This window comes from Diabrotica undecimpunctata, chromosome 9 (genome assembly GCF_040954645.1).
Source record: "Diabrotica undecimpunctata isolate CICGRU chromosome 9, icDiaUnde3, whole genome shotgun sequence".
NCBI classification, from domain to species: Eukaryota; Metazoa; Arthropoda; class Insecta; order Coleoptera; family Chrysomelidae; genus Diabrotica; species Diabrotica undecimpunctata.
The window spans coordinates 56,097,043-56,169,131 of NC_092811.1; the positions used below are offsets into that span (position 1 = coordinate 56,097,043).

Here is a 72,089-nt window from a genome sequence, read left to right on the forward strand (position 1 = left end):
ATGGACTTGATAATTTGATCTGGGATTTTATTTGGTCTAGTTTCATGGCGCCCTCGCATGTCTTTCGGACCTACTATCTGTGAAGCCATATGAGTCGCTATTCTCTCCACCCTGCTTTTCGTTATTGCGTGAATGTTCATAAATGCCGTTTTACACACTTTTTTCTCAAATATGCCTCTCTTTATTTTATATAAAAACGTTTGGCCTCTTGGAACTCCACCACCTCCTTTCGGTCGCCTTCTGTCAACGTTTCTCGTCTGTATTAAACCACCTGAAAAAAAGAACAGAAAATCAATATTTCGTAAAAATCATTATTTGCCGTCCGTACCAACAGGTATGGAAGGCTATTGGAATCGTCATTTATTTGTTTAAATATCAAATAAACCTCGGAACCGAAATCTGCATACCCAAGAACCTATGAAACGATATATAACTAATACGTGCTTTCAGGCGCCAATAATTTTATCCTTACCTAAATAGATATCTTGTTGCTCTTTATCACCTATTTCATAAAAAGACGTGAAAATTTTATCAAGAGTTTCTTCGCTTATGCCTTCAAAACATTTGAACCGGCACTGGCATGGACCTCCTCTACTTCGTCTTTCCACTATGTTTCCTTTAACATTAATGTACTCTTCACCTTTAGATCTTCTTAATTTTCTCTGGTTTCGCTTCCACATATTCGGCTCCCTGCTCCTCTTTTTCGATTTTTTATTTTCAACCAGTCCAGATGTAGTGGCAACATTGCTTGCAGCAACTTCGTTTACAGCATTCTCCTCACTTGATTCGGAATCAGGAATGAAATCCGATGACGAATCTTGAAACGGTTCACTTTCACTTGAACTGAGTTCACTTGCCATTTCAAATATAAATAATACTAAATTTTATTCACTACGAATCGTAAGAAAAGTGTGTATCTATGTATAACAACACGTCGATCTGAACTAAACTAAAACACAACGAGCACCTGCGCTTGCCCGACTAAACGAGTAAGTAACTAGTTCACGGCGGCGCATGGGAAAATGAACAGGACCGTATTACAAACTGTTTAGAAATAGAATAATATTAAAATTATTGTATTATTACATAAAATTCAATAGAAACTAAACAAATACATGAAGGAATCAAACTTATTTTTTATATTCCATGCATATTTTTATATCTTTTCTATTATATTATTTTGTCAACAGTTAAGTGCAAGAACCAGGCAGCTCCAGGAGCTGCCCGGTTCTTGCTACAAACCGAAAGCAAGGTAGCTCCAAATATCGTTGCCAGTTATGTGCCGTTATTAAGAGATACCCGTTTGTTGCAGGGAACGATCGGCCGATTTTTGTTAAGAGTAAGTCACTGAAAATCTCATTTTCGTAAAAAAGTGGAGCTGCCTGGTTATTGCAGCCACCCCTTCAATTGTTTTCGGATTGAACATACCTACCTTTAGTTTAATCAAATATTTCAGTTAAGTTATTTTTATTATTAAATAAACTTAAAGATTTATAATTTAAAATCGCTAATAATTAATGTTTTTTACTATAATATATCTTAGTTTATTCAATCATTTATTCTTACATCAGAAATTATTAAAATAAAATATTTTTGAGGTCATCAGTATAATTATGACTGAAGTGAAATAGCCACGTCAAGAACTAGCTTTATCTCATACTATCTCACAACTTAATCTGTCTTCTATCCTTTCCGCTATTTTGCCGGGTGGTAAGGTACTCATCACTGTATATGTATAATATGTATTGAAATAAGTATAAGTAGTCAATAAAGTATACTCATACTATAACGGCTTCTCAAAATTTTTGTACGTATTATAAAAATGTAGGCATATCTATACTATTTATTTTAAAGAAAAATACATACATTTATGTATTACAAAATATGTAAATACATCATTTTACCTGAATATTTAATGAAAAAAGTCTGAAATTTTTGTTTGTCACCTTCCTTGAACTTCTGAAAAAAACATTTTTACAATTGATGTGGAAACAATCGGTAATGATTCCTTCACACTCTGGGAAGTTTCAGCAGTCTAAATAAATGCTCTTATGGTGGAACAAGCAGCATACGCTTCAGCAACAGTAGGGATTTTGCCGAAATCTTCCAATTCTTTATCAGCCTCATCAGTACTTTGTTTGTCACTAGTTTGATGACTCAGTACGATGTCAATATCTGACAGTTCTTCGCTCGTACTTATTTCGTCATCCACTCGTGCATAGTCGTCTGCAGAGCAGTCAGAACTGAGAAGAGAAACGGCATCCTACAAATGCGTTTATGCAATATTGTTGTATGCGATTCCTGATGGTTGTAAGTCATTGGTTAGGCCGGAAAAAACGAAAACGGTTGTATATATTGTTATATAATAGTTGTATAGATATTATTAGTATAGCGTCAAGAATACTGACTTTCGTATCGCCATTATTCTCTCTCTTTTCGATGATTTTGTACACCAATTCTTTCTGAAAGCATGCTTTAAGACTTCTTATAACTCCTTGGTCCATGGGCTGCAGTACGGACGTACAATTTGGAGGCAGAAAAACGAGTTTAATTTGTTTTAACCTTTCAACTGAGGGGGGGGGGATGAACAGTTGTCGGCAATTAAAATTATGTGTTTCTTTTGTTGTAAAAGTTTACTGTGTAATCAACAGGGAGATTTTTCACGTTTTTAAAACAGCGCGGCATTTTACTTTTTCCTATCACCAAAAGCTTCCGGGCATTTTGGCTGCAACAAGAACTGTAACTCGCTCTTTAGAGAGTGTACCACCGGAACATTTCTCCCCTTTAAACTTTAACGTGTGATCAGGTGTCAGTCTAAAAAATAACCCCATCTCGTCAGCATTGAAAATTTCATCATCGCTATAGCCGGACCTGAATGTAGGCCACACATTTTTAACCCAGTCATATTGTAATTGATCTGTCAACAACTGCTGACTCACCTGAAATTTTTCCATGGACAATATTGTGGCGAGCTCGGAAACGTAGAACCCAGGAAGCATTACACTTAAAATCCTTCTTCAAAATCACAGCGAAAGCGTCAGCCTTTACCTGAAGCATCGGCCCACTCACGGGTACATTCACATTGTTTGCGCGTTGTTGTTTGAACCAATCAAGCAAAGCACTTTCAAGGTCACTGTGATTTGATGACCGAACGCGTTTTCCTTTTTCACACTTTCTTCTTCTTCCTTTGCCCTATCCGTTTCGGACGTTGGCTATTAACAAGGCTATTTTGACTTTGTTTACGGCACCTCTGAACAGTTCGGTCGATGTTAGTCCGAACCATTGACGCAGGTTATGCATCCATGCATAACCTGCATTTATTTATTATTAAATTGCATAATAATTTTCTCTCCCCGTTTCATCATTCCAGCAATTGTTGAGCTGGGCGCTTTAAAGTCCCGGGCAATCGAACTCGCGGAATCACCGAAATCGACTCTGTAAATTATTCCAAACTGTTCCTCAATAGTAAATTGTTTCCGTGACATGTTTTCTATGAAGGCTAGACACAATTCAGAAACTCTTGGCTTGGGCCAAATGGTGTAATATTTTGTAATACAATGGAGAGGTCTTAATGTCTAAAGGACAAGTAATCAAGTGTAGATACATGCCCGGATGTACTATAACCATAAATTAACCCTACAGTGCGCATTTTTTTATTTTTATACCAAACAGTGTAGAGATGATACGAAATACTAGGAACAAGTGATGATAACAAGCATGATAATATTAATTTTACTTTTGGTTTTTTAATAATTTATGATAGACCCCTTTGCTTCACAACACTAATAAAAGTAATAAAAATAATTACAGCTTAAACTAATATTCTATTAGCAAAAAATCATAAAATCATTTTATAAGTATTTATTGTAAGTTTTTCCTCTCCCAAGGGTCCAATATCTTCAATGGACGGGTTTTCCGAAATATCCGTAAAATATTCCTGTTGATGGGGTGGTATGAACTGGAGTAGATCCACCATATCCTCTTTTTTTATTGGCGCCAATTATAATTGGAGCGGAGTACAGTGGTGTAAGTTTCATATTTTTCATTAGTTTAGGGGCACCTTTTTTGTTGTTTTGTGGAAAAATGATAATTGTTTCAAAACTGAAGTCTTCATTCAAAGTGGTCTTATAAAATATTTTGTACGGTTGATGTTTCTCAAAATGCAACCACTGGGTGTTCAACCAAGATACTGTACAATCATTTTCATTTTTCTTGCGGCGAGTTACGGAGTTTTCCACTGCTGCTATGGAGAGAATGTCTTCCTTTTTCATTTCGTACACCGAAAAAGGATTTTTTGTCCTACATTTTCTTATTGTTGTATACCAGTCTTCAGGCGTATATTTTAAACGATTTTTGGCATACTGTTCAATTTGACCGAAATCTCGATCATTTGGTAAAAATGAATGGCCCAATATCATAAACTTATGATCTATTGCTTCAATATCTGTATCTGCCATTAATTTTAACCAGAACAAACACTGCGTGAAGTTGCGGTTTTGACCGCCGCAAGCAATAATATGCTTTGCTGCATTTGCATTTGTCATAATATGCTTTCGTATGCATGATCCGATTTCTTGTGATCCCCTAGAAGCAGTGAATTCATCCCAAACATACATAAAAGACTTTTCTTTTTCGGCCAACTTGTGTATCCCTAAATTGTATACGTACATGTTTCTTTTATAATACGCAATGGAACAGGTTAATGTCGGAAAAGGCAAAGCTTTTTCTAGGTCGAACGTAAAACAGTACATTTTTCCTGTATTTACAATAGACAATTCCTTGTCATTAGCTTGACTTGTTCTTGCCTTTTCAGCCTTCCATAAATGCAACGCATGCTGTGTTTTTAGATCAGTCTTTTCCTACTCATTGGTGATACACGCTAGTTTTGCCTTAAATGTATCACACTTCACACACGTGTCTTTAGATGGACTATGAAAGTGTAGATTAAAATCACGATGGAATACATTTCGGTACATTGCTTCCGATACTGGACTTATTATGCTCTGTTGAGCATTTTTCTTTATAAAGATTGTACATAATTCTTATGTTTAGACTGGTATCGAGGTATTTTCTATTCGGATTATGACTTCGCGTGTAATGGGACTGGTACATGGGGAAACTGCCAATGTATTCACGTACATATTCTACACGTTCTTCAGGAGTTTTATTTGTTGGTTTATGTCTACCTCGCAAATCTTCTCCAGGCGATGAAACACGTGAACGTTGAACTGCTCCTTCAAGTCGACCATTCGAAATTTGAATCGTTTGCAAAAAGTACTGTTTACAAATTTTGTGAAATATTTAAAGTATTAACAAAATACATATTTGTGTTACTTCTAATATTAGTTCTACTTTGATCACGAGGACGTCGACGCTTCATGGCACTTTGTTTAACTAAACCAGAAAGAAATGCATTTTGTGCAGTTAAATCGCGCATTTTCCAAAAGTTTTCAAATACTGTTTTTCTCTCTTGCTCATCAATTCGGTTAAAACATTTTTTTCTACAATTACAATTAGTATTAGAAAATGCTTTTTGTGGTACCTTTTTGCCAGATGTACTGTAATATTCATGTCCTGTATTCCTATTTCTCTTACGTATTACCTTGATATGTTTTTCGGGTTCTCTAAAGCGTTTTTTTCCAACTCGTTTCCTTTGATTGCCACTTTCATGCTTACTTTGAGAACCATTAGATAAAACATTTTCATTCTCATCTAAAATAATTTAGAGGTTATTTATTTTGTTAAATGTAAACAATAACTATTTGTACTTGAAGATAATGATGATTTGGAATTATCCAATCTGTTCGGTTCATATTCACTGTCACTACCTATTGAAAAGGAAAAGGTTCTATTTCAGATTCACTAGAACTCATGTTTCATATCTCAAAATAAACTAACTTAAAACGTGCTACTAAAATCTGTTAAATGCCACAGTGGTATAAGTCACGCGTCTACGGACATGTACCACTCTGCCTTTCAATGCTATTAGCATTTCGTTAACTAGGTAAACTAGTTGTGCCATCTCTGGGTGCATTGGCAAACATAATTATTTCATATTTTGTGTGAATATAGATTCCTGTAAAATGAATCTCTTACCGATATTTGGGCAAATATGGAATTTTGTGACTTGTACCACTCTGACTTTCAACGGCTCAATTGTCATATATAGGTATGCATTTATTATAGGTCTAATAAAAATAGTTACATTTCACTATTGTTTAACATTACATATTGATTAACGCTTTAAATAAGATATAACTAAAAAAAAACAAGTGCAGCTTTAATTTTATTTTCATGTAAGTAATAACAATTACATACATAAAAATTTTTCCTTGTATACAGGGTGAATCACCACCAACGGAACGAAAGATTACAGCGAAAGAGTAAAAAAAATTAAATTATTAGTTTGTAAGTTGATAAAAGCTACATTTTAAAATTATTTTCAAATATACAGGGTATCCCAATTACAGGGTTGTTACTCCATCTTTTGCGCGGTCGGCCAATACTTCTTCTCCCGACTAATGATTTATCTCTTGCTATTTTGACCACACTTGTCTCCCCCATTCTGCTTATGTGGTTATTCCAGTCTTTTTTCTATTTATTGTCCATTTATTTATACACTTGGCAAATAAAAAAAGAAGTCAACTACTTCATAAGTTTATCGAAGACGTTTCGCTTTATATTTCTAAAGCTTCATCAGTTCTCTAAAATATAACAGATGGCATAGAGTTTATAAGAAATACAGATGATAATAGTTCATAACTTACAACTCAATATGTAGTATATTATCGATGTTATTATATATCTACTGTAAACTTTACTCATTATTTAAAACTAACTTAACAAAAAAAAACAAAAAACACACAAACTCTGCAGAAAATGATGTTCATATCCGTAGATACGAAGATTAAACAAAATTTAAACAAACATTTGGCTTCATTTAGAGATGGTTCTCCACTGAAAACAAACAAAGCACTGATTTATTGCAATCTATGCAAACAACGTGACGCGATACCGATATAGATATATATCGCCCTTGCGCGTGCAAACGGAGATAAGTCCAAAATTGCCATTTTGAGATATAAGCGTTTAAAAATTTTTATGAATTTATAAGCAAATTTTAAATAAAACAACTTAAATCTAATTAAAGATGAATTAAAAACTTTATTTAATTTTACAAACTAAATGAAAATATTACCCTGTAATTTTGAAAATCATTATAACATGAGAGAAAAAAATAGTTATCTCCAAATGCACAAAACTTTAGCGTACATAACCCTATCTGCACTAATCGTCATCTAGTATATCTTCTTCTTCTTCTGAACAGTAGTCTGCAACATCGGTCTGCGTAGGTAAGTTTTTATAGAAATCGTGAAATACGTCATCTATGTATGGTAATAAATCCATTAGATTACTTTTTTTTTCTGAAGAAATTGGATTTGGATATTTACATTTTGGTAGATTTAATGGAGGAGATGAGAAACCTCTTCTAAGAAAATTCATTGTTTTAAATGGTTCATCTTCTTTGTAACTATTTTTATACGAAAACAGTCCAAATTCTTTTTGATATCTAATCCATTTGACATCTTTCCAAATAAAGCGGTTACCGTCATTATCTACCTTTCTTACTTGTAATGAACTCTTTAGTAAACTTGCAAAATCAATAAAATCATTTCTAGTCATTTCTTGAACCTTAAAGGGATATCTTTTACCACACAGTCGAACAAGTTGATACCAGTCTCTTGGATGTTCAATTCGGCTTTCATATTTTTTCTTTTTTTTTTCAATTATCGAATGGTCGCTATCACACTCCATTCTTGTGTGTCCTGGAATTAAAAATTTATGATCCAATGTATCGAGACCAGAACTAACCATTAAGACCATAAACATTGCAATGAGATGAGAGTTTTTATTCTGCCCTCCACAAGTGTCAGAATACAATGTTATTTTTCGTACTTCTGGTGGGATTTCTAAGAGCTCTTTATACAAACAAGAAGCTATTTGATTGGCTCCACGACCAGAAATCGTTTCATACCACATACAACAAGTAGTTTTGTTATTACCACAATCATGAATTGTAAGGTTGTACGTCCAGAGTTGCCTTTTATAAAAAGCTATTGAAGTGTTTAGGCTGGGCGTGGGTAAACACTGCTGCAAATCAAAAGCAAAAACTCTCTGGGACTTGTCATCTTGACAAATTATTTTATCTTTTCTTTTTGCTGCGTATGCAGCTTCTGCTTCTTCTTGATGCCGATTTAGTTCTCTTCTTATTTTTTCCTTTTGTTCTTCTTTCTTTTCATTCACTATAGTGTTATGTAACTTGTCACAAGTTTGACATGTATCCTTACTATATTTTTTTATTGAAATGTTCATTGTATGAAAAATAGTCTCATATATCTTTCTACTTACGGGACTTTGAGGTTGGATCCAAGCTTTATATTCATCATACATTCTGGTCAATGTATAAAAAGAAGGCAAAAAACGTCTATCTCCAGTTTTTTCACGACAATAATGACTTTTGTATGTAGGTATAAGACCTATATGTTGCTTTATCATGTCAATTCTGTCTGAATTTATTTTATTCGCAGGTATATGGCTTCCTCTTTTATCTTCTGTTGTTATACCGGAAAAGCTAGTTTTTGTAATAACATTTTCTATAAACTTATTCGACAAATCAAATGTTTTTTGAAAGCACTGTTTACAAACTTCAACGAGCTCACCTGCGATCTTGAAGTGATACTGATAGCTACAAGCTCTTGTTTTTGATGAATTAAGTTTCATTGTCTTTTTTTCCTGCCTCAAAATAAGACTTGAACAGTAAGCAACCCTTTTATTATAATCCCCTAACTCCCAAAATTCTGTAAATAACTGTTTACGTACTTCGGTATCAAATTTTTTACCGCATCCTTTTCGGCAATCTCCAAGTACCTTACATTTTTTGCCTTTCATCAACTTATTTTTTAGAGTCATGTATTCTTTACCTGCATTTCTTTCCATTTTTCTTTTTTTCCTCATTGCTCTAGTATCACCTTTTACCGATTTTCTTCCTTTTTTATTTTTATTCAATTGATTTGGATCTATTGTATTTTCAAACGAAACCAATGGAATACTATTCGAGTCATCTGATTCAGGAAGTTCATAATCTGGATCCTTGTCACTGTCGTCGATATCGCTTCCAAAGAACTCAGTAATCCTTTCACTAGGTGCATCTGCAAAAACATTTAGAATAAATTAATATTTGTTATTTTCTAAAATGTAACAAAACTGACCTCTGCTACAACCAGCTTCAGAAATATCAGCTTTACAAATATCAAAACGAGAATCGATATTTTCTTGTTTTTTTTTCCTGTTTTCTCGTTGTTCACATTCCAAATTCGAAAACATGGCTGTATCACTTTCTGGTGTAATGGACTGGTCAGTATTTACTTTGAGCTCAGCTGAAACAATAAGAAACATTGAAATATAATTTATTTTATAAAAAAAAATTCTAAAATTTCATTAATTTATTTATCATAATTTATTTTATAAAAAAAAATTCTAAAATTTCATTAACCCCCGACGAAATATGAGCTCAACGCCTTAATATATCTTCATAAATTATAGTTAAAAACCATCTAAATAATTTATTGTGCCGACATCAAACAAAAAAAAAACGTATCATAATTTGGTTCATTTATTGAGGAGCTACAATGCCACAGACAGACACACAAATACACAAACAAACAAATTATACCTAAGAGCTGTCTCGATTACGTCAGCGGCAGCTTTAAATAAAAAAACACATCTCGGCACAATCTTTGATGAGCTACGATGTCTTAGACACAGACACACACATATTAAACGTATAACTGGTAGTGATAACACTTCTGTTTTTGCGTCGGAGGTAAAAAATAGTTATTACTAATTTTAAACTAAAATAGTTTACTTACCTTCTGAATTTAATGCCCGTTCTTTCAGAGCGGCAAGAAATTCTCGTCTTTCTGCAAACATTTTTACTTATGATATTATTCTCTAATACGAGTAGTAGATCTCACAATATGTGCACGTCTCACCGTAAAGAACGCAAATGAAAACAAAATACCAATAAGCCACTCAATGTTATTCAGCTGCGAGTCGAAAACACGTGATGAGGTGATGCATCGTGTTTAGTGCAGATTTAGGCAAGTTCCGAAAAATTGGCGCATTGTAATACAACTAGACTTAACTCCATTTGCACTGACCGACATTATAGTGTCAACAGAGTCTATTTGACATAAATTCCTTTAACACATTTCAAAATGAGTTATCTTCGGTATCACTAATAAGTTTTGCTCGTAAACGTAAACAACAGAGATAAATCCTTTTGCACAATAAAATTTCGATCTAAAACGTGTTCATTTATGAAGTTATCTCGATTTGGACATTTTCAGACTTAACTCCGTTTGCACGCGCAAGAGCGATATATATATATATATATATATATATATATATATATATATATATATATATATATATATATATATATTAAACCTAGAGCTAAGATTAATACTATTATAAAAATTAATATTAAACTCACCAGTCTTCCGGGTTGAACCGCGTCGATATCCATTGGGCCGAGCTTTCGACATCCTCTCTGATGTCTTCTTCAAGGCTTCCGAGGTCTCAGTCTCCCTAGTCCCCAGACACTACTACACTAATCACGGGTCACTTTACTATAAGACTTTTTGGATTTGGTACTTTGTGTCCGTCGATTTGCACACTATCACATAATTTACTCACTGCATATTAGCATCATCCTCATCTTCTCTATCATCGCTATCACTTTCATTACTGTCACTGTCAACCGTCACATTTATTACCACAGGATCAATATCGTCCATCAACCCATCAATAACCCAAAATTTTTGCTGCTCTTCCTTAATAGCAAGTTTACAATAGTTTTTCCAGTTTTCCACTGTTACTACACCAAATGCATTTCTTATTAATTGTTTCATAGCGGCTGCCTTAAACTCTATGTTGTGTGAGGCAATATGTCTTTTGACTTGACTCCATACCATTTCAATTGGATTTAACTCACAAGGGTATGGAGGCATTCTCAGAATGGCAACATTTTTCTCTTTGCAAATCTCGTCGATTTTATATTTTATGTATTTTTCTTTGTATGTGTTTACGAGTTCCATGAGCCTTGATTTTAAATAATCGTCTTCAAAAAAGATATCTTTCTCCAGCAACCACGTCTTAATTTGATCTTTATTGAATGCTTGTGTCGGAATCACTTCTTCTCTCCTCGAATGGTACCAAGCGTTGTCCATCACCACAACACTTTTCTCTGGAAGATTAGTAAGCAGCTTTTCCTTAAACCATTGTTCAAATATAGGACCATCCATCTCATCATGATAGTCAGCTAAGTTTTTTTTTAGCTAAAAACCAAAAAGCAGCATCTTCTACAAAGCCCAATTCGCTACCTGCATGCACTATAACAAATCGGGGGCCTCGTTGTGTCGGCTGTTTTAGGGCTGTTGACAACCCCTTAACAAACGCATCCTTGGTTGAAGTCACTGAGAGGTCCTTCCATTCTTTGGAAACACTATGTCCAACATTCACCCAAGTTTCGTTCAAATAAACGACGGTGTATCTTTGAGCGAATTTTTTTTTATTTCACGCAAATACTGATGCCTCCATTTTAGAATATCGGGCTGTTCAATCATGCTTGACTTTGCTCCTCGTTTGCAAAAAACAAAGTTCATTTCATGGAGTATTCTCCACATTGTTGTGCGTGACATGTTTGCTAAATCTTTCTCTTTTTTAACCAGTGCAAAAATTTGGCTTAATTTTTGAATTTCCATTTTCAATTAACATTTAACTGTAAAGTCAGAATAACAACTGAAGAACCACAAAGCCTTATTATCATTATGTAGTCTCAGAGAACGACATAAAATCGCTGACATACGCACATCGTATTATTTTAAGTTGCAATTAGTAACTATATATATATATATATATATATATATATATATATATATATATATATATATATATATATATATATATATATATATATATATATATATATATGCATTCGAAGCGGTCCGTTTATTTGCTTTGAAAGCTTTAATAGCCGGCAAAGTGCATGATTTAACTAAGCAATATTTTCTACTGATTTCTATGATTCATGATATATGGTATTCTTACCAAAAAACAAATAAACTGTCGTTACTATAATTAAAATAAGATAAAATAAAATTATCTTTGGTAAATACTATTTATTTAATTAAAATCATTTTCGCTACTTTTCATCTCTTGTTTCGAATGGGCACTTTTGGTCAATTACGTTAAAAAACATTAATTTAATTCATGTCTGTGGAAACGAAAATACAAATTATACAACCCTGAATCGTGATTGTGTTAATCGTGGCATCACTGCGCTTCTATTGTGCATAAGAAATACATGGCCCTTACGTGGAATGCTCTATAGTATGTAGGTACTGAGGATTGGCGGTTCGTACGTCGGGATTATTACGGTGGTGTATGCAAGATATGAAATTAAACGTATTAAATCTATCATAATATTATTTCCTTGTTTTTACTATATTATTCTAGAAGTATTTGAATTTGATTTTGTTTGAATGTAACACATATTTTCTATGAAATTAAAATAAAAGAATATATAAATTTTCTGTGTGTGCAAATAACTTTTTAGTATATTGAAAATTGAAAAAAAGCAAATAAACATTACATTTGATATGGCATAATAGGACCCATATAACATTGTAAGCGATACTTATTGATGCCTTTTATTTATTTTTACGGGTGGCGTGGAGTCCCATTTATATTTTGTATTATAATAGAATATCTATTTTGTTTAGGGTAAAACATATTTATTTAAATAAAAATGTAATTCTTAAAATATACATATTATTTACTAAAATAAAAACTAGATAAGTGTACCTAACACAAAAATAAAAAAAAAACAAGTGAGATCGTTTAAAAAAATAATACACGGGTAGTTAACAAAATACAAAATATAACTTATATGTAAAACCTTAGACAAAATTTGAATTAACACTTAAAAATAATAATTGCTCTAATCTAATTGCTCCTTTAGAAAAAATCCTTTCGCAAGGGACAGAAGTTGCAACAGCGGAACATTTTTGTTTCACTAGTTTTACCAAATTAGGAAACATATATGAGTTTTCTCGCCACCATATCAAGGGATCCTGTTGCCTTTCCAAAACTCCTTCTTCCATATATCTTTGTAATTCAATGAGTACCCTTGAAGTTGCATTTATTGTTTTTTTTTGTTTGCCACTTACCAGACTATCAAAAGAAGACCAAAGTGATAGTTTCGATTCTGAGGTGATGATTGTAGAGGGTGTTGCTGTTTGAGTTTCTTGTTCTGAATAAGATTTTTCTTTCGAAATTATTGTACTTAGTTTCGCAATAATGCTTTTTCTGACATTTTCAGCTGCGTCTGCATTTTTAAAAGGATACCCTTTAAAGCGCGGATCTAAAACCGTATATGCAGCTACGGTATTGTTATGTTCTATATTGATATTACGTTTTTGTAGACTATCGTATAATTTTTGACGTGACAACGTCTTAAATTAGGTTGTGGCTCGGAGTCACTCATGAAAAAGTGTAACGCCCGCTAACGTCTGTTACGATGAGTCACCGAACGAGAGAGAGGCCCGCCGGACCGGCGAATGCCTTGCGTCTCTCTCCCACTCAAACATGATCGGTCCGCTGCGCGCGCAGCACTAGAGAATTAGGCGCGTTGAATCGGTGCGTGCTTGTGTCTCTGTCCTCAACAAAATCACTCAAATAGAAATTAGTTAAGTTTAAGTTTACATGTACAATGTTTTAGTAAACAAAATATATTTCTATAGTTAAAATTTGTGCAATTCTTATTTTCATTCAATTCCTTGTTCCTATTGTGCAATTTAATAATATTCATATCAATAAATATTCTACCGAGAAAAAGACGTTGTCACGTAACATCTTCGCCCGTAAAACCGACTTTACAGGCAACCGATTTTTTTTTTACAACAATTTTAGAGGTTTCTGGCAAATTTTTAATAATCCATTTGTTAGAACTATGATTAATGAGCTGACATGTAAAGTTCGCCACTTACTGTACGTGTGGTAGACTCAAATAGTTTTAAAATCCTACACAATTCTCTAAGTAATTGCTATTATTCTTTCTTCTTCTTAAAGTGCCTATCCGTTCCGGATGTTGGCGATCATCACGGCTATCTTTACTTTGTTTATTGCAGCGCGGAACAGTTCAGTGGTAGTCGTGTTACAACACTTTCGTAAATTTTGAAGCCAGGAAATGCGTCTTCTTCCCGGTCCTCTCTTACCATTTACTTTCCCTTGGAGAATCAGCTGGAGAAAGCCGTAACGTTCTTGATTTCTCATTACATGTCCTAGATATTCCAACTTTTTAGTTTTGACGGTCATGAGAATTTCACATTCTTTCCCCATTCTACGCAGGACCTCCACATTAGTAACTCTGTTATTATTCACCTGTTAAAATAGGTAAATCTATATCTAGCAGAGCTATCGTGGATCGAATTGACGACTCAAGCTCCAAAAATCGTTCCAGCATATAGAACGTAGAGTTCCAACTAGTTACTACATCTTGCAGTGTTTTTTTTGGGTTAAGAATCCCTGAATTTTTCTGAATTTCCATCAATTTTTGACTGGCTTTTGCACTACGTTTAAAGTGACTTACTATTGTTTTCACTTTTTCAATGGTAAATTTTACGTCTTGACTGTTTGGTAAATTATAAGCGAGATTTAAGGCTTTTACCAATGAAACAAATCCTTTATTTTCTACCATTCGAAAGAGCTGATAATCAAGAAAAAACAACTTCAGTACTTCTTTGTCAATTTTGTTTTTTATGGCGTTATTAATTTTTTTGGGAGCAGTGTAATCATCAATGATACTATTTCCTTTCCTCGAACTTGCAGTATATTGCTTTTGGAGATTCTTTTCTGTTGGTTTAGGTTTGTTGTTAGTATTGATCTATCAATACTTGAAAGGCCCTAAAAAATTAAAAATTACAAATTTGATTAAACTAAACAAAAAAATTAACTACTTACTGCTGTCTCTTTAGCTGTTATAGATTGGTTCAAATTTTCTAACGTATTTGTCGTAGTCTGTTTGATTCCAACATCAGTGACTGTCAACTTGTCAACATTATTTCTGCTTACTACAGTTTCTGACTTATTCAACTTAAGTGTTGGATATTTTCTTTGAATATGTTTTTTAAAATTCGATATGGACGGTTTAAACGATAATACGCTATGACATAAAACACACTTTGCTAATTGTTTTTGTGTATCACAGCCATTAAAAAAGTTCCAAAGAATACTCGATTTTCTATTCATGTTTTATAATATCACCCACACAGATTTAAATATTATAATCTATAATTATATAAGTAATATATGCTCCACGCAACAAACGAAACTAACTAACTCAAGTCAAACTAACTAACTGATTTTTGATTACTGACCATGATACAATGAAAGAAAGATATGATATGTAGCGTTCCAAATTTCGTTCAGGTTTGCGCATGACGTCAGGTGGTGAGCATATATTTTAAATTTCTAATGCATTGCTATGCTATATTATTTGAGGATTTAAGCTTTTAATATCAAATGTGAAACTTTCTAGAGATGCTGTTTTGATTAGTATGACTAAATATAATTATTGAAAACATGTTTAATATTAGAAATCAATTAAAAACATGATTTTTTATTAGTAGGCAAGATACATCTAATTATAAATATTATACTATATAATACTCGTACTTTCATAAAAATAAAGTTAATAATTAAATTGTAATGTGTTACATGATAAAAAATGTTAAAGCTGCCGTAGTAATAAAGCATATCAGTTATATTTTAGTACATTAAGATCTCTTATAGATTAATTTTATAATTAATGGTCACACAGCCTAAGGACTATTCAAATCTAAAGATGAATATAATATTTATCTCTACATTTTACTGAATAATAAGAAAATACTAAAGCATATTAATTATTCAGCAAACATTTGGGTCGAAAGGTATTTTAAAAATAATAATAATAATACTAATAATGTTTATTTAGAAGCTTACATAGATTACAAGAAACCAAAACAATATTTAATATTAAGTAAATAAACATAAAAACTCACTGAAGTAGAGCTACTATAAAAGTAGCGCCCCTTGTGCGTGAGACTTACAAATATATATTCAAACAAAGAAATATTTAGCAATTGTATACGTATAAATAGTAAGTTACATATGCGTACTTTCATTAAATACATTAATTTTAATATAACATGTGACACAACTGTGAATACACAAATGTAAGTACATGATATTAATTGCAGCAAATTCAAGAAATGTAGTTTTTAATCAAAGTCTATTGAGATATTTATTATTTATTACTATTGTCCATAAATCAGTTCTTCATGGAATTGTGTTGTTTTTTTAATCCATTGTTTAATTCTATATTTATATCTATGTTTTTTATAATTTTTAATTTGTTTTAAATTTTCTGGTAGACAATTATAAAATTTGGGCACTATGTAACCAACATATCTCTGGAGTATAGATTTATTACATTTAGGTAAAATTGCAGTATTCCTTAAATATCTAGTTTGTTGGGTATGATTGTTTAAGTTTAGTATTATCTTTTTTAAATGTATATGTATAAGGGCTTTTTAACAGAATAATTTATTTACAATTAAAAATTGACTTTCATTGTATAACAGCTCGCTAGGTTAATATCTTAAATTTTCCCATAAATAATTCTAATTAGCCACTTCTGAATAATATTTATAGAATGCAAGTAATTATTTCGTATTCGACTCCATCCTAAAAGGCCATAGGTAAGTTGAGATTATATAAGTGCATAATAAAGAATTCTTCAATGAGTTATTCCTAAAAATTGTTTTAAAAATTGAAATCTTGATAGTACCCCTCTTAATGTAACTACTATATTATTTGCATGAGAATTCCAACGTAAATGTTTAATTATTATACCTAGATATTAAATCTCGTATGTATATGAAATTTCATTTTTTGAAATGACTTTTAATGAGCCAAGATTTGGGAGGTTACTTATATACGATGTAAATGGCATATATTTTGTTTTATCTACATTTAAGGTGAGCTTATTAAACTGAAACCATATCTGAATTGTAACAAAGTCTGTTTCAGCTTTTTGTTTTAAATTACCCCATGTATTAGGATCATAGAGAATAGCTGTGGCATCTGCAAAGTTTATTATCTTACCTGTAATATTCAGTCTGAATAGATCATTGATGTAGATATTGAAGAGAATTGGTCCTAAGACTGTTCCCTGCGGGTTAGTGATATATTTATTATTTTATATTTATGATTAATATACATTTTAACACAAATCATTACACCATCGTTTTTTTTAATGATCCTGACTTGTATATTAATCTATAACCCTCAATTTGAAACAAATTAAAATCATGTTCTTTAAAAGTTTCCATTAAAATTACAAAATCGAAATCTCTCTTACATTCAGATAAAAAAATTACAACGGCATAAATTTTTTTTTGGCAGCTTCTTATATTCCTATGCATAATATTAAAAGGTTGTATTAAATTATTAATTAAGGCATTAAAGTTTGTGGTTGATTTCAATAGTTAAATAAAAATATTAAAATCTCTTAATATAAAGAATAGAAATATTTTTTAAACAAATATTAAAATATAGTTTTTTTGTGAAAAAACAAATCCAAGACAAATAATAAAGGTCCATACGTTAATCACAATAATTTAATTCACTATTTTTTTTTTATTTTCGTGTCCGTGTAATGGTAGCATTATTATAAATCACTATTTAATGATCTTATGCGAAAATACATTCGTGAACAAAAAAATAATGTTTTGGTTTTTATCGGACAAGGAACTGAAGAACTCATACTGATTAATGTTTTTAAATAATTTTTAGTTATTAACAGATTATCAGAATTTACAGCCTGAAATATTTTTTCAATTTCTTGCATTTGCACCATCAATTCTGGAGAAGGTTTGGATAAACCTCCCTCATTTAAATGAGACACCCAAGTATATTCGTTTGAGGCTGACATAGATGCTTCTGGCTGTTGTAATTTATGACAAATATATCCTGCTAAATTTTCCAGTCCGTCGTATTCGATATCGGTTAATTTCTTGTCTAAAATATCTTGAAGACCTTCGGTTTTATTATGCTTATTAATTGAAGAAAAATAATTTGCACATAAATTTACTTCATCGATAGGCACATCAGGTGTTATATGCACTTCAACATTTCCAAAACTGGACAACGATCCTTCATTCCTACCAAGAATGTAAGAACGCAGTCGGTAAGTAAATTCCAGAGCATTTGGATGATCATTAAGTCCTCCTTTTGTTCTAATAGCGCCAAAAAAAATTTTCCAATACATCTTGAACATAGCATAGCAATACGTCACTAACAGCTGTTTGGCCTGCCGATACCAACTACCAACAGTATAACTTGATGTAGGGGATGTAAGTTAAATCTTATTAGAATTTCACGTAATACAAAAACAAATCACTAAAACTAAACTGTATTGAAGATATAAAAAAAGGCACATGTAAAATATTTCGTAAGTATAAATTAAAAACTAGTGTCCTTATTGTAAAGATGTTGTGATGAGACTGTCCGCAACTACCTGTCGCCCCTCTCTCGGGGTGTAAGCTAGAGGTCGGGTAAAATTTTAACTAAGAGTATATTGTACAGGGTTGCTCGAAAGTTTTAATACTTGACTTTTGACTTATACCGTTGTACCCTTTATACGTATCACATAAACGAAGGTGTGACTTATAATCTTAGGATCACTGTGAGTTAAACAAAAAAGTATGGCTTTAACTGACTTATACTCTTCAGAAAGTGCGGAGAAGTCAATGATAGAGCAGATGATGAAAAATTCTCAGAATCAACAAAAACTGACTTATACTTAATACTTATCACCTTAGAATTACAAATTCTAAATGTTTAACACACATAACCTAACTTTTCGTTATTTTCTTTTAACTTCTTCTTCTTCTTCTACGGCACTACAGCCCAAAATGAGCCTTGGCCTCCTTTATTTTTTGCCTCCACCCTTGTCTGTCTGTGGCTGCTCTTCTCCATACACGGACTCCTAAAAGTGCTTGTGCGTCGCTGCTTACTGTGTCTTCCCAGCGCTTTCTTGGCTTTCCAACTGGTCTCTTTCCCTGCATTCTGGCGTTCAATGCTCGTTTTGGTAGCCTATCCTCTCCCATTCGTATCACATGTCCGGCCCATTGCAATCTTTGTATTCTAATGAAGTCTGACAGGGGTGTTTCCTTATACAGTTGATAGAGCTCGTTGTTATATCGAATTCTGAAGATTCCGTTTTCCCTCACAGGTTTTAATTTTCTTTTTTTTCATTTTCTTTTAACACTTTTGTGTTAAATTGTTAAGTTAAGTTGTAAATTTTTAACTATAATAATATAATAAATAATTTATACCCATATTTTATAACTAATGTTTTATATCTTCCTAAAAATGAAGTTTTATAGGGTACAAATTTGTGGTTCCAATTATTTTTAACACAAAAATGATTAGGTAGTTATCATAAGAAAATAAAGTTTTTTTGAAATTGATAAATAGGCCATCAATAAGTATGGATACAAATTGTGGAACTTGCAAGAATATTCAAGCATAAGAACGAATTGAAGACACAAGTGGATAAAGGTGTCATGTACTAAAATCATTATTTTCAGAAAAATGAGTTTAAAGTTTATTAACTGGAACTTTCTTGCACTGTTTCTGATTTAAAATTATATTAAGGTGTTTTTGTATGTATGGCTGTAGTTTTCTTAAGTAACTATAAAATTTTAAAAAGGCATTATAATTTTGATGAAAATAGACTTTGAATGTACATAACACCTTTCTCCAGCAAAAATCAAACGCTGGTAGTATAGGCGGGAAATGAAAAAAGAGGCTATGTACCAAAAAATATTGTATTTTCAAAAACAGAACATTGTAAAAAAAAAATTATATGCTACCTTTACTAATTACTATTTAGGTTTTCTCATTTTCTTTGTGTTTTCTTGACTATCTCCTATAATATTTTCGTAAAACCACTTATATTCATCTTTAACAAATGCAAGCTGCTCGCGCAAGTTGTTTCTTTTTTCGGAACCAATACTGCCCCTTTTTTCTTCAATTCGTCTCAGTGTGACGTGGTGATCTTCGTTTGTTACTACCCTGCTTCCTTTTTTTAATAGGTCTACCTTTAGAAAAGGTGAAAATTCATCTACAGAAGTTTTGTACAGGTAGCTACCAATTTTGTCTACTCTTATCCACTTAATGTCGTCCCTAAAATTGACTTTGTCTCCGGCAGGCTTGTTTTCCTGTTAAACAGATGTAACTTTGCTGGTAACTCTTCAAAATCATAAAAGTAATTTTCCATATTGACAACAACACTATTTTTAGTGCTCGAGGACTTGATAAGATCACTATATTGTTCAGGCACATAGATGTTTTCAACTTTCCGTATTTTTTTTTCTATTCGCCCGAAATTTCGGTCTAAATCGAGGTATGAATGACCCACCTCAGGGAATTTATGGTCGATAACCCTAAACATACCCTTTAATACCAAAAACTGATAGAGACTGATAAGCGTAAAGTTTTTGTTTTGTCCTGCGCACGAGTCTGACCAGATAATAAGGTGATCAATATTTTTTTGGCTTTCTTTGAGCAATTGACAAAACCTAAGCAAGCAACTAGCCACTTCAAGACTGCCTCGATTGGCCATATTTTCCGTCAAATTAAAGAAAAATGGTTGTGCTTGCTCAGAAGTTATGCAGTGAATCCCAAAATTATAATACCACATTTGACGCAAATAAAACGCCTTATTTGTTGTCAGTTTTGGAAGGGGCATTGTTTGCTGAAGATCCATAGTAATATAGCAGGTGTTAGGTTGGATAGCTGGTTTTTCTCTATCCAGTTTTCGAGAATCAAATGCCGATTTGTAGTGATTGACTGTATTTTGTCCCGAGTCACAGACACTACAAGTGTCACTTCTGGGTTGCCCAAAGGACAAGTTAAATTTAGTTGAAAATATTTTTACGTAAGACGAAAGGGTTACTCTATATGCCTTATCCAGTTGATTTTGCTCACACTCTTTTAAGTACATCTTGTACATCTGTGTAACATTCAAGAGAGGCGAGAGATATTTTTTGTGTCCATTTTTGTTACGCGAGTAATGGGACTGTTCTGCTGGAAATTTTTTGTGTTCTACACATAAACGTCACTACTTCTTCCTTTAACTTATGAGGCCGATTTATATGGCGACCCCTTCTATTAGGTGATGGAACATTTAGTCCCTTTTTTAACGTTTGTTGAAGAAGTTCAATCTTTTTTCTGCCAATTTGGTAAAGGGAACACAATGCATCTCGACAAATTACTTCAGTTTTCTTATTAAAAGTTACTGAGTAAGTAAAAGAGTACGTCTTTGCTTTTTTAATGTTTGTCCTATGTCGCGCAACTGGTTTTATAACTAGACTTTTAAATAACAAAGCATTTTTTGCATTGCAATCCAGTGAATAATATTTTTGTAAAATAGCCTTCCTCGCTTCTGTGTCAAATTTAACATGACAGTTGAGACGACATTTCTCTTTACATAATAGTCCTGTATTAGCTTCCTTCTTTGCCACAATCTGTCCCGTTTGAGAGCTATATTCTTCTCTCCTCTCTCTAGCAATTGCCGCTTTTCTTTTTTTCCATCCGTCAGGATTTCTCGGATGAATTTTTGATGTTTTTTCTTTTAATTCAAATACTTTCCTTTTAACGATTTCTCTTTTTTGTTTAAAAATGTGGTCTACAGTCCTTTCTTGAAACGAACTATCTGCAGTAATGTGAGTGAAAGTTTCGTTATCTGATTCGTTTGATGATGAGGTTCCACTGCTTTCAGGGTTATACTCACTACCAGAGTTTATGTCTCTATCATATAGAGAGCCGTCAAATACTGCATGCACGACATCTAAAACAAAATGCAAACATTTTATCTATGAGAAGAAACCCTATTCCTTATGAACTAGTTTGCAATATTAGTATAGTTTACTTACCGTTTTCGTCAGACTTAACCCCGCCAGTACCGTTTAGATTAGATGTATTTGACCTTTCTTCTACAATTTCTTTGCTTGTTCCAGGCTGATCAGCAGTGTCTACAAATGTATTTTTAACATTAATAAAATATAGCAACAGTATCGAGCAGCGCAATAGTAGCCTAACTGCATTCATTTTAAAAGCTATTAAAGAAAATGTTGGTTTTAGCAACAACGGCACAATGTTTTGTTTAATTAGAATCTGCAATATTAAACACAAGTTAACTAGTTACTAGACTATTAATAGAGAAATTTAACTTGCTTTAAAAGTTAACACTTAATTGTACACTTGTTACTAGTTTTATTGATTTGATTTAATATTATTTCCTTTTTAGTATTGTTGCATAACCTCAACATTCTGCATTTACTAAAAAACTAATCATTTTACCTACTTTTTTGTTGCAAACACGTTTCTGTTTGCAGTTTTACTAAGGAACATAGAAATGATCCTCTGGGCCATTTTGACATCATTTTAAACTATAAAAACTACACAAAGCAAGACAAACTTCTATCACTTTCGTGAAATAAAAATGTAACATTACCTCAAATTAAGGTGTCAAGTTGGGTGGCACCTAAATCAAAAGTAAATTTTTTCTCGTGGATGAAGGTGTCATGTTACCTTGTCACCTTTATTCACTACACAAGGCACCCTAGTATGACACATGACACCTTTATCTTTTAGAAATCTCATTAATTGTTTAAAATACATGCACAAAACCCTTACGGAATGAAAATACAGTATATTTGGGGAACATTTTTGACAAAAAACAATTTTTTCAAAAATTGTTACATGACACCTTTATCCACTTTAATTATTGTCTTTATTTAGTGTCTTTAATTATTATTTGTAACTGTTGTTACCATTTCAAGTTACAACAAATTAACGCCATTAAGATTATTAAAACAGTGACTAGTTATATTTTTCTACAGTGATTGTGATCTCTTTAAACAAATTCTATTTATAAAGTAGAAAGTAATTTACAGCACCTTAAATGTTAAGAATTTAAACCTAGAAAAAGAACTTTGTTCATGAACAAACAGAAGTTTATAATCAGATTTGTCACTGCATTGAGTCTTTATTTCATGTTAATACAGTACTACTGCAGCATTCAATAATTAATTGGAAATTATTTGTAGATGAAGAAACATATTATGTTTGGATATTTGAATATCATTGGAAGCTATTCATATTAATTTACTTCTTAGAAAACTACAGTATTATGCACACCACACCAAAGTATAATGTATACCTACTTGTTTAATCAATATAGAAGTCTCAATATTCAAAAATCCTTAACAATGTAAGAATTCTGTTAGTTATAGCTGTTCTATACCAGTTTATTAAAATTATTTAGATTTTCTAACTCACCTAATTATCTGAATCAAATACAAAAATAACTTTTAAATAAATATATATTACAGAAAACGTTTCGTTGTTTTCTTTTAACACTTTTGTGTTAAATTGTTAAGTTGTAAATTTTTAACTATAAATAATTTATACCCATATTTTATAACGTAATGTTTTATATCTTCCTAAAAATGAAGTTTTATAGGGTACACATTTATGGTATTTATTTATTAAGGTAAATAATCAGTAGTTGACACTGTTAAGGAGTGTTACAACATAAAATTTCAATTTTAGGTTTATTTATAGTAATAGTATGCTCAAAAACTTATTTTGAATGTTTTAGACATTAAGAAACAATATCTGCAAATAAAACCATCTTAAATGTTAAATAGAAATTTTTTATTTAAAATAATTTAAAAGTTATAAAAAATCTACATTTATTGTTGTATTAAACTAATATTTGACCCTATCACCATAGCCATTTATTGCAGGTTGAGGTAGTCTTTTGACAATTTGACTTACATTTATTAAGCTTATGTCTCTTTCATTAAGTCTGAACATTGTTTTTGTTTCATTGCAGTAGTTTAATGCCATGACTCCTATTTCCTCATTATGAAAAACATTTTGAACTAAACAGACATAGTGGTGCATTCTTTTTTTGCCAGAGAACTGCACCAGTAGAAACTCCCCTTTTCGGTAACACTCTTCACTATTGATAATGCCAAAATCACTTACTATTACTTAATTTACTTTTTTCTTTATTGAGTTCTTTAATTTTCATTTTCTCTTCTCTTTTTTTAATTCTTTCCTCAGCCCTAATTTTTTTTTGTTTCTCTTGTTCTAATTTTGTCTCTTCCTTTTTTTATGATATGCTTGCCACTGTTCTGAGGTAGCTACAAATGGCACTTTTTCTTTCTTTTTTCTCTTATTAGTTTTTACTTCCGGCATTGGCCAAAATAATGCTTTTTTAAATGGCGTTGGGATCACTTGTCCATCAATAACAAATTTTTTCTTTATACAGTATACTCCCTCTATAACGAACACGGTTATTACGAGGTTTCGCTTATAACGAGATACATTAGATGTCTCGTGAAATTTCTATTGATCTATAACCGTCTATAGCGAGGCAAATTTGGTTATAACGAGAGAAAATAAGATCCAAAAACGTGCTTTCTACGTTTTTGGTTCGGTCGTGGCTATAAATAAATACCTTTTCAAACAGCCCCTCAATAAACTTAACTGCAGCCCGCAATAAACTTCTTCACAATGAATAAATACAACTGTTTCACATCTTTAGAAAATATATGATAGAATGATACTGGACCATTTAAAGCAGTTAAAAATGACAGAGTTCTTAAAATTGCAGAAGCAATAGTTTATGTTATCCTTGAAAATACGCTTTATACATTATGTAGTTGGAAAAAAATATAAGTACAGATTTTTTGTTTTAACGTAGGTATATCATTGATAATAAAAGTAAACAACTCTTTTATGTTTTAATATATTTCATTGACAATAAAAGTAAATAACTTTTTTTCAAAAACGCCATTCAAACAATATTTATTAGCATCTTATATTGCTCCGAATGGCTTCACTATAGGAAGTTAATGGTTTAGAAAACTACAGATTCATATGTATGCACAGTATTATTATTGTCTGATATAACGAGATCGGATTATAACGAGGTAATTAGTCTGTCATTTCAGTTCTCGTTATAGAGGGAGTCTACTGTATTTTCAACCTTCTGCATTTTGACAGGATCAGCATTTCTGTCAGAAAATATATGTTATTCTTAATGCACGTTATTCAAGGGAGTCATGTGGCGAATCACTCGTTCAAAATCACTGTCATTTTCAGCTTCCTGTTCTTTGTTTGTATTTTCCGCTGTGTACTCTACTCGTGTGCGGTTTGAACACTATCCTTGATTAGTCGCATCTAATACTTGTATATATTCTTGTACAACTATTTTCCCTTGTCTGACTTCATTATCATGTTCTTTAGGTTTCCTTTCTACTGTGGACGAATTTTCTCTTAAATATTTTGAACACTCCCCTTGATTAGCTGCACTCAATAAACTTTGGTCTTGTCCATGATCGAGTTGTTCTTGAGGTTGTTCTATACTCATTTTTTTAGTTTCTTGTTGACTGCGCCTCTTGGAAGATCGGTTTGGAGAGTTTTCATCTTTATCCTGCAGATTAAGGATTTTCGTATTAATTTCCTTATAAAATTCATATAAGGAGGCATCTTCCTGATTTCCAAACCACATTTCTTTAGTGGCTTTAAAAGCTTCTAGCTTTTTGGGTTCCAAATATTTGTTGAGAAATTTCAGACCATTATGTAGTTCTGCTAGAGTCTTTTCACTCCCATTATTATTTTCATTATAATTATTTTCATCTTTTAGTGTGCTTATGGAAAAATCAATAGTTTCTGGGTTCCAAGGTGCCAAGCCGCATTTTCTAAATCCATTTTTCACAACACTCTCTGTAATTCTTTTATTTAAAACTTGCTTTAACAAAAGACAAAAGTCTTATTTTTGTTCAGAATTGGATTTTCATAATTTTCAAGTTGCCACTGGTGAACTGTTTCTTTCCAGCCTGCCTTCAATGTCTTAAACACAGCTACATCCATTGGTTGCATTAGATGAGTAGCGTTAGGATACAACGCTATTAGAATAATGCCATTTTCGTCCTAAAATTTGCTGGTGTGGTATGTCAAGTGAGGTGAATGTCCATCGATAAATTGGATAACTGGATGGACAATTTCGTTTCTGAGTAGCCGTGGAAAAAATATATTTGAAATATATTCAAAGAATGTAGCACAAGTCATCCAGCCGTTCTCCGAACGTCCTATTCCGAATTCTTGTGGCACACTGTTAGCTATTTCTCGTGGTAAACGATCATACTTAAACACTATCAATGGTGGCGCTAATGCTCCAGCTGCATTTGCGGTTATCAGGACGGTAAGGCATTCTTTTTCGTCGGTATTTATCCTTTCATATATATTTTTTTGGCCTTTTGCTGCCAATACTTTACCCCCCTTAGGATTTAGAAAAAATGCCGTTTCATCTCCATTGAAGAGTCTGGTAGGGTCGAGCAATATCCATTCATTACCACAGCTAGACAGATATTCTTTAACTTCTTGAAACCATTCACGAATGTTTTCCTTTGTCACTGAAGCCCGAGTAATGGTTAAATTTTGGGATACTCTTTTACTAATTTCACGATGACGATTCTTAAATCTTTGTAACCAGCCATGAGTAGGACGTCCATTTTCGAAAGGTTCTCGTCCCAATTCACTCACTAGCTCTTTGACACTATTTAAAAGCTGCTTATTGGAAATAGGAAAGCCAATTTTTCCCATAGTTATTATCCATCTTACAAGATTGTTCTCCTCTTCCACAGAAAGAGCCCTCCCAGGGCCCATACGCCGATGTGATGGGGTTTTCCCCTTGGCTTTGTATAAAACCGTAATACGAGGTACGCCGTTTTGCCTAGCGGCAGTAGCTACAAGTACCCCTTGTGACACTTCATAAAGAACCCTCTCCATTTGGGCTTCTTCATAGTTAAAAATATTTCGTCGTGGTGGAGTCATTCTATAAAAAATAAAATAGATTACAACTCTTAATTATCAACTGTCAGCAAAAAAGTACTACAATCCTATTTTTAATGCAGCTTACCAGGCTGCCGGCATAACTAACTGTGTATAAAACGTATGTAATGGCCCGGCACAGCCTGTACAAACATTATGCACGGGATATTTTCAATGGTAAACATTTTTTATTTAAATAAAAATGATATAAAAATTAAGCTTACAATTTATTTTTATTTTGAAATATGTTTACAAAAATATTACATTTTATATTTCATGTATCTGTGTAATTTATGTATCATGTATGTAATTTATTAAAACATAGTAAACACAAGAATGGTGTTCCTTCACACTCTTTACACTGTGTAGTAACTTTTTTAGTTTTATTCTTTGCTACTATACAACCTTCATTTTTCATATTTGCTTCATAACACGATTTGCAGTATCTCCATATTTTATGCTTATGTCCCTGGACCTCACTTAACTCGTGGCATTTTCTTTTCGGAGTGACCATAGTGATGGGATTTGCTGAACTGCTACAACAGAGAAACTTTACAATTTCTTTGCGAAATTCAACCACACCTATTTTGTTACCAGTAACCTGCACATACAAAATGTATGCATTCACTACTGAATTTTTTAGTAATAGGTCTATTGCTATTTTTCTGTACCACTTAACAGTTTTACGTAGTGGACTGGAGTATGCTGTGATAACATCTGATAAATCAACTCCAGCTTTGCCTGTATTGTAAGCTAAAACCATTTTTGGTTTTACTACAGAAGTTCCGTGTTTTCTTCGTACACTTTCAGTTTAAATCGAATGGCAAGTAGACAGCATCAACACATTACGTTTATCCCTCCACTTAGAAAAGTTATCCCTCTGCTATTCTCCATAGCTGCTACTTCACCTACTTTTAGTTTTTTTGTTAGCTACTTCTTTTGGTATTAATTTTCTGTTTCGTCTGATTGTTCCTATAAGATGTGGTTTTCTGTCTAGCAGTTTGTTTGCTAACTCTATACTGGTACACCAATTATCCGTAAAAACAGTTCTATTCGCATCTAATATTGGTGTGCATAACGTCTTAACAACGCCTAAAGGGGTAGTTTTTTCTTGTTCTAAGGTTTTACCAGCGTATATTTGTAAATTATATGTATATCCATTTTTACAACACAATTTAAAAATTTTAATTTTTAAATTGTGTGTCTTTTTTGCTTGTTGTACTGTTTCATCAGTAGCCTGCCTCTAAAAGGAACCATTGATTCGTCCACACAATTTCTCCAGGTACGTAAACAGATTGATTATTTTTCAAAATTAAGTTTACTAAATTATTTATTTTTTGTAATCTGTCTCCTTCTATATATTCCTCATTATTTGAAAAGTAAACCATTCGCAGTAGAATTTCAAACCTATTTCTAGACATAACACTGAATGCAAACCCCATTATGAATAAGAGATCTTGAGTTCAATAGTCTGACAATGTTGGTAATTTTACAAGTTCCATCCAAGCTATCAAACCAAAAAGCTTTTTTATTTAAACATTATCTGTGGGATTCCAGTTGTGTAGCCTAGAAGATGAAGGAGTGTCGGTGTTGATCAGTGTTTGCGTAGCGTATCAGTTTGTCTGATTTGCTATCATTTCAAATATTGAGTCAGTAACGATAGCGGAATAGAACTCTTCTGGTTTGTCCATTGCTAACATGCCAGCCAGATCACTGTTAACACTAGCTTCAATTGAAAAAGTTGGCAATTGTACTTGATTGCCCTTTGGTTCTGTCCAATCATCATCTACTCTCATTGATATTCCAACATCACACGTCGATATATTCTGATGATTCTCATTATCTTGTGTGTTTAGTGCTAAAAATAATAAAGTGTAAACATTTTCAGCGCATTCATCTTTGATTAGAAATATTATACCAATGGGTACAAAAATATATAATCATTAGTAAATCAACTTACGTTCTTCGAAAGTTTCCAGTTCGTCTCCAGAATTATCAGAGATTTCATCAGAATTAAGTTCATAATTACGATCTATAATTGAATCATCGCTAAATTCATGTTCATCTTCTTCGTCGGACATATTATTTAGTATTTGTTCGAGTTCATACTCTGATAAAAATCGTTTATTTCGTGAACTCATTGTGTAACAGCGTGTAACAACGGTAACAGTAAATACTGAACTATTTGAGCGATTCAACATGTATAGACAAGTACTCAAGCTACACTTCACTTAGATTAGGTACACGGTACACTAATCTCTGCGTGACCGTGCAGACACCTTTGACGAGCCAGGCTTATTCGAAGTTAGAAGCCCCAGATGCCGATGGAAGTCCCGGAATAGACCCAGTCATCGCCCCCTACCGAAAGTGGTTGGACGACCACGTAGGCTTCGGCACACTGGTACCCTACAAAACCCCGTTGGATATGGCAGATGGGATCCGGACGACCGAGAAGAAGACGAATCCGTTGGAGGAGTTGGCACGCCGACCGAAGATGGACCTGTAGGAGCTTGAGATGCCGTCATCACCACCGATTTCCCCCTGTAAGTAGTGCAGTGTTGTGTGAATTTCTTTTTGAACATTTTACTTGTATTTTTATGCATATTTTCTTGTGTATTTTCACATTTGTATTTTTTAATTAATAAATATTTTTCCGAGCCACAGAGTCTCCAGAGGAGGGGGGATGTCATCGAATGCCATAGTCTGTGGACTAGTACGCATTTCGAGGCGCATCGCCCCGCCTCGAATTTTTCCATTGGCTCTTGACCTGGAAATCCCTATTTATCGCTCGAACTGCGCATATAAATATTGGCGATTTTCAGGTCAGTCCCTCATGGGCTCCGAGAGCTTAGTGCTCTCGGGGCTCTGCTTCCTGCATTTATTTTCCATACTCTGTGGCTGAGAATTGTTTCAACTTAACTTGGTGTTTTTATTTCGTCGAAGAAATTGTCATGTAAGAAATATTGTCGTACGGCCGTAGCGTCCTCCTGGTTTTCAGGGGTTTCTGGACGATCTACGACCGCCGCTCTCGAAGAGGATCTCAAGTTTCGAGAGTCCATCTTCGTATTTAATGAGTTTATTGAGATACCGGCCGTTACGGGCAAGAAGATCCGCCGAGCCTTTGTGGTAGGTGAGGGGACACCGGCAATCAGAATTCTCTATCAGTTCGAGCTTTCTTACAGACAAAATATTCTTACACTGACTTTATATATGTTAGAATTCTGATGCGTGGTGTATACCTCAAGTTCCACAGAGATGTCGGCCTTCTCACGTCGTGTAGCCGCGTTCCCTCTCCTCGAGAGAGGTACAAGAATGCCGGTCGTGTCGACTCTTCCTGCTGCCAGTCGCTTCGTATAGCTACCTTTTCGTTAACAGTAATTCATATAGTTACTATTTACATAAGGTTTCGGAGACGAAGTCTTATTGCAGCTCAACCTGATCGGAAAAGCAATTACAAGTCCCCGTCGGGGCTTTTATTCGCTCTTTACCGTGACAGGCCCAAATAACGCTGTGGTCAGTTTGACACGATGTGAGGTAGTTCTAAGACCAATGTCTTTTCTATCTCAGTAAGTCGTGTTCTACTGTCAGGAAGCGTTTTGCAGTCGACACGCCGGTTCGTACACTTGATGATTTAACTTCTAAATTGGATAACCATTATCAAGTATTCTTCAACTCAGGACGTCTTCGACGGTAATAGGATAGTGGTGATTAATAAAACTCAAAGGTAGCTTGGTAGCGCACCGAACCAACAAGGTCTTACGGGGCTAGTAGTGTATGACGACTGGATCCCGATCGGAAGATGTGCTGTTCTTTTATACACATCGTGTTTGAGAAATTTCAGCACACTTCCGCCGAGAGCCCAATGACAGCGCAGTTAATAACGGGCACTGTGGTTGGCCGGCCAAAGTAACGAATCTTTTTCGTGATTGGTTACCTTGGCGACAATATCTTGCCTTTTTCAAGGCAAGATACCGAAGATAAATATTTTCCAAGTGCATAACCCGAAAATGGACTTAAGTAGGGGAGCTCTCGACAGTATATTCGAAGCCCTCTACAGAGCACCCGGGGATATCAGAAGGTGTATAACCCTACAATGCATGATTTTTTGAATTTATTTCAAAAACATATTTTTGGTTAGGTATTAGTGCTGTGAATGGGTAAAAAATCTTTTGCTTTTTAATTATATATTTTTTTCTTTTTTTTTCTTTTTTCTTTTTGAATATATCGCATATGCTACAACATGCACTTATGATACAAAAAAAGGAAAAATGATCTTAACCCTACAATGCATCGTGTAACATATCTGCTACATATAAAATATTGAAGAGTTTTATTTTCATCATTCATGGAAGTTACCAAAACAATTTTTATTTTTATTCAAATAAAGGTGAACTTTGCATTTTTCACAAAAAATAAAAGAAAATCCTTTGCAACCGGGTATTTTACATCGTTGCCTGGTGGTATTACTCCAGTTCGGAATGTGACCAAAGTTGTCAGTTCTTACATCTTTTGGAGGAATTGCTGTTAAAGATGATTTTTTCTTTTCCTGTTCTAAATTTCGGTCAAAAGAAGATCGCCTTCCCCTCTTTTTTTAAACCATTCTGCCCAACGTTGCACAGACAATTGGCGATTTCAGCACTAAATTTTTCCATTTGCATTGTGGCTGTGTTTCCTATTTGCCTCTCTACCCTCCGATAGAGTAGCCATGTGTTGATGATGGTAATGTCAACTAAATGATAAAAAATTCTGCAGTAGCATTTTCTGGTTCTCATTGAGATTTTGTAACGCCCTAAAATACTATCTAAAAGATCCACTCCGTCCATATGTTTGTTATATACTAACACTAAGGTTGGACATGGTACTTCCACTCGTTTTTTCTCTTTTTTATCAAACCTTTTCACTTCTTGAACTGGAGAAGAACCCATGTATGTAGAAAGTAATGTGACTGCTTTATTACCCAGCCATAAAACTGAGACAAACGGAGCATTTTGAAAAGAAGTTACATATTCTTCGAAAGAACCTCGCGGTTTTTTTTTGAAAACAGTATCACTAGAAAATTTGCAGTTGGGCAAACGATTCCTTCACACTGTTCCTAACGAAAGAATGCCATTTGAGAATAAATATGACATCAGAGGAATTCCTGTATAATAGTTATCAAAATAGACAATGTAATTGCAGTTTTTGGGAATTGACCGGCACAAGCGTATAATAACGTTTGCTGAAGCTCCAAGATCAGGCTCATTTGGAAAACGGTACTTCTCAGAATTTTCTTGGCCCGAGTATATTTCAAATTGGTACGCATATCCCGTAACACCAGATAAAACAAATAATTTATAGCCCCATTTGTGGGGCTTTAGTGACATGTACTGTTTCATGTAGTGTCGGGCGTTTGTTGCACACATTTGCTCATCTACAGATAGACACTTTTCAAATGGAACAGTTTGGAATGTTTCGTTCAAAGAGTCAATAACTGGCCGCAATTTATGCAGACGATCATGATCCGCATTATCTTTAGGAAGCATTTTCGTGTTACCATTGAAGTGTAGCATTTCACGAATGTTTTCAAATCGATTGATACTACTTAAGGGTTGTCACTCCCGAAGGTACTTTTTAAAAAGGCCCTTTTAAAGGTACAACTGACAGAGTAACAGCACTTTATTTAATATAATTACAACTGACTTTAAAATGAAAATTTACAGTATTTATATGAAATTAATTGATGACAACTTGTCTGCAATATGTGTCGAAACTGCTGATCGGCTGGACTATTGAACTGCAATACTGCTGACAATCGGGGTTAATGTATCGTAATTTCTCCATCCCCTGGGGAAGTTTTGTGAGGGATGAACAAAACTCTGTGAACTGTTTCTGAGGACTCTGGGCTTTGGTCAGGGATGTCTTCTGCTGTGGTTGGATTCTGCTCATCTTTTTCTTTTTTCAGTTTGCGTAGCTTGAGAAAACCAAAAATTAAAAGGATTGCTACCAGTATATATATCGGTGGTGTCCATATGTAGCTGTGGTCCATTTGTGTTGGAAGGATGGATTGGAACCTTTCTTCTTCCTGTGATAACTTGTGTAGTTCGTCTAAAGGAATTCTGTCCAATTTTAGGGGTTTGACTATTGGGTGGTTCTTCAGAATACTGGTGGTCTTGACTTTTGGTAATGTTAGTGGTTCTTCTTTAATTGTTGTTTTGGAATTTATGTAAACTTCATTATTGGTTCGTAGTTCGCATCCTGGCGGTAACTCAATTAGATAGGTCCCTTCGAGTACTTCTATTTCAGTGGTGGTGCAATGGGTAGATACTTTCGTAGCCTTTGGAAAAACGGCAATGTAGTGTGCATCGGATACTTTTTGAATGATCGTTGTAGTGACAGTGACGGGAACACTTTGGCATTGGGCAGCATCATTGATTAACTGGAGAATTTGGATGATGCAGTCATTAGTCTGGTCATTCTCTTGTGGAAATTTCTCAGGACAGATGAATGATTTGGATTCGCTTCTTTTGCATGGTACATCCATATATTGAAAAAGGTCTGAGTTGTGGACTAGGTATGGACCAGGTGGAATGATTATTGTGTGATTATTAGTTGGAAGGGAGTATAAATGGAAGTATGTGAACGACTTGGAATGAAGAATAGGAAAATGTAAAATAAAAACAAGGGTGTGATTCGTGTAGTAACCATCAATGTCTATGATTTCATAGTATTTGGTTAAGTCTTCTTCCTGAATATAGGGAATCTGTGATGCAGGGTGGTGTTCAAGCATCTTTTGCACGGTCCATTTTATTTCTTCAGGTTTAATGAGACCGTTGTGTAAAGTTTTGATTCTTGCAAATGTAATTGCTGTTTGTAGATCATCCAGTATTTGTATAATTGTTTGTAAATTTAGATTTATCTGGTCAAGGATATTTCGAACTTGCATATAATCATTAAAATCGAAAACGAATTGGTTCATCTCTAAGCTAATTTTGCTTGTCTCTTCAGCTATGATTTCTTGGTTGTGTGTAAGTAATGAAATTGGTTGGTTAAAATTTGTCATTATTCTTTTATTGAGACTGAGTTGGCTATTGATGTTAGTAATAATGTTCTGTTGGTTATTTTCAAGTGATTTAATGGCAGCGTTGTATCTTTCAGCATCTTCTTGATCTAGATTACCAGAAATAGATTTTATTACACTTCCCAATCCGTTTATAAGTCCTCTTTTGCTTCTGGATTTTGGATATATTGTGTCTAGTTTCTCTTTTGCTGTTTGGAGGAGGTACTGTACAGTTTTATCAAAGTTTTGTAGGCTGTCAAAATATGGTTGACTAAGTCCATTTTCTATTGCTCTGTTGGTGGTGATATACTGAGATTCTATGGATTCAATCTCTTCTGCGATGGGTTCTAGATGGAAATAGTGGATGAAGTCATGAGTACTGGTCTGTATCCTCGCTTGTCCAAGTTTAACTGGGAGGATTCCTGGATTGTCCTTCAGGTTTTGAATTTGAACTTGTTGGGCTGCTACTAAGGTACATCTGTAAAGCAGTTTTAGCATTAGTCTTTGGCTGGTGTTTGATGTTCTTTTTGTGTATTGACGTATCTTGAGTGTCTATTGTTACGGGATTATTATTTTTCACAATGCGGGAAGAAAATCTCGGAAGAAGTTTATTTCTTTTTACTGTTTTTCTAGTGTAAACTTTTGTGCTGGGTTTATAAGTTATTGGTGTTTGTCTTTTTTGATTTATTTTTTCAATATTTTTCTGTTTGGTTTCTTGTAGCTTTTTGTTTATTTCACTGTAGATTTCTTTTGTCTTTAATCTGTGACTCTGTGTATAGTTATTTATTAGAGTTCTGTTAATATCGATGTCAAATGGATCCTGGGGATCGATATGGCCATTTAGAATTTCGATTGGCTTTTGTTTAGTTGATGAATGAATGGAATTGTTGTATCCTAAAATAGCATACAACATATGTTCTTTAATACCCAGAGTCTTCCTTTTTTCTCTAAGTATTCTTAGGTGTTCCAAAATTGTAGAGTGAAAACGTTCTATCATTCCGTTCGATTGTGGATTATCTGGTGTTGTGTAGTGAATCGAAATTTTGTGTGTATCGACAAATTCCTGAACAAGGCCGTTTTTGAATTCGGTTCCACTATCTGCGATTATCATGTGTGGGAGTCCATGGTGGGTTATAAATAGCATGAAGGCATTAAGGACATTTATTGCGTTGGATCCTTCTATGGGATATGCTTGGCCATATTTCGAGAATGCATCAATTATTGTAAGGAATTTTTGTCCGTTAGCTTGGAATGTGTCCATATGAATGATTTCTAACGGTTTTGTTGGAGTTGGTGTTACCATAAATTTTGGCTTAATTGGATTTCTGTCATACTTGTTAGCTTGGCACGTATCACAAAGGTTGATAACTTCTTCGATGTCTTTCTTTAGCGTAGGCCAGTAGTAGCGTTTTCTTATTTGAGCTTCGGTTTCGTTAATTCCTCTGTGGTTAGTCTTCCCTTGATGGTAGTTCTCTATAATTTCTTTCTGTCTCTCTGTGCTGTTTATATCTTCTAGGAGGCTGTTGCATTTGACAAGATCGAATGCGGAATTTTTAAAAGTTTCTCGTAGAATATTGCATAGGGATTTGTAGAGTTCATCATTTTCGAACAGAATGGCGTACTTCTTTTTCGGATCTATATAGTTCTTGAAAAACTGGAAAATGTCGTTGTGAAGATCATTTTTTCCCAATTGGACATACATTCTCTTCTTTGTTACAAAACACTGCTCTATGATTGGTTTCGCCGGGCTATAGTTTACTATCTTGAGAATTATTTGATTATTGTAACAATTTAGTGGTTTCTCGCTAATTGGAATTCCCATTATTGGATTTTCTGCCGTGGAATGTTTGGTTACATCTGTATCGTTATCTTCTTGTAAGTATTGGGAGTTTGATGGCTGAGCTTTAGATTTTTGCTGTTTGCTGTCTTCATGTAGGATTTCGTCTATTATCTTTATTTCTTCGGGAGTTAACGTTGCAGTTTGATTTTTTTGGATGATTTTATCTAAGTCACCTAAAGGGGTTGACGGATTCAAAGTTTTTTGAGACTCTTCGGCTGGGTCGGTTAGAAATTCTTCCAGATCGGATAAGGAACTGGGGTGATTAATCATGGAGATATCATCGTCATCTTTTGAGAGGAGTTTCATTATTTCTTCCATATTCTCGTCTACACTGTTTAATTCTTTCGTGTGAATTTCGACACGGGATAAGGCATCTGTATTGGTGTTGGATTTGCCTTTTTTATATATTACTTCGTAATCAAATTCCTCCAGCTTTAATCTCCATCTGACAAGCTTTGAGTTTGGATCTTTAAGTGAAAATAGCCATTGTAGAGGTCGATGGTCAGATAAAATTTTGAACTTTCGTCCGAAAAGGTATGGGCGGAAGTATTTAGTAGCCCACACAATTGCTAACATCTCCTTTTCGATAGTCGAATATTTCAGTTATGTTTCATTTAAAGTTCTGGATGCATAGGCGATAGGTTTATCATTTCCTATTGGACCTTGTGATAGTATGGCTCCTATAGCGAAGTTGCTTGCATCAGTCGTGAGGTTAAAGGGTTTAGTGAAGTCTGGATATTGCAGAAGTGGTTCATTAATCAATAAGCTTTTACAGGTTTTGATACAGTTTAAGAATTCTTCGGTGTGTTCAATTTTTGCATCCTTTTTAAGACATATGGTAAGTGGTTTTGTAATTTTGGCAAAGTCCTTTATGAATTTTCTATAGTAACCAAGTAATCCTAAAAATCCTCGAATTTCTTTTGTTGTTTTTGGTACAGGATAGTCTATGATGGCTTTAATCTTAGTCGGGTTTGGTTTAATTCCCTCGCAGGTTACGACGTGACCTAGAAAATCGACTTCTTTCTTAAGGAATTCACATTTGTCAACTTGTATCTTAAATCTTGTTTCTCTTAATCTTTCAAAAATTTTCTTAAGATTTACCATATGTTCTTGAAGAGAGGTTGAAAATACAATAATGTCGTCCATGTAGACCAGACATATTTCTCCTATTAGTCCTTTTAGTACGTTCTCCATTACTCTCTGGAATGTTGAGGGTGCATTTTTGAGTCCGAACGGCATTCTCATGTACTCATAGTGGCCATTTTCAACGTTAAATGCAGTCTTCTGGATATCTTCTTCGGCCATTTCAATTTGATGGAATCCGCTGGCTAGATCTAGGGTTGAGAAGTATTGGCAGCGTCCTAGTTTGTCCAGAATGTCTGTTATATTTGGAATTGGATATCGGTCATCGATGGTTTTCTCGTTCACCTTCCGGTAGTCGACAACTATTCTCCATTTAATTTTTCCTGAGGCATCTGGTTTCTTTGGAACGACCCAGATTGGAGATGACCAGGGTGATTGACTCGGTCTGATAATTCCTTGATCAAGCATCGAAGTGATCTGCTTACGTACTTCTTCTTTATGGATGTGTGGATACCGATATGACTTGGTATAAACTGGAACTTCGTCTTTGGTTCGTATATGGTGCTTTATTTGGTTAGTAAATGTTAAAGGATCGTCTGGATGATGAAATATCTCTGCAAACTTCCTGCACAGTCGTCTTAGGTGAGATTCTTCTTCGGTATTAAGATGATCGGTTCTAAGGAGAGGATCGACATCTTTTAGATTACTGTCTTCGGTAGGTATGATATCTGACGTATATATATGATATTCCTCGAGATTTATGGGTTGACTTTTGATGGGATCAGTTAATGCTACTTGGATGTATTCATCGGTGTTATTGACTAGCTCGGTCCAGGCGAGTTGATTACAGGCAATGGTGAGAGTTTCTCTTAGGATGGCACCTTCGACTTCTTGTCTTGGGATGACGATTGTACCTGATGTTTCCTTTACTGGTAAGCGGACTTGGGTAATTGATTGGGGCTCTAGCTGGACTGTATAGAATTGGGCTTTGTTTGTGACGTAGTAATTAATAGGAAGAATAGAATGCTCTGTAGTAAGAGTAGCTTGGGTAAAATCGAGATTTGCTTTTAGAAGTTTAAGATTATCGAGGCCGATAAGACCGTCAAATGTCTTGTGAAATTTGAAAAGATAAAATTTTAGGTTAATATCGGAGTTAAATTCGGGAAAAATTGGGATTTCTACACAATAATCCTGTGAATGATTTTGAAAAATTGATGTAACGATAAATGGTTCATATTTAATATTATTCTTGTAGAATTTATTGGCTATATCAGGATTAAGGAAAGATTTAGTGGCTCCTGTATCAATAAGAAGTTTAAGAGGGGGATTTTGAATTTTAATGTAAGGAAGCTCTCTTTTGTCGGCATAGGAATGCAATTCTACTACGTTTCTTCTTTCTCGTCTTGAAACGTTTGAAAATTTACATCTTCCTCATATTCTTGGCTTTCTTGCTCATAATAAGTGTAATCTGGGTATGTGTCATTGTCTATACCTTCATCGTAATTATTTTCCTCTTGTTCGATATTAAAGAGTTCTTCTACGGTGAATCGGGGGCTGGCAGTTTGTTGAAAGCGGAAGTTTCTTTGAGATTGGGGTCTATTAAAGCCGGTTTGGCGTGTAGATACGCTCATAGGTGTTGGCTTATATGATTGAGATGGAACTGGTTTATGAAAATTGGGTTGATTAGCCCTAGAATTTTGTGCATATGGAGTGAGTTGATGATTTTGTTGGAATCTAGGGGGTTGAAATGTCCCTCTTGGACTATTATTGAATGATTGTTGTTGCACAGGAATTTGATTTGGTCTAAAGAATGGCTGTGGCCATTGGGGCTTAGGCACCTCAGGCTGCCATCGTGTAGGAGCAGGTGTATGAGTTAAATTGGATCTCTGTGTTTGTGAAGTCGCAGATGGTTTATTAGAAGATGGCAAGGAATAATTATGAGTTTTTTGGAGATATCTAATGTTATTTTCTTCCTGAATATATTGGATAGCAAGAGCGAGATTGGGTGGTCTCATGGATCGAATCGTTGATCCTAGGGGTTCTCTTAGGCCTGCCAAAAATGTGGTTAGAGCTTGTTGTTGGAAAAATTCTTTTTTACTTCTTTTAACTTCCTCGTTTTCCGTGTGTAATTCAATATGATTTGAAATGGTATTTAAAAGACTCATAACTTTTTCATGAAATTGATGGGGGTTTTCGTTTGGAGCTTGCCGAAGGTTAACTAAATCTCTAGTTAATGAGTTTTCGTTTCGTTGGTCTGCAAAATTTTGGACAAGAATTGATTTTATTGACGGCCAGTCTTTACAGCCGTATACAGAAATAATTTCTCTGGCTCTTCCTTTAATTTTGTTCATAATTCCCCGGGTAAGCATATGATTTTGAAAATTTTCGGGATTTGTATGATCCCAGAAATGGTTTAGAAGCATGGAAATAACATCAATAAAATTGTGGAGTTCATTTGGATTGCCGTCGTACTCTGGTACGATAGAAAGGTCTTTATTAACATCAAAAATGGGTGCCATATTAGAATTATTTAAAATGGATGCTGGTGTAATAATTATAGAAGGTATTTCAAACAAATTTGTGGTTTTAAAAATATGATTATTATCAACTAAATGTAAATCTGGTTTAATATTTTCACTAGATTCTATATTAGATTCAAAAATTGTTGAAAGAGAATCGCTTATTCTAAAGGATGATACTTGTGAATTGATATTAGAATTAGAAATAAGATGAAATTTGCTTACAGTAATAGGATGATGCTTGGATGCATTCCTTTTAGGTACAAGTTTCTTTTCTTCTTTAAGTTTCTTTTCAGCTTTCTTCATAAATATGTTTCTGTGCCAATTTGCCTGGAATCCGTGGGTTAAATAGCTGCAGTTTTCCCTGGATTTGGGTTCGGTAGCGGGTAAACGTTTGAGAACGACGAGGATCTTCTGGAGACTCTCCCACTAATCTACTGAATGCGCCACTTAAGGGTTGTCACTCCCGAAGGTACTTTTTAAAAAGGCCCTTTTAAAGGTACAACTGACAGAGTAACAGCACTTTATTTAATATAATTACAACTGACTTTAAAATGAAAATTTACAGTATTTATATGAAATTAATTGATGACAACTTGTCTGCAATATGTGTCGAAACTGCTGATCGGCTGGACTATTGAACTGCAATACTGCTGACAATCGGGGTTAATGTATCGTAATTTACTCATCGTGTTTTTTATTTTTTCAAATCCATATTCCTCGGACCAGTATCTTCTGATATTTGACATATTTATTACTGACATATAAATGCAGAAAGGAATGTACTTCTTTATTTCTCCAGTAGTTATAATCGCCGGTTTTGAAATATTTTTTTGATTGCTGTAGAGGTTCGATTCTTTAGTGATTTTCTCAAATCGGTAAAATCATCATCGGTAAAAAAGTATCTGGAAAAAAATCAACAAATTACATACTAAACTGCAAAAGGAATAATTGACTTAATAGGTTTTACCTGAAGAACTGATAGGGTGTTAATAAGTATTATATTTGTTGGGAGATTTTCATCACCTCTAAATGTTGTACCCTGAACATTTTGTTCAAAAGATGCTTGCTTCAAGCAAATAGATTTGAATGCGTCTTTATCCAGTGTAAATATATTTTCTTCTAGACTCTTCGTCTAACAAACACTTTACCTATTGACTTTATTGCTACCGATAACTATGTTATATATGACTATAACCAGTCAACCAATAAAATTAGTTTGAGAAAATTTCAAATGAAAGTTTTGGTTACATTACAATCGATTACACTTTTTTAAAACAATTTATCCTTTAAGTGTTTGATAGTATATATATATATATATATATATATATATATATATATATATATATATATATATATATTTATATATTCGGTTTTTATAACGTCTTACGACGTTGTCCGACTCCCAAACGCCACTGTATTCTGTCTTGAGTTAGGTTTTCGTCCAGATTTCGAGCGCTAATCGCTTTCCTAACTCCCAGGTTCCAGCTCTGTGGTGGTCTTCCTCGTTTCCTCTTCTCTGGGGGTTGCCACATCATCTTTTTTTAGGTAATCTTTCGTCCCCCATTCGGCTCACATGCCCATACCATATAAGCTGTTTTCTCTCAATATCCTCAACTATAATGCCCTCTATACCCATTTGTTGTTTTATTACTTCATTCCGTATTCTGTCGGCTCTTGATATTCTCATCGATCTTCTGATGGCATCCATTTCCGTGGCTTCGACCTTTTTCTTATATTTTTCGGTTATTCTCCATGTCTCAGCTCCATAAAGTAGGCTAGTTTTCACCATTGTCTCATAGATGTTCCATTTTCTTTTCTTTGATATTTCTTTACTCCATAGAATTCCGTTCAGACATGCTATAGCTCTTCGTGCTTGTACAATTCGATTTAGTGTTTGATAGTATTGATGTAAAATATGTTTCCCTATGGTCCTAAATAAAAAAACTATATAAATTTGCCGTTTACTTCACAAAATGTAAAAAATTAGAAATCACAAAATATTATATGGCACATTAAAATTTGCAACACTAGATCAAGGCACTTAACACATTCTTGCTTATTAACAAAACTAAGGAACTTTGCACATTGGGCATGTGTTATGGAACTTAATATATTATTACAAATAGTCACAATATAGTTTTATCGAAAAAAGAACAGTTTATGTTACTGAAATCTCGAAGTCTTTTTTTAAATTTATTTGCAAATTTACAATCTGCTATTACCGGCTATTAGTAAATGTGAGTATTGCAAATACATGAGAGGAGAAACTATCCACTGATAACACTCCCAATACTAACACTAATAAATAAAATTAATGTAGGATTATAATTTGAAACTAAAATTTAAATGAAAATTAAAATTAAAATTGAAATTAGTGAATAAAGTCTGTTGGCCACTGTCTCTTCAATCTTCGTCTGACTTCTGGTTGGAGGTGTAGTTGTCTTGCTTCCTCATTGGGGTGGGCTGGCAGATGTTCTAAATAATTTCTTGTTAGTCTGCTGATTTCGTCTTCAACGAACGGTATACCAGAGTCATCAATCAGTGTTTTGTTACTAACGTACTATGGCGCGTTGAAAATCATTCTGAGTATTTTGGATTGGATCCTCTGAATGATTTTGGCATTAGAAGGCTTTGCACAACCCCATAGTTGCACTCCATATGTCCATATAGGCTTTATTATGCACTTATACAAGAGATTTTCGGCCTATTAGCCAATTCATTTGACGTATTTTCATGTTGATTTGGATTTTTTTTGTCAAGATGTGTGCTTTCCAAGTGAGCTTTTGATCAAGTGTAATTCCCGGGTATTTGACTTCTGTTTTTACTGGTAGTAAATGTTGTTCAGTCTGATTCTCGGACGTACGATGTTCCCGTTGGTGAATGTAATTTGATTAGACTTAGTATGGTTAACTTTGATTTTCCATCTATTCATTCAGTCTTGTAGTAGGTTCATGTGTATTTGAAGGTTTCCTGATGCTACTTGGGGGTCATCATCGATGGATATTATGGCGGTGTCATCTGGGAACATGGCTACTGTGGTCGTATTGATTGTTGTGATATCAGCAGTGTATATGAGGTACAGGAGGGGACCCAGGACACTTCCTTCAGAGATACCAGATTTTATGGGATAGTAATGAGAGGTTTCTGTAAGGAATCTGACTTGAAGGTGACGTTCTGTGAGGTATGGTTTTAAGAGTAGATAGTGAGGAGTGAAAAAGGATGACTTAAGTTTATACAGGAGACCGTCATACCAAACACGGTCGAAGTCTTGTTCTATATCCAGAAAGGCAGCAGTGCAAATTTTCTTCTCTTCGAGGCATACATTAATGTTTTTGACAATCCTATGACACTGTTGTAGAGTTGAATGGGCTTCGCGGAAACCAAACTGGTGTGTTGGGGTCACTGAATTAATTTCGATGTCTTCTGAGAATCTTTGGAGCAGAAGTCTTTCTAAGATTTTTGACATATTGGAAGTAAGCTGATTGGTCTATATGAAGTAGTAATATTTGTTGGTTTATTTGGTTTACTAATCATAATTATGTGTGCGAACTTCCAATTAATCGAATAGTAGGCTAATCTCATGATACTATTATATATCATTGTTAGTAGGACAATTGCTTTTCTCGGTAATTTTTTTAATATTAGCCCAGCGATCATGTCGAAGCCTGGTGCTTCGTAGTTATTGTATCTAGAAATTTGTTCTTTCACATTATTAGGAGTAAAGCATTTGAATGGTAGCATCATTGGGCATGGAGTGTCTAAGAAGTTTTTAACATGTTCTTCGTTATTATTGTTATTAAGTTCAGGCGCACCAAAAACGTGTGAGAGATGTTCAGCAAAGATTGATGCCTTTTCTTGTTCAGTTTTTCCCCAGCTTCCATCGGCTTTTCTTAGAGTTGGTATGTGCTGTGTAGGCCTCTTGAATGATTTCGTTGCTTTCCAGATGCTGTGGCCTTTTTTTGACAGGCTGTTGATGAATAGTTCAAATGTATCATTTCTCGCGTCTTGTAGAGCAGATTTAAGTTGCTGTGTTAATCTATTGTATTCATTTTTATCTATAGGATTGCGACTTCTTTGCCATATACGCCTGTCTCTTCTTTTTTGCGCAACAAGACGTTTTATATATACGGGTATGTTGGTGTCACTTGGTTCTTTGTCATTATGAGGGGGTATTTCAGCGGCTGCATGTATAGTTTGGGTGAGAAGAAGCACAGCATTGTCGATATCGTCTGGTTGCTTTAATCTTATATTTAAATTTAAATTTTCATTTATGTAAGACTCGAATACATTCCAGTTGGTCTTTGATGTTGTCAACTTAGGGATATTCGGACGTTTTATAATTTGCGTAGATAGTGTGACAATTATGGGAGTATGTTCGATGGACAGATCCCAGGATGCTTGTATATCCAAAATAATTTAAGGCCATGCTATGAAAGATAAAGAAGTAGAGTAGATCTGGGATTTTGTTTGTATCTGCTGGCCAGTAGGTGGGTTGCCCTGTAGATAAGTAAGAGCTGTTTGTGTTAGCTATGGCTTGTCTGAGATTTTTTCCCTTTGTCGTAAATAGTCTCGAACCCCAGTCTGTATGCTTGGCATTCCAGTCACCTCCAATTACGAATTTGTTTGATAGATGTTTGAAGAAGTCTTCATATTCTGCTGTGGTGATATTATGCCTTGGAGGGCTGTACATTGCCGCAATGTCAAAAGTTAGTTGAGAACTGATACAGATTACTGCAGCTTGTATTTTTTCCGTCTGATACATTATTTCCTCATAGTGTGGTATAGTATTACGTACAATAATAGCAGCGCCATCGTGTGCTGTTCCATCAGGATGGTTGGTGTTGTAAATAGAATAATGAGGGATCTTGAACATCGTTCTGTCAGTGAAAGGGGTGTCCGATATGAGTAGAACATAAATTTTGTTATGTTCAAGAAAGTTAGTAACTTCTGTGTTATGGTTGCCTAGGCCGTTGGCATTCCATTGTACAATTCGTAGTGACTTAAGTTCCATTACTAAATTTATTTATTACTGTGGAAAGCATGTTTAAGTTCACGCTATTTTGGTTTATTAGTTGTGAAAACATAGCTTTGAATTCGTTAAGAAAACTCTTCATCATCTCTCCAATGTCACTGTTTGTATTACTTACTTGTTATTTGAGCGTTGCATGATTTTGGTTGTAAGAGTTCGTATTTTTATGGACATTATTTACATTTGTTCCACCCGTTGCTTGTGTGTAAGTCGCGTGAGTTTGATTGTTTAAGTTCGGATTATTCTGTACTGTATTTCTGTTATATTGCAGTTGATTGTTCGCTGGAGTGTGCGATGATACTCCTCTTGTTCTATTTCTACTGCTAATTAACTCTTTTTATACCATGCATCCTTTGTAATTTGCGGTGTGTGCTCCATTGCAGAGAGCACATATGGCAGGTGTCTCCCTAGATTTTTTACAATCTTATTCCTTTTATACGGTGGCTCAATAACCATTTTTGCGTTGTTTTTAAATTGAATTTCATATATTTTCTTATTATTTCGATTAGGTTCTATATCGACATAGAACCTTACTTACTCTGTGTTTTATATTTATAATATTGCGTACTAAATGCCCATGTTTTTCTATTTCGCTTTTTATTATATTAATGGGCACTGTATGATGTAGATTACGAATTACAACTCTGTATGCTCTATCCTAAAAAATTCTAACTAAATGATATGGAAAATGATTACATAGACTAAAACTAATTTGAAACTAACCACCAATATGAACCTGGAAAAAACATTAATAAAAACTATTTCTAAATCCTCCACCTTCTATGTTAAGATTATTTTCTAAATTAAGAAACGATTTAAGTTCTCTCAATTTATTGAGAACAGCAGTCAAATTAGGGTCATCAGGTCTGGATTCTCTTATCTTGGCCTTTGCTAACATGACAGATCCAGAGAAATCAGCTGGGAATACATCGTGGGTTGGGTTAGTGAACCCAATGGAGATCAAAAATTGTGTTCTTGCAGTCTGTGTCATGGATTCACAATTGTAGGCTGCGGCATAATAAGTATACATTGTGTCCAAGTCTGTGTAGAACTTCTCCTTTCTGTGGATTACGTCGTCCACTCCTACATGAACCATGAAGCAAACCACATTGATGTTGCTGACTGTGTCTATCCATGCCCTAGGGAGGCATGCAGGCAAGTAAGGGCACAATGCTGCATCACTGACCGATTCAGGAAGGCCAGTTGCAGCCTTTGACACTAGCTTTTTAGCTATCCCATTTAGGTATGTCCTCACCATGATTGTAGGGAATATAGCTGCAATTCTAAGATATGGTAACAGCATCTGGAGGGAGAGACACCCCAGCTTTGTGGACCTCCGTGTCAATATTATACTTTGTAGTCAAAGCTTCTAGTATGGCTTTGACCTCTGGTACACTCTTATCCTCAATCCTATTGACATTGTTGCCTCTGGAGGCAAATAGGAATAGCAGGAAGTGAATATCCCTGCTCATCGATTCCCCGTTGGTGTACTCACGTGTCTCGGGCATACCGTTGATATTGACAATGTACTTGAAGGATTGTTTTTCAAAGGTACTGGGGTTCATGTATCTCTGATAATTTTGTCTCATGATCTTTAGGACCTTGAGTATGTTGAATCCTTGATATTCCACAAGGGTAATCCAGTCCCGGGCATCCTCTTCATCAATGTCCTCTAAAAGCTCACCTTCCTCATTGCTTTCCAGCCAGGTTGCTAAGAAGGGGTCGGCCTTGATGGAAAACATAAACACCCATACCAAAAAGTATGGTATAAAACTGAACATCAAAAAGACTAAATTCATGATTGTAACAAAGAAGCTATACACCGATGTGAATTTAACCATAAATAATCAGCCAGTTGAAAGAGTTACGTCGTACAAATATTTAGGGGTTTGCTTCACTGATACTAATGACCAGACAAGAGAAATTAAGAGGCGAATAGAGATAGCGAGACAATCGTTTGTCAAAATGAAAAAGTTCCTATGCAGCTGGGACATAAATATAAACTTAAGAACGAGAATGTTAAGGTGCTATGTTTTCTCCGTTCTGCTGTACGGCATGGAAGCCTGGACACTGAACAAGATAAACATCAAAAACATTGAGGCATTCGAGATGTGGCGTTACAGGAGAATGTGGAAAATACCATGGACAGAAAGAGTAACAAATCAAGATGTTCTGCTGAAGATGGGAAAGGAATGCGAAGTCATAAAAACCATACAAACGAAAAAACTGGAATATCAGGGTCACATAATGAGAGGAGAAAAGTACTCTCTGCTTAGACTCATAATCCAAAGAAAAATCTCGGGAAAGAGAAATGTGGGACGTAGGAGGATTTCCTGGTTGCGAAATTTAAGGGAATGGTATGGCTGCAGTTCAATACAGTTGTTCAGAGCTGCAGCCAACAAAGTAAAGATTGCTGTGATGGTAGCCAACCTCCGATAGGAGACGGTACTGCAAGAAGAAGAAGATGCTCTATCCTCTTTCATTTGGTACGTATGATGCACAATTTTTTTGCTGTTTAAATGTCTTACCAGTTTTCAGTATATTTCTGAGTACCGGGAATTTATTTTTATTGTATTGTTTTTTAATGCTGTACAATAGAATGTCTCTGTTTTTGTTACTTAGGTTATTATATAGGTTATTAACCATTTTATTGTATTCAGTAACACCATAAATAAAAATTGGTGGGGGTATAGAGGTTGCTGGAGTTTCGTTGGTATTTTCTGTACTGTTATTGTTGTCGTTTTCGTTTTCATTTTGTAGAATCTGAAATTTGTTGCTGGTTACTACCGTGTCTTCGTTTTCTGTTGGTGTCGGAGGATTAATTTTGCGTTTTTTATTACTATGTTGTATAGTTTGCCATTCGTGGATGTCCGATGACTCAATGTCGCAGATTTCCCCTGAAATCAGCGACACTTTGTAATGTATATGTCATCTCAATCGAATCATAAGCTTCATTTTGAGGTGTAGATAATGCGGGATTTATTTTAGGATTGTATTGACAGTTTGAGGAAGATTGTGATAGTACTTGGTTAGGAACATAATATATTGTTGTTGGTGGGTTGTTTAAAATTTGTGCTGAATTTGGTTGTAAATTTTGTAGAAAAAGGACATTTGGGCATTCTGGTTGAATTTGCTGTTGCTGATATTGAGTATTTATTATTTGACCATTAACAGTAGCAGTATAAAAAGGAACACTCACCGATAAGTCTGGTGGAGCACTCATTTTAATTGTTAAAACTGTATATTTTAATTGTTAAATAGTTTATAAATAAATAGTATATCCACTTGATACACAATAATGACGGTAAAAACGCGGCCGGAGCCCGTTTTTAATCACCACTATAAACTTTCGCCTAATTCGTATCGATGTTTACAGGTCGAGAGTCAAATGGTTACTTTCGAAGTCTTTTACAATAAAATTAATACATTACGATCATGTTTGCGAATTTAGTTAGGTAAGCACAGTATTCGCTATTATCAATAGAAAAATACACATCATCAATATTTGTAAGGCATTTTAGGAACTTTAGGAATGTTTTAGAAATTTTAAGAAGTTTAGTTTTCTTATAATTCTAAGTTAAAGTCTGCATTTTTAAATCTATAGGTATAATAAGTATTCACTGTTCTTCCAGTTCAAAATCAATATTTTCACCGAATCCTTCTGCATCGTCAATAAAATCTCTTGATTCGGTATTCTTTAAAAAAATATATAAAACGGCTTTGAGTCGGATGGAATTCAGCTTTTCCTTTCAGTCTTTGACCTTTGCTAGAGATAATTCTTTTCCATTAGGCCAAAGAAGGGGCAACTCGATATCAAAATCCGGTTTTACTTTTCTACCCTTCACACTTTTTGTAATACAACGATTTGTGGTTCTTTATAAAATTTAGTTTTCATAGTTTTTGTAGGTTTTTTCTTTTTGTAGTGTTATTGCGAATGTGTTTAGCCAAGATACTTTTAATTTGTTGATGTCGGATTCTATCGCTAAAAAGTCTTTTGTCTCAAGTCTGGTAACAATAAATTTATTTTTGCGTCGGCAATTTTTTATTACATTTATATAATCAAGGTCTGTATAAAGTCTGTTGTGTGTCTTTAACGCACATTCTACGTCACCAAATTCAGAATCGTTCGGGAGATAAATATGCCCAGGCTGAAGAAACTTGAGTGTTATTTTGTCAAGACGAGGATGCGTCTGAAAAATATGCTGTAACATAAGTGTCATCTTAATGCTTCTATTTTGACCACCACACGAGTCCCACCAAAGAATCAAGTGAGTGCTGTTGGTTTTAAATGATCTGCAATGAATTTTTTAAGACATGAGCCCACTTCTTGAGTACCGCGTGCTCCTTCATGTTCCAGCCATACAAAAAAATTTCCTTTTCCCGTGCTTCCTGAGTGAATGCCAAGATTGTACAAATTTAACTGACGCTTGTAATAAATTATGTTTGTGGGCAGTTCTGGAAGATAATGAGTTTTTTCTAAATCAAAAGTAAGTGTTTCTAGTGTAGGATCACCTTTAGATAACTGCAAATCCATTTTCATTTGGTCGCGTAGTCCGTAACCATGTTGCAAGTGATTTTTGTGGTCATTTTCAATTTCCGTAAGTACGTTTCCACTTGCACTTGCAACCTTTGCCTTATAGGAATCACAGAGAACACATGTGTCTTTGTGCGGTCTTTTGAATTTTAAATTAAAATCTTCCATAAAACATTTTCTAAAACGGAACATACTTACGCCATCTGGGTATTTTGCTTTATATAAGTTGTAAACAGTTTGTAGATTTAAGTGTAATGCTAAAAAATTTGCGGTGGTATCATTTCGGCAGTAGTGAGATCTATACCTCGGGAATTTATCTATAAATTCTTGCCTGCCACTTTTTGCCCCCTTTTATCTTTTAAGGACAATTGTTCCTTTTTTTTTTCTTTAGTGCTGAATCAACTCTAGCTTGGCTTATTTGAAATGTATTCAAAAATGTTTTCTTGCATATACTGACATCGCATAAATTATATATCCTGCTTGATGTTGGCTTTGAAGTAACAGAAGTGCTTCGTTTCTTGGCAATCTCCTTTACACAGCCTTGCAATAAAGCACATCTTGCTTCGTAACACGCAGAAGACCAAAACTTATCAAATTCAGCACGTCTTTTTTCTACTGATAACTTTTCAGTGCATTTTCTGGGACAGGCACAGTTAAATAAGGAACCAGAAAATATTCTGGCTGCTACATTTTTTCCGCTTTCATTCACATAGTTTGTATTAGTATTTACTCTTTTCTTTTTTATTTCTCTGCTTTGATCTACAACTTTTCTCTTTCTTCCGCGTTTTGGCCTTTTAATGGTATTCCTGTCATTTTCTACATCTACCGCTATACAATCTGGGTCTGCAATGGTGGATTGTGCCAGTGTTTCACGTTAATATTACGTTACGACCCGTTTCTTACTCCCACTTCTGGAAAGGATGTCTCATTGGATGGGGAGAGAGCTTATGGCCACGATCAACCTAGGACGCTTAATCTGGATTAGCAGATTTAGTCGACTACTAAACCCACAAATTTTGGTAGTAGTCTAGATTAATAAATTGTACTATGACAGTTAAAAAATAATCATATGTAATCCAAATTTTATTTTAGCTATTTGTTTACACGATTGATACGGTAACATATAGTTTATAAATATAACAGTTAAGAAGATACCTAGCTGAAAATAATAAGTCATCCTGCTATTTTGCAGTAATGATTTAAGTAACTTGACACCAATAAGGATCTTTTGTTTGTTCAGATTTCTTGAGTTTATTTATTTTGCAATAATATATTAAGCTACTTACTATTACACCAAATTAAATACGATTACTGATCTTTCATTTTGCAATAAAGTCTCAAGCATAAAACTCACAAAATTATGGAATTGGCGACACAATTGAACGTATATTTGTTGATTAAATATATTTTAACCACCAAATTAACTTGCACATTAGTAATACCTTCAAACAACTGAAATATTTTTAATTTTCTCGAAAATTTTGTCGCAAATCCTAACCTCAAAAAATGTTACATGAAATTATTATAAAAATCAATGCTTACCTTACAATTCAACTGAAAAAAACGATGTCTAAATAATCCAGGTATACCAATATTATACAGTTGTGTTTCTATTCCTCAATGTTTAAAATACAATAAAATCACATCACACAAACAAACTCGTTGATCTCGTAACGCAAAATGAAAGAGGCTTGTTTGATTTTGCAGTAACAGTTCAAATGACTTGACACGTTTATGGCTCAAACCTTACTGGCGTACTATGATTAATTTTCGATTTAAGTGCTTTGAACTATTACAGCAAAATACTGTATACCAGAAATGACTTACACTATATTTTCAAACTGTTTTTTTTTCTAAATAAAATACGTCAAATAGACTTGTACTGTTTTTGAAAAATATAGAATGAGACTTAAAAACAATTGACATAAAAATCTCAAATTTTGGTATTTTGTTAGTTAATTGATTATTGCAGATTGCCGTCCATATAAAAGAAGGTCTTAAATACCCTACCTGAAAATCCCCTTAACAATGTTATATATATATATATATATATATATATATATATATATATATATATATAATTTAATTTAAATACCCTTATAATATGAAAATCCTATTAACCCTTGTTTTCTATATATAATATATTTTACATTTCCTAATGTACTAGAAAAGTATGAACTTCTGGTTACACTTCAAATTGAATGCTTTTAACCTTCGATAAAGTTTTATTCACTAATTAAACAAAATTTACTGACAACCAAAATTTATATATACAAGCAACTATAACGCTTCCCTATATTTAACCCAATGTAGCAGTTTGACAATTTCTGATTTGATTCAAATCAGATAACCTGTAACTGTACTTAAATTGGTCTGTTCGGAAAGGAACAGATCCAAGATTAACCAATGATGTTACCAGTAGGGCTGTAATATCAAATGGACCTTTGTGCACAAATGACCTTACAAAAATTGTATTACAATACACCATGCCCTGTTATAACTAATACATATATATTTAAATGATTTAATGACAAAAATAAACAAATTATATCAAGAAAAATTGAATGTTATATAGATAATGAAATGCAAATATGGATTATGAAAATTGACTGTAATGATTATTAAGATTGGTTTGTTCAGCTCACTAAAAGTTTAAACAAAATTTAGGTAACTTATTTTTAAAAATAGTACGAGAACAATTAAGAACCTGACTACTCTCAAGCCGAGTAGGTTCTTCTTCCGGAAGCCTTAACGCCGCTGGGACTCGTCCGGGTGAAAATTAGAAGTCTCACTCTCCTAGCACCAAAAACTAAATAGTAACTCCAGAATCCAGGGGAAAAAATTAAAAACTCAAAATAAACCAACCTTCATCCAGTACCCAAATCCAAAATGAAACTTGACTGTTATATTCTTTTTTCTTCCTCCAGAGACTAAAAATAAAATCAAAAAAAGCTCTCATTAGCTTTATTCTGATTTGATAAAAAACAAGGCGGTTAGGACAAGAAAAACTAGCCCGAATGAGGATAATTAATGAAAGGTTTCATACATTTTTTGTGACTTCGGAAAATTAACCGATAACTGTGTATTTATAAAAAGAATATCGGGATTTTATTATGAATATTTCAAGGAAGAAATAAAGTAACTTATCTTGATGAATATATTATATGCAAATAGTGAAGGATCTCCTTACATTACCGAATTAATTGGATATTGATATGAGAAAATGTACTTAACACGTTTCCTGCCACGTTGGTCCCATGGGACCAAAACTAGTGTTGCCTTAACGCGTCACACCTTTTTTAATGCTTGTTAGGCTGCTGGTTCATAATAATGTCTAATATCTCAGAGTAAAGAATCCACGTGTCCTAGAAGGTATATACTGTAAGAATGGCCCATTGAATAATTTGAAAATAGTACCTCGTGGTCCCAGTTATTTGATAGGAAGTGATAAAAATAAAAAAATTTAATTTTTTGTAAAATGTATTTAGAAACTCTTACAATCTCTGATATACGTATATAAAATATTATGCGTGAACCTCACTAAAACAATCGATCATAAATGTGGCTGATTTTCATAATTTTCACAATATGTATCAACTTTTTTCGTTTTATTCATGGCATATTTTCGCCCGCGTGTCTGAGAATTTTTGTTGTAGCATTTCTTACACATTTTTCTTCTGCTATGTTTATTCCCCTCTTTCTTCACTTTAATGATGTGGTTTTCTACACACGAGGTCTGAGTGGCACTGTCAATAGTTCCCTCGGCTTTTATTAGGTGTTTGACCACATCTTTTTTGAAATCCGTTATAGAGATTGTATTTCCTGTTACTAGTTTATATAAAATGTACGCATTTACTAAAGATGTGGTAAGAATAAGTTCAAATCCCGCTTTTCGGAACCACTTTACACTTTTCCTTAGTGGATTTGAATAGGCCCCAAATTGATCTGATCAATCTACAGCTGCTTTACCTTTGTTGTAGTCCACTACAACCTAGGGTTTTAGTTTTATGTGCTGATTGCATGGCACTTCTATCATCTCGTTTCCATGTTTTGTAGAAAGCATAAGAATGTTTCTCTTATCTTTCCAATTGATAATTGTAATGCCGCAGTCATTTTCCATGGAACAAATTTCGCCACGTTTTAACTTCGCTCTTACAACTTCTTTGGGCAGACCTTTTCGGTTTTTCCGAATAGTTCAAATTACATGTGTATTGGCGTCTAACATTTTTTTGGCCAGAGGCAGACTGGTGTACCAGTTATCAATAATTAGTGTTCGTCCCTCATTTACTAAACCTTGAGTTAGATATAGTACAACTTTTTCAGGAGTGACTGTAGTGTCTTCTTTGCCTGCATATATTTTGATATTATATGTATATCCAGACCCAGAACAAGGTTTGAATAGCTTTATCCCATACTTGTGCCGTTTTGTTTTGATATACTGACGAAACCCTAGTCTCTCTCTAAATGGTAGGAGAGTTTCGTCTACACAAATAAATTCTTCAGGGACATACAAAGACTGAAAATTTGTTTTTAAAATATTCAGCAATGGTGATATTTTGTACAATTTGTCGCTTTTATCTGCCGTTTCATTATCAGCGAAATGAATCATGCGTAATAAAATTTCAAATCGATTTCTCGGCATTACCTTTGAAGCAAAATTATTACTAAATAGCTCATCTGTACTCCAGTAGTCAGGCAGTGATGGCTGTTTTACTAATCCCATCCAAGCTACTAATCCTAGAAAATGTCTAATTTCAGACTTGCATGCAAACGGGAGTTTGGTGTAGCGTCCTGAGCTGTAAGAAATTGGGTCGCATAGTTGTTTGTTTCGTCGCAGATAAGTGATATTACTTTATCATCTACTACATCATCAAAAAATTCACCTGGTGTACTACTCACCACCAATGCTGCTAACTCTGGTTTTACTCCCGATGGTACAGAGAAAGAATCTATTGGCTTATAATTTCCAATTGTGGGTCCCCATAATGGATCTTCATTTGATTGCGAACCTGCTACCGATATTGATGTCAAATTCGGAGACTCTTGCCTATTAGTTGGCATTTCTTGAATCGGCAACACTGGATTTGTTGATGTTGAACCATTTGTTGAGGGTAACACAGATCCAACATCCTGAATACTTGATTTCACTCGTTTTGTTTGATTTATAAGTGTCTGCATATTTTCTACTTCTGAATTTGATGAAGTTTCTGACTCTGATTCGGACTCATACTGGAATGATTCATTACTATCTGAGCCCTTAAACGGTTCCCAACCGTCTTCAACATCTGACATTTATCCAAAATTGTCTGCATATTTTTGTATCTTTTGAGTTGTCAGTTTACGTTTACGAGGAAACATTCTGAAAAAATATCACATAAGTATAAAATACTAACTTAAAAATAATATTTGGCACTTACATTATATTATAATTTTGAAGATAAACTCGTAAAATCAACACTTTTAACTTGATATAACAATATACAGTCACAGTTGACACAGACCGATATAAAAATTTTAGGTTATGCAGTGCCATGTGCTTTTCACTGCAGTGGGACCAACGGCGCGCAGAAACGACAGATAAATAGTTTGACCACTTGATAAACATACCTTGTACCCAAAGATACAGAGATAATTAGTTAATACAAGTCCATGTATAGTTGGTTGCATACTTTACAGGCAGAATTAAGTTATTTTACATCTATAAGTAACGATAAAGTAATCTTATCGTTACATTCCCCTTTTACTTGGAGAAAAAAAAATGGCCTAAGAACAATTTTTTTTCTTTGTGTAACTATAGGTATTCAAGACAAATCAATAACTAATCACACACGGTGGGATCCAGCACAGGCGTGAACAAAATAGCCAATAATATAGTGTGTCAAGGACACCACTCTAGCTAACATATTAACTGCACAGAATCTTCCATCTGTGACTGACAGATGATAAAAACCAAAATTGTGTTCAAGTTGATTTAGTAGATTTAAGTAAAAAACCTCAAATTATAGTCAACAAGAAAATTATACCAATAATATGTATGAATACAAAAACTTACTAATACCTATATAACCAAATATACCAAATAACTTTTACACATTTACATTTAACTCGACCGATTATACTCAACCACAGATTATGAGTCATGTAAAAGGGATAGTTTTAATATACAATATACTAAATATGGCATAAAAACTCATACCCACAAGTTATAGTAGGTTTACTAAAACCTTATACTGAGTAATAAATACAAATACAAATCTTTAATACAATTGACGAATGGGGCGAATAATACAAAATTGATCCAACCATGGACAACAGATTTATATTAGAGCATATCCAAGGTGAAGCAATCAGTAGATTTCGTAATCAATTCGCAATAAACCAAAATATAGACCGTAATATAAAACCAAAATAGATATAAGAGTTACTGACTGAAAATGATTGTAGCAAGCATTTTATCCTAAATTGATCCGACAATGGACAACAGATTTATATTGGCATATCCAATGTGGAACAATCAGTCGTCCCTTTGGTGTCCAACATTCTTACAATAAGAACACTATTTTGATTTTCGGGTACTACTTGAATTACTTTCTGTTTTATGTACGGAAATATTCGGAATGCTTTTAACAATATGGAGCGATTGTTCTACAACGCGAGCTGCTTCAACAAGTTCTCTAAAATTAGATATAAATTCTCTCCTTACCTTATCTCTAATAGATGCATTTAATAATCCAAATACCATATCAAGTTGAGCATGTTTCGAAATGGTGGAGGCGCCTTGAAGACGTGACAACAACGAGCGCGCTTTGCTGACAAAAACGTCAGTTTTTTCATTGTGACCTTGTTCCACCGCGAAAAGTTAACGATAAACTAAATACGTAAATACGCTTTGGAAAACCGTATGCATGCTGGAGACTTTCTAGAGCGTCATCAAACATTTGAATGGATGATTTAACCCCTTGATACCACGTTGCAGCTAAATCAATTAAAGGCATAGACAATCATTTTAACGCGTGATGATCAGAAATATTAAGACAGTCTTTATACACCGTAATGGCATCAATAAATGCCTCGACATCTTCATTTAGTTTTCCCGAAAACCGATGTTTACATGCTGAGAAGTTAGAATTGGAAGTACTTACAGTTTGGGCTTGATTATTAATACCTTGTAGACTTGTAATTAAGCTCTGGAGCATGTCTTGCATCATCACTACTTGTTGAACTGTTTCACCTTATTTGTAGCCTGAGCCATATTTGTAACTTTATTTCCTGATCGAAGAAACATAAACAGTTTATTGAAAGAGTAAATCGCGTAGAGAACTGAGACAATAGTATCTAATACCGATTTCAAGTCTTTACTAATACTGCGGAACTGAAAACAAACCAGTGTCCACTACTGAAGTCTTTTTACTACGGTTGAGGAACTGAAAACCAATCAGAAACACACAATTAAGTAACACTGAACTTAACTTTCAAAAAAGAAAAATAATGCCACTAGTAGGGCGCCAATTTATAAGGGGGGTATGTTGTTATTTTTCCCCTTTAATTATCGTTGAGTTCGTTCAATTATTTTTACTTAGGGAAAGAATGGATTTTCAATTTTAACAGGTATTTATTTTGCACTGTTCTTACATGAACAAACTGAAGATTAACAAGACTTAGATAAAAAAAACAACATGAAGCGTTATAACCTCTTAAGTAAAAAAAAACTAATAATCCGTATGGTCCTTTTTCTAGTAGGTCGCATGGCTCAACATCACCAATAATACAGGACGCAGAGCGCCCTACAGGGTAGGCAACATACACAACACATTGCAACACAGGTTGCATACACTTAGGAGATTTGTTACAGACATAAAGTATTTTTTGGGTTGCACGTTTTATTTACTATATAATTGTGGCTAACCTATATTTACTTACTTAAAATTGATTTGCTTCAAGAATTTATATAATAATGAACGACACATATTTGGAAGATCTGGGCGGTTGTTTACTTCACTTAAAATTTTATTTAATGTAGGCATTTCATTCTTGAAAAAGAAGCTGTGTACTATCTGGCGTACAGATGTTTTAACTTTTTCATCGTATTTTGCAAGAATGGATGGTCGACCGCCAATATTTTTAGAACATCTTACTGTTCCAGTTTGCTTATATTCTTTAATTGTTCGGTAAATAGTTGAATTCGCAACACCTAAAATTAGCACATTAAATTAGTAAGTCCTGATTTTAACTGTAACTATTCTACAAAACTAACCTGTTGCCTGTTTTATTTTTGCTACCGTGGCTGATATTTTCATTCCAGAATTATCAATTTTGATTTGTTTATACATGTTTATAATGCATTGTTTCTCATTTGAAGATAAATGACCCACATTTACTCGGCGTTTTTTAGGTGGAGAAGAATAATTACCATTAGTACTTGACATTGAATCCATATTGTTATCTTAATAACACTAAATAGTTCTGAAACGAACTTTTTTTATATAAATACAAACGAAAAATATAAAAATGTAAGGAATAACGCAGAAAATACAAACAATCGTCGATATAAATTTTGAATTTTAAAATTTCACAAATTTCATTAGTGTCAAAATGTCATAATTTAGTGCAGTAACTTGCCTGCGGTTGGACCGATTAGAAACAAGCATTACGGGGCGGAAAATTAGGTTAACCAAGATATTACTGAAACTTTTATTGTTAACATTTTGAATTAATTTCGAATTTTCATGGAAATTATAGCATATGGAACCAAAAAACACAATCATATATTTTTTTATGACGATACCTGTCAAGTTTTGACATGTTCTTTTAAAAGGACGGTAGTAATATACGGTACCAGATATCATATATATTTTATTAGTATCAATTTACAAAGAATGAAAGGATTTAAAACAAAATTTTGGATGTAAAGGTATTTTGCACCACAAAAATTGGACTTTTTTGTGACAATATCCACATTGCGATTGCTATTCTTGATAAAGAACCAAGTGGTTAATACCGTCATATCTTGAATTGGCTACCGAATTCGAATTATAAATTCCAAAAAGGGGAAAATACCATTTCTTTCCTCTTATGGACACTCGATATAAACTGATGTTCTGGTCACTGCGATCAACGCCACCCATGAAGTTATTGTATATTCTAACAATATTTGGTTGAGGAACTTGAATATGTTTTTTCTCTGCTTGTGAAAATCTCTTTACAGAGAAGCAAGGCATTACTGGTACAAAATTGGAAGCAATAGAAACGATAAGTTCAGTTTTTTTCATAATAGATGAACAGGGTAAAGGGCATTTCATGGTGCGATTTTCCCTTACAGTGCCTATACCAAATATGCCTCTTTGTTTTATGCCTCATGCAGTAAATGAATAGAAGTAAAATAATTATCAAAAATAAGATGGAATCTCCTTTAAGGCCATACTTCATTCAATCTGTCTGCATAGGATAGAACTACTGATGCACCCAATCCAAGGACTTTATATTGTTCAGGTATTGTAGTGGAATTACCTTGGTAAGGAGAAAACCAAACTATGTATCCCAGACGAAGGGCTCCTACCCACATTTTGTACCCCTAACGGATTTTAGATTAGTTTGTAAATATTTTAGTATTATTAAAATGCAGTATTATCTAGATAGTGATTATCTAGATTAGGTATTAGGTTATAAATATTCATAGTTTTTGTATTATTAAAATGTATATAGTGATTATCTAGATTAGGGATTAGGTTATAAATATTCATAGTTTTTTTGTTATTTATATGTATACAGTTATCTAGACATTAAAACAAATATGAAAACATATACTTCATTTATTTTCCAACAAACCAGTTTTTGATTGATACACAAATCTTATGAAAAATTGATTACTATTTATAATTAATACAATAAAATAATATTCAATGTTAATTATTTTTACAATTTTTTTTTTTCTGCTCCAACAACCATTATATTATTATTCCTTCATATAATATAGCATACTCAGTATTGTATTCATCCAGAACATTGCCTTCTGATATAACGAAATTGTGTAAAATACAAACAGTAAGCACAAAGAAACCATTTGAATATTTTCTGTATCAAGAAATGTTAACCTTTCAATTGATTATATATATATATATATATATATATATATATATATATATATATATATATATATATATATATACTTTTTATGTTTTTTTTTTGTTTAATAAAGTTTTCAGAACATAAAACCTACAAATTGTTTTTTAAGTATGAACTCTGTTTTTTACTTATATTCTTACATCATTATTTATTGTAGAGAACTGAGGATGCTTTTAAATAATCGAATCGTATCCTAATTATACCAAAGAAGTAGCTGACATCTGCCAATAATAATTGGCCGATTAAACCTCGGCAATTCACCTGTTGAATATACTCTAAATATATATATATATATATATATATATATATATATATATATAAAGATTACTAAGAGAGGAACATAGGGCTTCCACAAAGTGTCTTCAGCAAACTTCAGTTGTCGCTAGTCAAGTAGTCTTGAAAATTCCAATCTAACGCTCTCCTGCAATGTTGTCTGGTTGTCTATGGAGTGTGTGACCCAATCATTTCCATTTTTTTCACCTTATTTGTGTTATTTCCATTTGATATTCCATTAGGTCAAAATATACAAAGAATTTTTACTAATTTCGTTTTAGTTGGGTAAATGCTGGATTTCCATATATTATTAAGCATATTGTATGCTTTATGAGCCTTATTAATTCTTTCCTGCACATCACACTCTGTATCACCATTACAGTCAATTATGCTGCCCAGATAGATATACAAATTCCACCACTCTCTCAATTTCCGGGTTGCTGATTACAATAAGCTGGTTGTTCCTGGTGCCAAATCACATTTCTTTGGGTTTGTTGATGTTTATTTCTAAACCAACCTTGTTTGATTTTTCTTGTAGTGTTTATTTTTAGTTACATGTCATGTTTTGTAAGTGCTAAGAGGCATATATCATCAGTGTAATCTAAATCTTCTATTCTGTTTGTTAATTCCTAGTAGATTTCTCTATTATTGTTTACCCATTAAGTTAATGAGGAGTAGATATACTGAATATCCAATGAGATATATATTTGCCAACAAAAAATTAATGTGATATTAAGTGAATTGTTTTTCTGCTACCAGCTTCCCAATCTGAATATGTTTATTTCTTTTTTAAATTGTTTTATAAATCATCTAATTCTTTTCATATATTGTAATTCTCAAAACCAAAATAAAATAGTATATCAGTAATTTTGTTTTATCTTTCCATTAAAGAAAAAACCTATTTTGAAGCAAGGGCCTAAATAGAGATTTGATATGTTAATACTTGTAAGTAGGATAGGACTAGTAGGAAAAGAAACATTCTTAAAGACACTATGGATACTTAAAATACAACAACATACTTTCACTTTTAAATAAACTATAATGCATTATTAACTAAAAGACAGACAGGAGAAAAATTATATAGAATATTTACAATACAATTAAACAAAATATCTACAATAAAATTAGATTCAACATTAACAATAATATTCAATATTAATTATTTTCCACATAACACTGTTGCACTATGTCTCTTGTTTTTTGTTCTGCTCCACCAACCATTATATCATTAATTCCTTCATTATTAACTTCATTTAATATATGATTCTCAACGTTGTACTCATCCAGAACATTGCCTTCTAATATTATAAAATTGTGTAGGACACAAGCAGCAAGCACAATACGGTTTGCCATTTGAATAGTTTCTGTATCAAGAAATTTTAGTCTCCTAAATTTACATTTTAATAGACCAAATGATCTTTCTACAACAGAACGAATAGAACTTAATTTATTATTATAATTTACTTGTTCTGGTAGCAAATTTCCATTGTTCTGATATGGTTTCATTAAGTTTATGAGTAGGGGATATGCTGAATCTCCAATGAGATGCATATTCAGTGGCAAAATAGGATCTGCTCAAGTTAAACAATCATATATTTCACTCATCCGAAATACACGAGCATCATGCATTCGTCCAGGTCTACCTATGTTTACATCAGTAAATACACCCCTCTCATTACAAACACCTAAAAACAGATTTTAATTGTAACATAAGATATTTGATTAGTGTATCGCTAAGGCAGTACTTAAATTCTATTAAAAAGGTTGGAGATTGGTGATACCAGTAGACAGGAATGTGGGATAAGGAATTTTGTATTTTAATTTAAAAATAACTAATATTATTGATATTAAAACAGATTTTATTAGTAGAGCAAAAAACTTCAAATGTATTCACAACTTTCCAAAAAACATTCTAGTAGAAATTAAGCTCCGAATATGGCATGAAGTACCTTGTAGTATTATGGAATGAAATCCTTTTCTATTATAAAAATAAATGGCATTATTTACGGGTTGCTTTATGGTTATATGCTAGCCATCAATAGCACCAACCACACCAGGGATTCCTCGAGAACGAGCATCAAACACCTACAAGAAATAATTTTAAAATGAACTTTGCACAAAGTAAAATCAATAAGTAGCAAAGGAATTTTTGTTATTGATTGAATAAACATTTGTCTTCTTACATTTGCAGTTTGTACAAGATTTTGCATATTAGGCCATCTTATGTATTGTGGAGTCAGGCCTCCTAATTCCATAATTATTTCACTAAAAATTTTATGCCCAGAACTCTTCGGCAAACCAAATCTATCCCCAGCAGCCAAAAACTCTTAGCTTCCAAAGGTTTACTTAGCATCCAAATCGTAAACATTATTTTTTTTTCCAATGGAATTATTCTGTCTTCCAACTGATGGATATGACCAATACAATTAAAGAGTCTCTCAAAATATATAAGAATATAGACGTGACGTTATTAATTTATTACACAATTTTACCTGGAAAGTAACTCTGGACATACGAAAATGTTCTCTAAATTGGATATCGGAATAACGTGGAATGGTATATGGAACCTTTTGAGGCGCATCCACTAAATTCACCACGGCATTCGCAACTTGGGGGATAATATCGTCCCCAAACAAAAATGCTTCAAGAATATTATCCATTTTAGTTGGGTTAATAAAAACAAAAACAAAGCAACACGCACAACTCTCAAACGTCAGTCGTTCACCAAACTTTAATTCTTAGCATTAAGCGCTCTGCAATCGGATTGAAAGCGGATTAACCTGGTGAACGCAACCAATAACTTTGTTGGATTACTCTTCTTTTATTATTTGTATTTGATAATACCTGCTGAAATGTCCTTTTCAAGATTTGAAATTGTGTGTTCTTCTTTCTAATGGTGAAACGGTATTGTTTTGAGTAGTTTTATTATTAAGGGGTTTTACTTTAGTACTATTACTCGGAAGGGACGGAAAATCTTTTGAGTTGAAAATGAATTTGTCTTTTTCTATGTAATTTTTGGGAATGTATTCACTAGCTTCAAAAAATGTTAAATTTTCATAAGACATGAGTTCTTTAATATTTTTTTGACGTAAATATTCCGAACACGTACGCGCTGTTGAAACATGTGGACCTTTGCAAAAGAAACATTTCATAGTGCAATCATCGGTATGTTTAAGTTCACCCCAATTCATACATTTTTCTTTTGCTTTACAATTCGTTTTGGTGTGTCCAAATCTCAAACAGTTGTAACATTGTGTTACTGGGGAAATGTACACATTAACCAATTTTGGTAAATCATAAAAAATTATTATTTTAGGCATAAAAACACCACTGAATATAAACAAAACTGTACCTGTAGGTTCAGATGTAGTTGTATCCCCTTTGACTAATCTCCTGTTTAGCCTTTTAGCATTCAGAATTTTAATATCGCTGTTAGTAGAACAACATTCAATAAGTTCAGTTTCATGTATTTGCAGATTGATAATTATTAAATTCTACAGAAATTCTGTTTGAACCTTTGCTGCGAATTTTAATAATATTTAATTTTAAATTAAAAATATCTCTCGCAATTATAATATATTATTAAAAGAACCAACTCTAATATTATTTATATTTGTTGACTCTATAAACACAAAAAACGGACCAACATCTTTTTCAGAATAAATATTGGCAGTTGAATTTAATTTTTTATTTACATTTGGATCAAGGGGGGGTAACCTCCCCTCCACCTTATTCATAAAGAATCAGAAATTTCAAATTTTTGGTAACAAAAAAATGAATAAAAAATTATTTTTATCAAACTAAATATCAAAACAACAAAGTACAATGCTCAAAATACCTGTACAATTTACAAGGATATGTTTGCTTCTATTCTATTTGGCACAAACACGCACCTCTTTCCTTCGTTGACAGTAAGTAGCTCTTTACTGCACGAACGACGACAGGGGAATGCTGCTTAACATTAACATATTTTGGGAAATATTTAATCACCTGTCAAATTCACGTCGGACATTGTAGCTAGTAACGTGACGCCAGTACCATCGTCTATCAGTTATGTATTCGTCCTTAGTATATTATATCGATGGGAACAAGGAAATGTAGGTAAATAGTTAATAGTTTTGTTGTCATTACTGAAAAATTTAGTACCTAATACTGGATATCTTTAACACATGTTTACTAGCCATTATATGCCCAAATCTAAAAAATAAACTCAAAAACTATAACAACGTTTAAAAAACATTTTTTGAACACTTATTATGGCAATTAATAGAAAGGTTTCTACAGAATGTTATAATACAACTTAAACTACGAGAAAACGAATATCTTTAGTCTTTTACGGGGTAACATCACTGGCAACGAAAAAAGAATAAAACATAATTTAAATACTTTTCAACTTCAACTTCGTAAATAAATTGAATCATTTATTGGTTTATTTTGAAATAACCCTGATAAAAACAACAACAAAATATCTTAAAATACAGTAAAAATTTAATCAAAGAATAACATAACTTTAAAATGTGGACATTGATCGTAAATATCTTATTGTAATAATGTTTAATACAGACTGTTAAAGATGTGTACATCTTTAATATTATTACTTTCAGTAATACAGTGTCATCCAGTGATGGGAGATTCCGAATACAAAAATCGGAAACATTTCGATTCGTAAAATAATCGGATGATTCCGATTATTTTGTAATGCTCCAATTATCTGCATTCCGGTTGCAGTCGCATTATCTCCGAATCGAATTTTTCTTGTTTATGTGTATTAGAATTGGAACATAAATTATGAGTATTGATATCACAATCACAATGACTAATGGATTTACCAAGTGATTGAATGAATCAAAAATTGGACCGCATTATGTAATAGCGGATTAAGCGCCAAAATGTAGTTTTGAGATAAATGGGTTTAAAGATTTGAATTTTGTTTTTGGTGCTATTTCTAAAATATAGTAATGACATATTTCATATTTTATAGATTAATGCAAATATAAATAGACTTTCACATGTTTTTTAAATTTTTTAAAAATAGTTTATATTTTAAAAGTTATTCGATCAAATGTCGCTTATTTCGTTAATGATTTTTGAAGATATGCATGAGTTAAGATCCGAATATCGGATTAAAAGACATATTTGGCGCTTAATCTGATATTTCAAAATAAGAAATGCTTGTTATAATAATGTTTTATTAATTTTTTTACGTTAATACATATAAAAAGTTACATCGTTTACATAGAAAATACACCAAAAACACTTCACTAAGATAAGTCTTCAATATCGAAATCCAATGATCCATTAAAGCCGTCAATGTCATCTTGAATGTCTTCGTTCCCTACGATATTTTCATAGAATTGTTTAGCATCCAATGGGATAAGTTCCAATAATGACATGATGTCATTAAGTTTTGGGATAGAGACAGGTTTTCCATTAGGCCACAAAATTTAAAGTTTGGAGGAATACGAAAATTCTGTAGTTCTTGTTGCATGTCTTTTGACTCGTTTACTTATGTCTACTTCTTGAAAATTTCCGCCGTGATTTTTGCTAAAATATATTTTAAAAGGATATTCTTTGGAGAGCAGTATTTCTTTAGTTTGAAGCCAGTTAATCGAGTTCCCAGTTATATCTTTCTTTCTATTTACGATATTTTTTAAAATATTCCCAACTCCTTTAAACTCTTCTTTTTGTACCATTTGAACCGTTAATTTGTTTCGTTTTCGGCAACTTTTCATAACGTTTATATAATCGTCTGGAGTGTACAACCGATTTTGGAACTTTAGTGCTGATTCTATGTCCCCAAATTCGGAGTCATTGGGCATAAAACTGTGTCCTGATACTAGAAAGCGCATCGTTATTTTTTTTAAAGAAGGTATAAGCTCAAGCACAGATTTTAAGAGCATCACAAATTTAATATTGCGGTTTTGTCCTCCGCAACTGTCAGACCATAATATCAATTCAGTTATTTGAGGTGTTAAGTTCTCTTGCAAATATTTTAGTAAAACTGAACCTACTTGCCTTTTTCTTCTTAAATGCAGTGGTGGTTCATTGCACTCTATACTTAAATTAGATGCCGGAGTGCTTATTAGAGTAAAATATGCATCCGTAGTCTAAAATTGATCTTATATATGATCTGTACATTATTAATTAAATATTAGCATCTGCTCCCCAATTTATGTGACTTACTGCTCGCAATGCATTATAACCTTTTTCAGCTCTTGTCACAACATATTCAATATGATCTTTCCAGCTTATTTTTCTATCTAGTATCATCCCCAAATACTTAACTTTAGGTTGAACTTTAAACTGTAAGTTTTCCATTTTTACTAACTTTGGAAGTTTTTGTTTTCTGGAAAATATGCAAACTTGTGTTTTCTTTACAGATATCTTTAAATTTAACTGATCCAAGTCATCAAGTAAATAATTGTATACTTCATTTATCATGTTGCAACCATTTTCGACCTCCTCTTGGTCTGCGTAAATACATATGTCATCTGCAAACTGTAGTACTTTACCTTGGTTACTATTTACTATGCTTTTACCAATATCCGAAGTATAAATAGCATATAATATTGGGCTTAGGATACTTCCTTGGGGTATCCCAGTGTCTGTTATCCTGGGGCCCACTAGTTTGTTGTCAATTTGAATATACAAAACTCTATTACTGTACAGTTTATAAATTTTCCAGCACAGTATATCTGGGATTCCTATTTTCTTCATTTGTTGATATAGTATTAATAAATTAACATTATCATAGGCATTTTCTACGTCTACAAATGTAGCCACGACTGATTTATTCTTAGAAAATGAGTTATAGACATCCAGTATCAAGTGTGATAAGTTTTCCATTGTTGAGCATGATTTCCTGAATCCAAATTGCATTGTAGAGAGTAGGGAATTTTTCTTCAACCAAAATTCTAATCTTTGTTTAATCATTCTTTCTAATGTTTTTAAGATATATGACGATAGCGAAATGCCTCTGTATGAATCTGGACAATCTGCGGGTTTATGTTGTTTGAGAATTGGGACTATAATATATTCTTTCCAAGAGTTTGGAAATTCCATGCTTACCCATATATGATTTATTATACTCAGAAATTGTATTTTTTTTGGAATAGGTAAATTATATAGCATACTATAGTGAATACTGTCCTTTCCTGGAGCTGAGTTGTCGTTATTTTTTAAACAATTTTTAAGTTCTTTCAAATTAAATATTTCTGTTAGAAATGTACTGTCTTCGGTGATTGCATTCGTTGCATTGTTCGTTGTATATGTAATTTCCTACTCGATGACCCAAGATCTCGCAATTTTGTTAAAGAATAGTTCGGTCCAATAATTTTCTACTATTGGATGTAGGTGGCTTATAGGCATTTTTTAATTTTCTAATCTCACTCCATATTTTACTAATAGGTGTATTTTTATTTAAACTATTACATAAATTTTTCCATGCGGCTCTTTTACTATTTAAAATAATTCTTTTTTTTTTTTTTAGCTTCCGCTTGCTGATATTTTAAATAATTTTCGTGATTAAATTTTCTTTTAAATTGTATAAAAGCCCCTTTTTGGTGTTTAATAGCCTCCCTACACTCATTGTTCCACCATGGTTTATTAAATTTTGGATTGGTCATTTTTCTCTTCTCTGGGATGCTAATTTTACTAGCTTCATTTATAGAATCGTAAAATATTTGATATTCTTGTTCTATATTTTCTTCCATATTATCTCTTTTTTCATTGTTTAAGAAATCAGAGAAAACTGCCCAATCCGCTTTTTTAATATCCCATTTAATTCTATTTCTAATTATATCATTATTATCATTATAGGTATTTACGTTACTATCATGTATAAACTCGATAACTACTGGATAGTGATCTGAACCCAGACTTATATTTTCGGTGTGCCAATAGCACGTATAATAGATATCTCTTGAGCAAATTGTTAGATCTATAGCTGATTTACTTTTAGTCACGGAACCCCGAATTAATGTTTCATCCATCACCATTAAACCATCATTTAAGAAATTAAGTCCACATTCTTCCATGGCTTCAAAAAGATTTATTCCTTCGCGATCAGTTTTATCACATCCCCATATTTTATTATGACAATTGAAGTCTCCTCCCACTAAAAATGGTTTGTTACAACTATTAAAGAACCTAACCCACTCATTTTTTGATACACATAGTTTAGGCTTTGCATATACCGAGTATAAATTTAGAATATTATTTTTTAAATTGACTTGTACTGCAATACACATTACATTATTTATTTTATAAAAATTTAAGTTATTCCAAAAATTAATCGTTTTTTTTATTAATATTGCTACTCCTCCATAACCGCCTGGTCCATCTTCGCGAAACATATTATATCCAGAAAAGTTTATGTTTGTATTTGGTTTCAACCAAGTTTCACTCAGTAATATAGCTAAAAATTTATTTACAAATATATATTTTTCAAAATGTCCCTATTGTGTATTATCGATTGTGAGTTTCATTGTAAGATTTTTTTACTTGTTAGATCCATTTGAAATTTTTTCTAAACTGACTGTAAATTCTTTCAAAATTTGTTTATTTTCTGTAGGCAAACAATTTTTACCTAGAATATTTTTAAATATTGTTAATATATTTTCACTTAGATCTTTGTTTTTCAGAGAATTTTGTGTTATTTGTTTGTGATACATTGGAATGTTCTTAGGAATTGGTAGAGGTGGGTACTCAGAGGTGCTAGGATTTGTCAAGATATTTTCATGTTCTTCCGAATATGGATAAATAGACTTGTTTTGCTTCGCTCCATTTTCTTTTTGTTGTTATTGTATATCTATTATCTACATTTGATGTTTTTAGAGCTGATGTGTAGCTATTATTGTATTTTAATTTTTCTTCTTCAAATGCCATATTTTCGTTTACCATAAGATATTTAATACCCTTTTGTTTCTCAAATTCAGGACATTTTGCTCGGTCTAATGCTGAGTGTTTTCCAAAACAAAATATACAGATAGGCTCTGTTAAGTCGCATGCTTCAGATTCATGTTCTTGTCCACATTTTCCGCATCTTTTTTTTCCTCTACATTGTGTCGTAACATGACCATATCTTATACAGTTGAGGCACTGTATTACTCTAGGTATATAAGGTTCTACCTGGTATATCATTCCCTCAATGAAAACTTGTTTTGGTATCATTTGTCATCTGAAAGACACCACTATAGTACCCGTCTCTATCAACTCGTCGTTTGATTTTCTTTTCATTCTTTTTACACTTAATACTTTAAAATTACCGTATCTACAAACAATAATGTCTTTTAATTCGTTTTCTGAAATACCTTTATCGACTCCTTTAATTACACCACTTTTTTTAACTAAAAAGTTTGGAATGTATAAGTCATAATTGTTGTCTAATAGGTTTTTACTTTCTATTAAGATATTTGCACTTTTATAGGAGTTGCATTCAATTCTAACTTTATTTCTACCAATGACGCTAATATTAACTATATTATCTTTTATTGTAGGTTCTGCATTTAGTATTAAACGTGCTGTTGCAATTTTGTGTAACTTACCAATATTTCCATCTTTATTTTGTAAATAAACAAAATATGGTCCTTGATCTCCTTGTGTATATTTATTTTTGTTATGTGTAATTAACGACTGATTTACATTAGTACTATTAGTATAGCTTACCTGAAAAGTTGGAAAAAAGTTTGTTTGTGGTTTTAATACCTGTGAAGCCATGAAACTTGGACTTGTATTTTCACTTAGCTGTGTTTTGTTTCCTTCATTATCCAAATCCATAGTACTAAAAATATTAATGTTCTTTCCTCGATCGGGTGGATGGTCTTTACCAATTGTATTGATTACCATTGTAAAATTTTATCAGTTTAAACACACTAACACCGATCTCACACTGAGAACGATCAATCCGCTTCGAATGCTAATTTGACAAATATATACTTTGTCCAAATCAAGTTTTTCAAAGATAATAATTTTAATTTTCGATAATTACCAGAGGAAATTGATTACAACACAGTATCTACTAAAAAACAGCCAAAATTCAATATTTTTCAGAAGAGATCTAAAAAATTATAATAACTTTGACAGTTGTCGTCTGTCGTCTTGTTAAAAAAATTCCATACTATTGATTTTTTAGTTCCTGGAGCCATACCTATTAAATTACATTTTAAATAAGATAAAACAACTACAAAAATTAATTTCATACCTCTCTGTCAATATTCTTTCTACAGAAAATGTTTGAATGTAAACTGTGCCTGAATTAATGAACTATAATAAATAATAATATCTACACTTTTATAACAAATAAATCTGAACAAACGTTTGTATTTCTGTGAAAATATATCTTTTACTAAATCAATATAAATACCTATATTCTTAAAATGATCAAGTTTTGTTTTTCTGTAAATCCCCTTACAAGCATTGACCTTTGCTAACAACGCAAGTCGCAAATTCGTAAAATATTTCGAGAGGTGTAAACATGATATTACACTGAGCTCATAACCTAAGCGTATTATTAGTTGTGTCGAAGCGGAAAGAATCGTGAATCGGAATAATATTGCGATTATTAAAATGTTCCGAACCGCAATATTCCGATTCTTAAAATCATCCCATTCCGCCCATCACTAGTGTCATCATAACCTAATCTAAAGTGCTTAACCTCTATCTATGCCATGAGACCTTGTGCCTCCTTCCCATGCCATAGTCCTGTCATGACTTTACATCCATGAGCTATTCAGTCTTATGACATCTTTTCCTCATCCAGCCCCATTTTCACATCCATTGTTGGATATAGGCCTCCTCCAAATGTCTCCAGTTCTCTCTATCTCTAGCTGCTGCAATCCAGTTTGTTTCTATTCTCCTTAGGTCGTCGGTCCATCGGGTGGGTGGTCTGCCTCGACTTCGCTTGTCGGCTCTTGGTCTCCACTCCAATAATCTCTTCGTCCATCTTCCGTCTTCCATTCTAGCAACATGTCCAGCCCACCTCCACTTTTGTTTATTGATTCGCAGTATAAGTATCTCCTCCAGTTCGTCGGCGTATCTCCTCATTTTTTACGCGATCTTTCAAGGTCAGGCCCAGCAGCCTCAGTTTTTCGGCAGTAGCTTTCGTTAAAGTTAGGGTCTCTGCTCCGTACGCCAAGACTGGTAAGATGCATTGGTTAAATGCCTTCCTTTTCAGGTGAATTGGGGTATTTGTTTTAAAAATGTCTCTCATCCTTCCATATGCCGCCCATCCTAACGTGATTCGTCTATTTAGCTCGCAGGCTTGGTTGTCTCTGGTTATTCTAATTTCATGACCCAAGTATGTGTATTTATCGATTAATTCTACCTTGTTGTTATTGATCTGTATATCTTCGCTGGGAACCATATTGGTCATCATTTTGGTTTTCTCGAAATTTATCTCCAGCCCAGTTTCTTGTAGTATGTCATTCAGTTCTTGGAGCATGTCTTTGATCTCTCCCAGATTATCTGACAGAAGCACGATATCGTCCGCAAAACGTAGATGGTTTAATCTTTCTCCATCGATGGATATTCCTTTCTGTTGCCATGTTAGTCTTTTAAATGCATACTCAAGAACGGTAAGGAACAGCTTTGGTGACATGGTATCGCCTTGCCTGACTCCCCTTTTTATCTTCATTTTATTAGTTACTGAATGTAGATTTATGGTTGTTGTGGTATTTTCATATATATTTTTAACTATATTACAATATCTGTGGTCGACCCTGCAATCTTGTATTGCTCTTAAGATGGACGGTAGTTCCACTGTATCAAACGCCTTTTTAAAGTCTACAAATATCAATGCCAAGGGACGGTTATATTCGTTAGTTTTTTCTATCAGGGTTTTTAGGCACTGCAGGTGATCGTTTGTGCCGTAATTAGGGCGGAAACCGGCTTGTTCCCGAGGTTGGTAAAAATCCAGCTTTGTCTCTAATCTGTTCGTTATTATTCGGGTGTATAATTTATAAAGATGGTTAAGGAGACTGATTGGTCTGTATCTTTCCAGGTCTGCTATATCTTCCTTCTTGTGTAAGAGTACAGTTATTGAATTATTCCACTTTGTTGGGATATTTTGATTCCATAGGCATAGATTAAAGAGCTTTTGAATTTTGGCTATCAGTACTGAGCCTCCTATCTTTATCGCTTCCGTGATGACATCGTCCTCCCCCGGAGCTTTGTTATTCTTCATCTTTTTTAGAGCCTTGTAAATTTCGTCCAAGGAGATTTCTGGGATATCTTCGGAACCCTGATTTTGAACCTTCCTCTGCTGATATTCAACTAGATCTAGAGTCGATTGGTTGCTATATAATGTCTCATATAATGATTCCACAATTTGTAACAAATTTTCTCTGTTTGATGTGATGTTGCCATTTCTATCCTTGAGTTTGACTATTTGTTTATTTGCATTTGTTAGTTTGCGTCTCATTATTTTCATACTCTTTTTTTCCTCAATGGTTTTGATGATTTTCTCATCTTTTTATTTTCTTAGGTCTTTTCTGATTTCTCTTGATATTTCCTTGTTCATTTTATTTATATCGTCCTTGCAATAATACATAGAAATTACAACAATGAAC

The 72,089-nt window shown here is 33.4% G+C and overlaps 2 protein-coding genes across 2 annotated transcripts; both read right to left on the reverse strand.

Annotated features, from left to right (window-relative positions):
- Positions 1-7,139: 7,139 nt before the first annotated feature.
- Positions 7,140-9,945, reverse strand: LOC140449576 (uncharacterized). Its single transcript, XM_072542786.1, has 2 exons — positions 9,270-9,945; positions 7,140-9,209 (listed from the first exon to the last, which is right to left on the reverse strand). The coding sequence occupies exons 1-2, from the start codon at positions 9,454-9,456 to the stop codon at positions 7,288-7,290; spliced, it is 2,109 nt and encodes a 702-aa protein (XP_072398887.1). The 5' UTR covers positions 9,457-9,945; the 3' UTR covers positions 7,140-7,287.
- A 17,437-nt stretch (positions 9,946-27,382) lies between these two features.
- On the reverse strand, positions 27,383-27,847 carry LOC140450829 (uncharacterized). Its single transcript, XM_072544503.1, has one exon. The coding sequence runs from the start codon at positions 27,845-27,847 to the stop codon at positions 27,383-27,385; it is 465 nt and encodes a 154-aa protein (XP_072400604.1).
- Between the last annotated feature and the right edge of the window lie 44,242 nt (positions 27,848-72,089).

Bases quoted from the DNA above. Each gene is read 5' to 3' on its own strand.
- LOC140449576 (XM_072542786.1), bottom strand. From the start codon at position 9,456: ATGTTTCTTATTGTTTCAGCTGAGCTCAAAGTAAATACTGACCAGTCC. The intron at 9,210-9,269 runs GTCAGTTTTGTT...ATGTTTTTGCAG, and splicing joins TGAAGCTGGTTGTAGCAGAG to ATGCACCTAGTGAAAGGATT.
- LOC140450829 (XM_072544503.1), bottom strand. From the start codon at position 27,847: ATGGTTTTAGCTTACAATACAGGCAAAGCTGGAGTTGATTTATCAGAT.